This window comes from Elgaria multicarinata, chromosome 3 (assembly GCF_023053635.1).
Source record: "Elgaria multicarinata webbii isolate HBS135686 ecotype San Diego chromosome 3, rElgMul1.1.pri, whole genome shotgun sequence".
Classification (NCBI taxonomy): domain Eukaryota; kingdom Metazoa; phylum Chordata; class Lepidosauria; order Squamata; family Anguidae; genus Elgaria; species Elgaria multicarinata.
This window is the reverse complement of record NC_086173.1, coordinates 27,227,997-27,300,085: the sequence shown is the minus strand read 5'-3', so window position 1 is coordinate 27,300,085 and position 72,089 is coordinate 27,227,997. Positions and strand designations below refer to the sequence as shown.

At 45.0% G+C, this 72,089-nt stretch overlaps 1 protein-coding gene across 1 annotated transcript; it reads right to left on the bottom strand.

Annotated features, from left to right (window-relative positions):
• Positions 1–12,188: 12,188 nt before the first annotated feature.
• On the bottom strand, positions 12,189–71,515 carry FAIM2 (Fas apoptotic inhibitory molecule 2). The gene is made up of 12 exons (XM_063123131.1): positions 71,424–71,515; positions 66,507–66,696; positions 51,092–51,192; positions 49,796–49,860; positions 47,297–47,350; positions 39,412–39,462; positions 36,739–36,778; positions 32,858–32,895; positions 29,407–29,494; positions 27,891–27,986; positions 19,490–19,543; positions 12,189–13,483 (listed from the first exon to the last, which is right to left on the bottom strand). The coding sequence occupies exons 1-12, from the start codon at positions 71,436–71,438 to the stop codon at positions 13,334–13,336; spliced, it is 942 nt and encodes a 313-aa protein (XP_062979201.1). The 5' UTR covers positions 71,439–71,515; the 3' UTR covers positions 12,189–13,333.
• Between the last annotated feature and the right edge of the window lie 574 nt (positions 71,516–72,089).

Below are 72,089 nucleotides of genomic sequence, written 5' to 3'. Positions count from 1 at the left end.
AGACCCTGATGGTTAGCCTCCTCCAGGGCCAAAATAAACCAATCACTATACAGGTTGCCAAGTTTCTGAATCTGGCCATTCTCATCAGACCACATATGATTGCTTGAATTTTCCTCCTATGTCCTGTTCAAGATCTAATGTTAACACATGTCCCATCCTTGCTCTGATCTTACTCCCTTTTACCCTTGATTTTTATGTATTAAAAAGTATTACTAATGATATGTTTCATATGCTTAGGTTATCTTATTGACCTTTTGCTTGGAATAACTGTACCTTTCTTTTTCTGGTCTATTGACTGTAAATAAAGGATTGATTGATTGATTGATTGATTGAAAGAATAAAATAGTGGTAAGCTGATCTCAAGTTCTCATTGAAAGGGCTGCATCTTAAAAAGCCAGTTGAAATAATAATTAAGAGAAGTCTTAGTTGTCCAACAAAAAGCTAGCAGCAATGGCATAAGGCAAATCTCACTTGGGAGGGTGTTCAAAATTCTGGGTGCCACAACATAAAAGGCCCTGTTTCTTGTGACCACTCTCATATGTCTGAAGATGAGGAAAATTGGAGCAGGGCCACAAAAGCAGATCCCATTATTTAGGTTAGTCTGTGTGAGAGGAGACAATTCTTGAGGTGCTCTGGTCCCAGGTATGTGGAGCCAAGGGATGGGGGCCATGGAGGTGGCACAGTGATTCGGCCCACAGCCCTGGTTTAGGGCTTTGAAGATCAATCATAGTGACACTGCGATGACATCCCCTCTGGCCCTCCTTTATTCTTCTCTATAAATCAAAAGATCCCAGCAATGGAACGGGCATCAGAGTGCTACTCACTGTCTCTGTGACTTGCCACCCTTGTCTGGACTCACAGGAGCCCAGCCCAGCACTCTTAACTCGTACCTTCCCTTCCTACCACCATTGAATCTTGTATCCTAACTCAGGGACAAAACACTCCAGTGTGAAATGAAAAAATATGTTTATTAACAAGAAGTAAGGTTATGCAGTTAAAGAGCGTAATGGTTTCATCAGGTTCAGGCTTATTTGTTTCAGTACAGTTCCATATACAACCCTGCCTACTCTACCCTACAGATTACATTATCTCTCCTCCCTTTACTCTGTTCCCCCAAATAATAAAATGCCTTGTTCCTACACTAAATCTAGACCGTCTCTCTGACAAACCCCAAACTCCTCTCCTCTCGCTCGTCACACACTTCTCACTAACGGCTTCTCTGTTAACTCCTCCCACTCCCTGCTAACCACCAATCCTAACCTTTGAATCTCCAGCCAACAAGCATGTACTCTCACATCCTAGTCACTCACTCCCCCTCCCACTAGAATTAATTAACTACTGAACAACCTTGTTCCAGCAATACACACAACAAATACATCTTTAAACCGCAAACATTAGTAAAACAGTACAAATAGTTACATGACAAAACAGGCATTAAACAGCAAAACATCACAGACACATTTATGGTGATAATAGTGATCAGAGAAACAGACCTCATGTGCTTTTATCTGTACGCCGCCCTGAGATCTTAATGATATAGGGCGGGATATAAATGTTTTAAATAAATAAATAAATAATTTTGATGATGCACACAAATGGTGCCTCCCTGTTAGCAGTCACATGGGTAGGGTGTCCATATGAAAGGAGGACGGACTCCTGTATCTTCAACAGTTGTGTAGAAAGGGAATTTCAGCAGGTGTCATTTGTATGCTTGCAGTCCCTGGTGAAATTCCCTCTTCATCAAAACTGGTAAAACTGCAGGCGCCCTGCCCATTTGACCAGATACAAAAGAGGGCAGGGCTCCTGCAGCTTTACCTGTTGTGATGAAGAGGGAATTTCACTAGGTGCTGCATGCATGCAAATGACACCTGCTGAAATGCCCTTTTCTATACAACAGTTAAAGACACAGGAGCCCTGACTTCCTTTTCATATGGTCACCCTACCGTGGGGACAGACATATATCGAGGAGAAAACTAGCATCATATATATTTGTGGCGTTTCTGATCAAAGGGTTACTGGGGTCCAACAGGACTGTGTGAGAATAAAGGGAACAGGGATGGTGTGGGGAAAGTATTTCTTTGATACTAGAAATCAAACTGTCAGCTTGTTCACTTGCCAGCAGGTGGTGCCATCCTTTCACAAACCAAGTTGTCATCATATTAGAAACCAGTGTTGAAGTTATCAAGTTGCAGGTTATGTACTAATCATCCAAGAGTTTGTTGCCATGGCCAGGTGGATTGCTATAGGTCAAAGAGGTAATTCGTTAGTCATAATGTCTCATGATTTCATTAGCACACTTTTCAGATTACCATCTTCCCCCAGAAAGGCTCACTCATGGGTTATTTAAATCCTCCTTATATTCCTATCATCACTTCATTTCATACTTATGTGGGTACAACAACAGAATAGCCTGTTTCTCCAGGGTGCAGCCTTCCCCAACCTGGTGCCCTCTGGCTGTGTTTTACTACAATTTCCATCATCCCCAGCCAGCACAGCCACTGTCCTGCTGGCTGGGATGATGGGAGTTGTAGTCCAACACAGTTAGAGGATACCAGGTCGGGGAAGACTGCCACAGGTTGATTGAAGAAAGAAGGAGATGCAGGCAGAGCCGGTGGCAAAAAATTAGTGCCACTGTTGTGACTGCCATCTTGAATGCCATATTCAGGACTTAAGTGGGGAAACAGGAAAAGGGAAGGTGTGGGTCTCTTCCGTTTTAGTCCATAACTGGGCCTGTGGTTAGAGAGCTTTAACAATGAACTGTTATCGACAGTGATATTGACCGTGCCAACATCAAACTGCTTCAACATACATAGAAGATGGCTGCTTTGTTGGATGAAGGCACTGTGAATTAACTGTAGGGTGGTCATATGGAAAGGAGGACAGAGCTCCTGTAACTTTAACAGTTGTATAGAAAACGGAATTTCAGCAGGTGACATTTGCATGCATTTCACCTGGTGAAATTCCCTCTTCATCACAACATTTAAGGCTGCAGGAGCCCTGCCCTCTTTTGTATCTGGCCATGCTAGGCAGGGCTCCTGCAGCTTTAGCTTGCGTGTGACCAAGAAACATAATCCTAGGTGACCATATGAAAAGGAGGAGAGGGCTCCTGTATCTTTAACAGTTGCATAGAAAAGGGAATTTCAGCAACACAAAGCTGCAGGAGCTATACTAGAGTGACCAGATTTAAAAGAGGGCAGGGCACCTGCAGCTTTAACTGTTGTGATGAAGAGGGGATTTCACCAGGTTCTCCATATATACAAATGACACCTGCTGAGACATCCATTTTTTAAAGGCCTCTGTCCTGTGATGATATCCTTGTTGTAGTTCTTCCAGCAGTGGTGGCCCTGCATTTATAAAATTCATTCCTGCAAGGAAATCTGTATGGTTCCATCATTATTAGTTAAAAACAAACAAATATTTCCATTTTAATTTTTTTTTTCATTAATTGCTGTGCTTGGGGTTAATTTATACTGTTCACTGGATGGGGTTATGTGTTTTTAAAAGTGATGCTTTTATTTGATGGGGTTGATAAAAAGGTCCCATTCACACACACACACACACACACACACACACACACACACACACACACACACACACACTTCAGCTGATCTTATTCAGCAGGATTCCCCAGCCATCTGTGTAGCATTTTCAGGGGCTTGGAGGAGCTGGGGAATCAGCTTCTGCCAGCCTTGGTAGTATGCACGTAAATCTGGATCCCACCCATTATGTTTGAGCTTAGAACTTTCAGATCACTATTTTGCCCTGAAAGGTGATTTAGAAATATTTTTCTAAATGAAATCACGACAAATGCTCTTAAGTATTTTTTACTGAATACACCCAAAAGTGAGAGCCATTAAACGGTTCTAAATTCTTTTCTCTACTTCATACCGCTGAAAACTAAAACGGCACCCTTGCCTAGAAATTGCTTTTGGCTTCTTTTGCTTTTGAAATGGGGGCAGCGGAGGAGGAGAGGGATTGTGTAATTTTCTAGGAAACCCTTTAGATCTGAGAGGCATTTTATGGGCCATATAATTCTCCCTCTGCCCTACGGTGATGCTAATAGATGCCTCTCTTGATTTTTTTTTTAATCCCTTCAAGTAAGGAAATTTTACAACCTTTAACAGCTTATTTTTATGACTGGATAAGACTTACGGAATGGATTGATTTTTCCTTAATGTTTATCTTGAACATACCTTCTTTCTTAAATTCCACAGTTCTTGTCCTGTCTTCAGAGGAAACAGTGACCTATGGCTCTTCCTGTTCTATTTTAACTAGAGGCCAAAAATCAGGACTATCCCTAGTTCATAAAGCCTGCTGGAGCATGGGTGGTATCTTGGAAGACAGGCAAAAGTAAATGTTGGTTTACAACACAAATACAAAAATCAACATTGATGCACTTACTATGGATTAGAATTAGAAGTGGCCTGTGTATCACAAAACGAGATGCCATCAGCAGGAAGCAAGCATGGCATGTAAAAGCATCATATGCACAACCCAACGGCATGACCAATGCTGGTCTTTGCTGCACAAACATCCTGGACAAGTACTCAGAATGACTGGCCGTGCGATGTATCCTTTTTGGCACATCAAGCCTGAGCTCATTGATATCACTCAGTCACTCAAGATGCTGGGTGTTGAAATCCACTTGAATCATCTGGATTTCATTTTGTTGATGCTAAGGCAAACCAGATGAATCTAGAGGAAGCTGCTATAATTATCCCTTCTTATATAAATGATAATAAACAAACACCCATTTCACGTGCTGACTGACACAGGGCATGTGCTTTTTTTAAGGAACTTTCTTGTGCAAAATGTACCTGACGAATTTTAACCCCATTTAGATCGATCGAATGCATCAGTGAATCACTGCAACTCCAGGCAATGATCTCTGACATCCTGGTGCAAAGTCTTGATGAAAAGCTATGTAGAGGCCGTTCTGAGCAGTACATGGGGAAAGGTTGTGGACCATCCAAAGGAAGAGGAAAGGTAGTCTGCTACCACCCGAAAATGGTTGTTGAAAATTAGATCAGAAAAGATTGTGCTTGTTGTACAAAACCTTCTAATTACTGTCTTTTATAATTCTTTAAACTTGTCATCTGTGTTTGAATTTCTATGGAAGCTTTTCTTCTAAGGTAGGGTGACCATATGAAAAGGAGGACAGGGCTCCTATATCTTTAATAGTTGCACAGAAAAGGGAATTTCAGCAGACATCATTTGTATGCATGCAGCACCTGGTGAAATTCCCTCTTCATCACTACAGTTAAAGCTGCAGGAGCCCTGCCCTCTTTTGTATCTGGTCACACTAGGCAGGGCTCCTGCAGTTTTAACTGTAGTGATGAGGGATTTCGCCAGGTGTTGCATGCATACAAATGACACAGGCTGAAATTCCACTTTCAGTAAAGGTACAGGAACCCTGTCATCCTTTCCATATGGCCAACCTGGTTTAAGGTTGCCGCTCCTTTCCCAATTGTACCTGTATCTTTAGCAGCTGTACTGAAAAGGGGAATTTCAGCAGGTGTCATTTGTATGCATGCAGCACCAGCTTAAACAAGCTGCAGCTCATGATTCCAGAAGCCAGAAGTTTTTCAAGGGGCTCAGAATGACCTTCTGAACCCCATTTTACAATCTTTTCCTGGTCACGCAACTGAATTCCTAATGACTCTATTACTTCAGAACTCAGACAAGTCAGTCCCTGAGCAAGTGGCCAAGTTTTTGAACTTGGCCATTTTTATTAGAACTTCCATGACTACTTGTCTTTCTAATAGCTAAATGTTCACTCAGTCCTTTTGTATGTAACTTTTGCTGGAATGATCTATTCACTGCAATAAAATTTGTTGTTTTTGACTCTTTGGTGGAAAAGTAGGATAACCTGCAACTCTTCTTTTTTTAAAAAAACCACAAGGGGGCAGCATACTATTGTACACATTTTTCCATTACTTAATTCTGCATATGTACGCAGGATCTACATTATTGCTTTAAAATAATTTATAACAGTTGTGACAACTGTTGGGGCCCAGGACACACTCCATATACATTTTTCAACCTGTTTTCAAAGTGTCATATCCTGCTTGGTGTAGATCTGGCCTATACACACTCAAACATACCATTTCTTCATATAGAAAGAGCTGACAGTGAATGTTGAATATTCCCCATTCCCCAGCAAATTAGAAGATGGCCTTGTAGGACAGCATTTCAGACATTAAAAGCAAAAGAGGCATTGCTAAAGGGAATGGGTTGGGGAAGGACACACCAATTGCTGATGACACTCCTTTGAACTTTGGTTCCTTTTTTCCTTAAATGCTCATTACGGTGGTAGGACACAAGCTTTTCAGTTCACAACGGTGTCCTGTCGAGACTCCTCTCCAAGCAAAATCGTTCCAGTGCCATGATTGGGAATGTTCTCCGGGGTCTCAGGAGGCCTCAGACTAGGGTGACCATATGAAAAGGAGGACAGGGCTCCTGTATCTTTAACAGTTGTATTGAAAAGAGAATTTCAGCAGGTGTCATTTGTATATATAGGGAACCTGGGGAAATTTCCTCTTTATCGCAACAGTTAAAGCTGCAGGAGCCCTGCCCTCTTTTAAATCTGGTCACTCTAGTATAGCTCCTGCAGCTTTGACTGTGGTGATGGAGAGGGAATTTCACCAGGTTCTCCATATATACAAACGACACCTGCTGAAATTCCCTTTTCTATGCAACTGTTAAAGATACAGGAGCCCTGTCCTCCTTTCCATATGGTCACCCTACTTCAGACTCCTTAATGGTTTAAACCAGCAGTCGTGCAGGGGGGATGGTGAGCTAGGGAAAGCAAGAATGAGCACTGGACAAGGTGCAAGTTAACAGGACACTGGGGATGAGACACTTGCTGGTATGGGCTCCAGTGGTAGCTCAGTCCCAACTTCAAAGGGTCGCTGGGTATGTGAAAGAAACTCACTGGGGGGTGGGGGGCGTTACACACACTTCTGGTGTCATGTGTCAAGCAGGTCCTTGATCATTACATGTGCGGCACATCAACATGACATCTACCCAGGCCATGGACTCTTGATGCGCTAATGCTTCACAGATAGGAAGGGACCTGTGACCTGACTTAAACATGATGCTGGTTGCATACCACCCAATAATCCAGGAAAGTTGATTCTGTGCCATCAGTATTGCTTTTCAATCGGCTTTAACTTCTGCCTTCAAGAGTTTCAGCAGGGCCTTTCATGACTTCCCTTCAGAAGCTGGGGCTGAAATGGATGGTGGTTGGGCTTTGCGACCAAGGACAGCCCCCTGGACTGAGCTGTGTATGCTCATTTTCAATAGTACTGGGGTAGGAAAATTTTGATTATTGGAATAGTTCTTCCTCTTGGTTACTAGGCAGGGTTTGTTGCACGTGATAGAGACAAGTGGGGCTCACCCTAGCTCCTAGACCATGCCTGGCACCTGGACATAGGCTCTGTTCTTTACAATAAATACTGGGGTGGGGGGGGTCCTCTTATGAGGAAAGATAACAATGTTTGGGGCTTTTACATTTAGGAAAAAAGTGAAGAAGGGAAGACATGATAAAATTATGCATAGTGCAGAGAAATGTAAAACATCGCCCCATGGAATCAGGAGTTGGCAAGACACCAGTTATCCCCACCCTCTGTGCCAGTGTCATTCAGTGTGGAAGTTGATCTTCCAGGCTTTTGAAGCCAGCTCTTGCACTTTTATTTGCCTCTCCTGGAACAGGTAGACCTTGTTGCCCCAGGCATCGAAGTCCAACCTTTTGCCTAGGCTCAGCTCCTTTCCGGGAAAGCAGGGCAAGGAAGACTCAAGCATCCCGACTTGAAACGCAGACAAGCCATAAGCACAACACACACCTTCATAAACCCTCTCAATGCTGATGAAAGGACAAATAGAAGTGCTTGATATTGGAAGTACCTCCTGGGGCATAAACAAATCCAAGGGCCCTCCAGTGTGTTGGATGAACAGCATATGCAGATGTGCTTCTGAGAGATCGAGGAACTCCTTGTGGTTGATTGCTGGAACAAAGTGTTTTCATTCTCAAGTGAAACTTCAACATTCTCCAATTGCTCACACATCCCAAGTTTTCTTGGGTGCTATCAGATATCTAGTAAATCCCAGAGTAGATAAGGACCAGAAGAACCAGTTCGATGACCACTATCTCCAGCAGAAGTGCAGTGGCTAAGCGAAGAATCAGAGGGGCATTTGACTTTTGTTAATTCTGTAAACCTGTCCCTGAGGATACTCTCAAGCTCTGAGCATATCCTTTAGAGACTGTCCCCAGCACTCAAAGAGTGCCTCTGAAGCACCGGAGATGGTTCCCTATCCTTACAGGATGGGAAGTTGATGTGGCATCGCATGGAACATTGTTTCTTCCCATCTCTGTATTCCAAATACGGGGACTGTTGTTTTTCTTTTCAAGAAGCTTGCCCTTAGTTTTAGAACTCTTGAGATGATTGGATCATTTGGGCATATTCTCTTCCTTTCTATTGGCAGTAGTGCATCCTCTCTACTCCCCCTCCAAACCCCTCTTTTCACCCAAGATGGCATCCAAGGAGTCTCCAAAACTGGTGAACCTGTGAATGGAACGTTGGCGAGATAGGATTGTGTCCACAGCTCTACCTCCCCGTTGCACAGCCAGGTATTCCTATGTGCCACAGTGTCAGGGATCGTGGCCCAGGCAAGATGCCTGTGGAGAATGCTGTGGGTAAATTTGTCTGTCTCTGTGTGTTTGCAAATGTAAAAACGATATGTTTGTAAATTTAATAACCGTGTATTTATAAATGTGGAACTTCTCCTTGGTGGTCTGGTTTGCGTCCCAGAATGCTCCCTGCTCATGTAAAAGGGCGGAGGAATGAGCCACACATGGGAAAGGAGGCCTGACTGGCTCCACTTTTCATCAAAAGGAACTAGTTGTTGAAATTCCTCTCTGTGTAAATACACACGTGCGCGCACACACACACTTTCAGTGTCGTTGTAAGAGTTTTTGGTAAGAAAGCAGGACTACTTGGAAAGCTAAAAGAAACTGTTCCCTCCTGGTGCCATTTGCAAATGACACTGTTTGGTGTAAGCAAGGGGAGAAGCTACTCAAGACTGTCCAACCCATGCACCATTGGAGTTTGGAGTTGCATGCAAGTGTGTGGGAAACCTTCTCTTTCTTTGCTTCCCCTAAAGCACCCGATGTCTCATGTTTCTTTCCTGGCCCCTGTTATTCTTGGGTGCGGCTGCAGTGTGTGCATCAAGGTGCCAGCAGGGTTTAAAACCAGAGGATTTACTCTGTAAACCAGAGGTGGGGAACCCATGGTCCTTCAGATGCTATTGGATTCCCATCACCCCAGCCAGCATGGTCAGTGGTCAGAGAAGATAGGAGCTGGAATCCAGTGAGAGCTGGAAGGTCGCCATTTCCCCACCCGCCCGGTATAACGCAAATATCCGGGAGAGCAAAACCCATTCAATTGAAAAGCAAGACCAGCATGGCACGGCATGCCTTTCTGCATGCGCACGGCACCGCTAAGGGGCACAAGCTGGCAAACTGGACACCTGTGCAAAGGCCTGAGCCCCGAGGAAAGCAAGAGCTACAGGGCAATGGATGGTATGCAGTGCTTGGCACCGGCCTGCTGAAATCCCCTCCCTTTTCTTCACTGGTCAGGATTGCCACAGGCAACCGAATGACGCAGATGCCTCACCATTCCCAGGCAGATTTCAGATAAGCTGCCCCTATCAGGTGGAGGAATCATCTCTTAAATAAGACTTCGTGGCTGCTTGTCTCAGCCCGGGGCCCGCAGTTAGAAAACAACTGGTGGATTTCTAAATGGGGGAACACTGATAACACAGAGAGATGGAAAGATACTCGGGTACGCTCTCGAGTTCATCCAGGCTGCCGCTGGGGGACATGCAAAGGTGGGAGGAGGCACGTAAACCAGGTGAGCTGTCTGCCCTTCCAGGCTGAGGTCTCCCTCCGAGGAAACAAGAAAAACCTCTAGAGAATGCTACCCGTAACTAACCTTTTTGCCAAAGGGTCCATTTGAGAAGAGGCGGCTAGCAAGGCAAGACACACACACCCCCACAAGCTCCATCTACACAAGCCCCCTGCTGCTCACACAGCCACTGTTCACTCTGAACACCTTTATTTTCACCTCTGGTTTTTTTAAACTGACAGCAAGGCAGGTTTTAGAGGGCAGATTAGGCCTGTGGGCTGCCAGTTGCTAACCTTGGTGTAAGTATCTCTGTCCAGCAGTGTCCCCAGCTTCCAACCAGGGCTGAAGTGCACCATCTGGTGTGTCAGAAAAGAGTTCCTGGGAAGCAGATAGCATTGGGGTGCTTCCAATGTCAGCAAGGAGATGCTGAAGATGAAGTTTGTTTTCTAGCCCCACAATCATCCATTCAGCTGCCCAGGGTTGGGTGCGCTGAAGCTTTTTTACATGTCTGCATAGTGCAAGGATCAGGCCCACTGAAACCATGTAGGCAACCCCCTTAAGAGCCGCAGGGAATAAACCACCCTGAGACAGAATGTACTTGTTTAATAACGGAATCATCTGAGGACATGGGATGCTGTCAACACTGTTAAAGCTAAGCAGGTCTCAGCCCGGTCTATGCCTGAATGGGAGACTGCCTGTGAGCACCGTCTAAGGTGCTCTAAGGAGGGAAAGCAGGATATCGGCACCACAAACCAATAAAAAGGCAAATACACAAAGCGACATTGTCTCTATCTACAGATCCAATTTGGTGTAAAGGACATAGTGTTGGATGGCGACCTGGGTTCAGATACTTTCTCAGCTGTGTGGCTTCCTGCGTAGCTCTGGGCAAATCACTGTAGTCTAATGCAGCCTCCCACAACCTGGTTGTCTCCAGATGTGTTGGGCTATGACTCCCATTGGCCTCAGCTGGGGATGATGGGAATTGCACTCCAACATTTCTGGAGGACATCAGGTTGGGAAAAGCCCATCTAACCTATCCCACATGAACAGGACAGGTTAGTCTCCCTGAGTTCAGCGGAGGAAGGGTGGGATAGCAGTGCCTGATCTAGAAGTGTGTTGGCATAGACAGCCAAACGGAGCGCAAATATCAACACTGTGATTGTGCGCGGCATGCAGCAGGTCGCACGGGACAATTGTGTGTTGGCATCGTCTGATGCGCAAATATACTGTGGGTTGCACTTGGATAGAATTGGCCTCATTGCCTTTAAAAACAAACAACCACCCACAAATCCAGGCCAATCTGGGATCTTAGAACTTATTCACATTCCTCGTACATCACTCTTGTCAAGGGGCTTCATCCATGAGCCCCTTGACCTCCAACCTCAGTATTCTTCCCATACCCCCCCCAAAAAAATCTGGCAACAGAAGGGCGTCAAGATGACCTCAAATTCCAGTGTGCAACCTGGTTTTAGGAAGCTATTCTGCCCTGGGTGGCTAAGGAAATGAAATAGCGGGGTTAAAACTGGATAGAAGAGGGTCACTTCAAAGGGTGATGAGCCAAAGTGATGAAGGTTATAAAAGTGTCTCTTAGAGAGGATCCACCTATGGACAAGACATAGGGGAGGCCTCCATTTATGCACCCAGTATTTCTAAATGGCTGATGGGGTCAATGCAAAGGTGATTAGGATACCAATGAGTGCGATCAAGACCTATGGTATGTCTTATGGATGGAGGTGCCAAAAACCAGCAATTCTCAGGGGGGGTGGTTTTTTCCCCTCACTTTCTCTCTCTATAAAAATGGGCAAGCCCCCTTGATAATGTCTTTATAGGCCATTGGAAAGCCTGCAGCCACCCTCTTCAGCTCAGCCTTGGCTCTGAAAGGCAGCCCTGCTTAGGCAGCAATGCAAAAGCAAGAAGAACTCTGCTCTCTGTCTGCCTTGCCTCCTTTCGAGGCATGATGAACGCCTCGGAGGAAGCTTCACCTGTGCTATCATCGATGCCCCAAGAAAAGGATGATGGGGCAAATGAAAGAATGGATGCAGGGAAGATGAGTGACTGAGGACCAAAGCACACATTACTGTAAAGATGTAGCTAGCAGAGATGTATTTTTTGTGCTCTAGAGTAAGCACAGGGGCCCCACCCTGGATTAAGACCCTACTGTGTGGAAGTAGAGGATCTGTAATGCTTCCCGCCTCCTGTGGTCCTGATCCATATTGGAGACTTACACCTCCAATGGATCACTATTTGGCAATATAAATTGTACATGGTAAGCATGACCACCACCCCATTCTAGATTGGGACCACTAGGGCGGAGGGAGGTGGATTAAAGTTCCCTTATCCTCAAAGCTAGGTTTCTGATCCATGTCAGGGGCCTTGCACTTACTCTTAAGTAAAATAGAAAAGAAAATAGTGTCTTTAAAGTAACATGCACAGCGGTTCTAAGTGATGACAAAAGGAATGATCTCAGATCCAGGAACCCGGTGGTAGACAAGCAAATGTTTGCTCTGCATCAGTGGTTGGGGCAAAACCATTGCTCCAGCATCATGCTTCGTTGAGAAGGACTAGTGACCATTTTTTGTGTGTTCACCTTCCCCTCCTTCTCTTGCTGGGCTAGAATCAGAGCTGGAACAAAAATGTGCAAAAGAACTGACATCGGCCAGATGTCCTCAGTTTTAAACAAGCAAGCAAAACACAAAGCCAGGCAAAATGGTCTCATTGTTTGTGCTCAAACTGCCAAGTAAGCGTGAGGGCACATGCGACCGAACTAAGTTCTACCACTGAAGCTAAGTAGGTGGGACCATGGAAGCTGCTTGGATGGGAGACCACTTGGAACCCTACCTCAGCTGCTCTGAGAAAGAAAAGCGGGTATAAGTTAGAAAACAAACAGGCTGGCTTTGAATTGAGCTAGAAGGGTGCTGAGGTTTACAATTCACATTAACACCACACAAATCTCAAAATTTGTTCTGTGGATTTTCACAAATTGGTCACTTTGTGACAACCTGGGTAGGACAGTTCTGATTAATCCCCCACCCACTTCACATTTGTTTCAGCTCTAGTTCGAATGCAACAGCAGGATCCACAAAAAAGGGCATTTCCACCCCCTCCCAGTTGTTCTAGTGCTACTACTCTAGGTTCAATTCACAGACAGAAGGCCCTTGTGGAAGCGAGGGAAGGCCTAGCATGTTCGCCCCATTTTGCTTTTTGAGTCACAAAAGATTTAACAGCATATATATGTACAGGCTGCAGAAGGAGCTCAAGAAAGCCGTAGAGTGGGTCAGTGCCCACCTGATGGAATGGAACTTGCTAAAGGGCCAGAGAGGTGAGTGAATTCCCCCTCTCTCCTTTCTTTGTTGTTGCTGTTGTATTATTATAGATATGGATATAATCTGTTGTTTGATCAGGCAAGGGACCTAGAGGTGTTGCCAAGCTCAGTCTCGGCTGGACCCAAAAATCTGCAGGAGAAACGAGAATACGTAGATGATGTCCAGGTAGATGTTGAGGGCTCCAAAGATGTATTCTTCTGGGCTCATAGCATAGCGGCGATTCCCCATCAAGAGCTGCGTGTCAAAGGCCAGGAACTGAGGAGACAAAAGCCAACACAACAGAGGTTAACAGTGCCATGCTATGCATGTCTGCTCAGAAGTAAGCCCCACTGAGTTCAATGGGATATACTCCCAGGTAAGTGAGTATTGGACTGCAGCCTAATTGTGTGACCCTGTTGTCATCCCCCAATTTCTCCTGGGTGTCATGTTGAACCCTACTGCCCCTGTTTTGGGAGAAGATGTTTCAAGTAATCAATCAGAATCAGATTCAGAACTAGAAGAGGCGGCGCCAGACACCAGCCAGCCTGTACCAGTGGGGGAGGAAGCTCTCACAGGCGATTCCCCAGCTGGGAGTCATCCCTCTCCAGAATTTATCTCCTCAAGGCCAAATCCTTCACACTCAGTGGGAAGTGAGTTTTTTTTCTGGAGGAGAGCATCCTGACAAGCTAGCTGATGCTAGGGTCCACCGGAAACTAAAACGCACAGAGTGGAAGGAAGGTGTGAGAAAGTCGGTCCGACTAGGATTGCGCCAGAACCTGCCTCCGCACCAGGCTCTCTGAAGTTACGGGTGTTTGGGAAGTGGCTTCCTATTCTTCTTGAGCAGACAATTGTCTTGCTTAGTTTGCATAGTTTTGCCTAGGGGGAAGTTTCCAAGAGATTAGACTCTCTTCAGGTGGAAGAGATGTTTGCTGCTTAATAAAAGCTTTGTGGATTACTTAGCAGGCCTCCTCATTTGCCTCCCATCAAAAGCAGGAGTTTTCTTAGAAACACAACACTGACTTCCAAAGTGTTCAGTGTATGACCCTCATGGCAGGATTAGAGGACACACCTTCAGGTGTCATTTGTATGCATTGCAGCACCTGGTGAAATTCCCTCTTCATCACCAAATTAAAGCTGCAGGAGCCCTGCCCTGAATGACCAGATACAAAAGAGGGCAGGGCTCCTGCAGCTTTAACCGTAGCGATGGAGAGGGAATTTCACCAGGTGCTGCATGCATGCCAATGACACCTGCTGACATTCTCTTTTCTATACAACTGTTAAAGATACAGGAGCCCTGTCCTCCTTTCCATAGGGCCACCCTAAAGAGCTATTTAAAAACATTTAAAGCCAAATGCACTTTCTCATGGGAGCAGAGGCAGCATCAAGGTAGGCATGGTTGGCCCCTTGCTAAGGGCCCACACCCCTGCAGGGACCCACTGATAGGAGACCCTACCCTTCATACTGCAACCTGCTTGTTCACCTGCCTCTTAATCTGGTGATGGTGAGAGGAGCCGCAAATGCTTCTGCCCACTTGCTTACTAGCTCTCTGCCTGTCAAGCGGCAATGATGAAAAAAGGACAAGGAGCAGTAGCAGCTGGTGACAATGGCAATGAGAAGGTAGGCTCAGTGAAGGAGGGGGCCCATTGAGGATGACTTGCCCAAGAGTCCTCAAAAGCCAAGAACCAGCACTGCATGGGAGGGAGCTACACAATGATGGGGCTACCACTGAAAAGGCCCTGTCAATTGATCCCATCAACCTGAAGGACCTTACTGGCAGGTACGTGAGCAGGGTCTCTGCAGCTGATCTTAAGGTCCACGCAGGCTCACGTAGGTGCAGGAAGTCCCAAATGTAGCCTGTTCCTAATCCATATACAACTTTAAAGGTAGCAACCAACACTTTTAATTGGGCCCAGAAAAGCAAAGGCATTCCTCCGTACATGTAAAAAGCAGCAGTTAAAGGAACATATTTCAACTGAAGATAAATATCAAAGCAGCCTGAAAAGAGGCAATTTTTAAAATGTAGCTTTCTTTAAAACAATAAAACAGTCTTTGCTGATGAAAAGTCAACAAAGTTGGTTCCAGGTGGACCTCTCTAGGGAAGACGTTTCACAATTTGGGGGCCACCACAGAAAAAGCCTGCTCATGAATAGCCACCTGCCGAATCTATGTATGGGGGTCGGGTCTCAGGTGATGATCTCAGGACTCTGGCAGGGACTTACTTACTTACTTACTTACTTATTTATTTATTTATACCGCCCAGTAGCTGAAGCTCTCTGGGCGATTATATATTAAACAAGGCACATATTCCCTGCGTGCTTTGTTTAAAGGGGAAAAGGGGGCTTTTATTTGCCACTGCCAAATTCGGCAGCAGCAATTCCAGCCAGGATGTGAATGTGTGTGTAGCTCATGGTGAGTCCTAGGGTTTGCAAATTGGGCCCTGGACCCCTGGTAATTTCCCATTCCTGATCTATGGGCTAAATGCCAATGACTGCTAAGAACCCAGTGACTGCTAAGAACATGCCCGCCATCTCACGTAATCCTGTTGCATTGTTCCAGAAAGACCCAGAGCATCATCCAGGGGGAAATCGCATTTCCTTACCGTCGTTTCTCCACTCCTGCTTTTGTCCCTCATTACTTCCTCTTTCTGCCCAGCGGGGAAAGAGGAAGTAAATAAAGACCATTCAGGGATCAGTTTTTATCACGCCACTTTTCCTGCACACAGCAGGAAATTGCAGCACATTTTTTTTTTAAAAAAAAAGTCAGATTAAAAGGAGTCTATTTTGCGATGGAAAAACGAGCAGAAGGAGCAGGAGGCTGACAAGGCAGACGATGTCTAAATGCCGCACAACCATCCATAAGTGGGCAGTAGCGAGTGTGCAATAAAACATTCATCTGATGAACCTCACAATTACTGGAAGGGAGCAGAAAAGTCACTGCACTTGCTGGAGCTTCTCTTTGATTTTTTCATTTAATGCAATCTCCCCCCGCAACATGTTCTTCTAATGCAGCCTTCCCCAACCTGGTGCTCTCCAGCCCCAACACATCTGGATGATGCCAGACTGGGGACAGCTCTTCTAATGTAATCTTTAGTTTGTGGCTTTCTTTTCTTTTACATTTCGCTTCTTTGTTGCATCTGAAAGCCTACTTAAGATGCATGGCAAAGGCTGAGATTCATATTTGTGGTTTGGTCACCTGATAAATCATGGGTAATCAGTGGTGCAAAGCACAGTTATCAGGAAGCTGTAGGGGAACATCCCTGTTTTGTTTGGAAGTAGAAGTCACAAGCCAGTTTATTCCAGTGCTGTTAACATGGTTACAGGAAACAAAGGCATGATAACCTTGTTGGCTGAGGGCACTGGGCCATTAGATTAGGTTGGCCCATATATTAGTATATCTTCCCTATCACTGAGTAAATGCGTAAGTCTAGGATTCAAAGTCCCCAGAATTAACAAGCAGAGATGACTAAATAGAAATGGATGAAGCTGAGCTGAAACTGGGTAGCAGGGAGGGGATGATTTTTTGCAAAACTTTTATCAGCTAAGAAAAGCAACACAAACAGAGAACGGTTTTTCAGTTCCTGAAAAACCACTGTGTGTGTGTGTGTGTGTGTGTGTGTGTATGTGTGTGTGCGCATGCGCACACACATTTGTGGAAAACCAAACACAACTATGATGCATTCTCAAACTTGTGAACTCACAGGCTGTGGCTGAACTGAGTTACTCAACCTATTAGTGTGTGTGTGCGAGCTATCAGCTTCAGGCGTGTGTATACTAAATAAAAAGAGAGCCAGTGTGGTGTCACAGAGAGCAGTGTGGTGTAGTGGCTAACGTGTTGGACTGTGAGTCAGGAGATCTGGGTTCTAGTCCCCACTCAGACATGGAAACCCAGTGGGTGACTTTGGGCCAGTCACAGACTCTCAGCCCAACCTACCTCACAGGGTTGTTATTGCGAGGATAACATGGAGAGGATAAGGATTATGTACGCTGCCTTGGGCTCCTTGGAGGGAAAAAGGCAGGATATAAATGTAACAAATAAATAAATAAATAAATAAATAAAATAAACTGTTACTGATGACTTTGGCTCAAAAAACCCTCAGGGTTTACTGAGATGAAAATAATCATTTAGGCAAAAGCCTACATTTCTGGCTTTTGTGCACACCCAAAAATCTGACAGCTGGTGCAGAGAGCCAGGATAGAGTGTTGGACAGGGAGTCAGAAGACCCCACTCGGCCATGGAAACCCACTGGGTGACTTTGGGCCAGTGACAGACTCTCAGCCCAATCTACCTCACAGGGTTGTTGTGAGGATAAAGTGGAGAGGAGGAGGATTGTGTACGCTGCCTTGGATTCCTTGAAGGAAAAAAAGGTGGGATATAAATGTAATAACAATAAATAAAGAATAAGAAAGAAAGAAAGCTTTAAAAAAAACACCCGGACTGTTGGGTTACTTAGGGATGACTGAATCTGTCAATTTCAATCTCTTTCAATTTCTTATTTTTCCAATCCCAAATTCAGTTCATCCTGAACTTTGAGATTTTTTTTTTTAGAAATGTCCACATGAAAATTCGTAAGCATTTGGGTGCACATTTCTTCTCATACATGCAGTTTTGTATTCATTGTTGCCTAATATACACATTTTTTTGCCATCAGTTTTCCTAATAAATTGCATTCTTAATATTATTTTCCCCAATATATATATTTTTGATTGGAGACGTCTATTGAAAAATGCAGAGAAGTAAATACAACCTTTAACTAGCTGAATTTCCTCTCCCAAGGAACCCTGGAATCTGTAGCTCTGCAAAAACAGTAGCTAAAGAACTCTAAGAGAACATTCACAGCACCTTCAACAAAGTTATGGTGATCGTATGGAAAGGAGGACAGGGCTCCTGTATCTTTAACTATTATATAGAAAAGGGAACTTCAGCAAGTGTAATGTGTATGCATGCAGTAGCTGATGAAATGCCCTCTTCATCACAACAGTTAAAGCTGCAGGAGCCCTACCCTCTTTTGTAACTGGTCAAGAGGGCAGGGCTCCTGCAGCTTTAACTGTTGTGATGAAGAGGGAATTTCACCAGATGCTGCATGCATACAAATGACACCTACTGAAATTCCCTGTTCTATACAACAGTTAAATATACAGGAGTCCCGTCCTCCTTTCCATATGGTCACCCTACATGCCTATGTTTGGAGCGATGAATATAAGGCACAGCTAGGCTTTGCAACAATGTACAAGTCATCGGTTTCATTTCGCCTGAGTGTGTGCCGTGCCACAAAACCAGAAGCCTATGAACCGGGCTGGAGGGAGATTTGGAAGACAAGTTCCCTTGATTCAGAAAGTCTCACCCTAGTACAAAGCTGAGCCCAAGTGCTGGTTCTGAATTTGGACCCAGCTTGCACTAGTTTTGAGGCCTGCCATTGATATCACAAGCCTTTCCCCCTTCTTAGCCCTCACTGGTGATGAGCAGCCATGGCAAGGTCTCAAAGCAGGCCTCCTTCCTTCCCTGATTCCTAGAATACTGCAATGGGAACTTCTCAGGCACAAGCCTTGGGAAATATAGGCAGCTGAGTCCATATGAACTAAGGTGTCATGGAGAAATGCATTTCCCAGGGCCTCTTCCTCCTGGGGCACTTGTGTTGATGCATTCTAACCACCAGGAGGACTCACTTAGGGGCCTCCAGGGAGACCTTGTTGCTGCTGTAGCCTTACCATGTCCACTACAAGGTAAGTTTGGGGAATGGGGTAGCGTTCCATGGGGAGCTTATGGAGGGGAAGTGTTTAGACTCTGTCATAGTCCCAAATGACATCAATGGAGGCATGACCAGGTTTCCGGATTCTGAATTAAGAATGTATAGAAGAACCCTGCTAGATCGGAGGTCCATCTTTTCCAACATTCCGTTCATACGGTGACCAAGCTGAAGGGACATGATGACATCAGTACCCTCTCACCCATGTTCCCCTGCAACTGGTGCACATAGACATATTGCTTCCGATACTGGAGGTAGCATATAGTCCTCAGGATTAGCAATTCAGGTGGGGGCGGGAGGTATGTTGGGGTTTGCCCATGATCACTGAGATTGAATCCTGAACATTCAAGGACTTGAACACAAACCTTTCAGATTGGAATATATAACCATAAATATATAATGTACAAAGGGAGGCTCTTCTTGTCTATGGCCAGGAATGGCTACCTGGGAATGCTGGGTGTACTGCTGACATGTTAACCTCTGAATTCTCACTGCCAATATGGGGAAATGTGCTGTAAAGATTGGTAAAGCTTGCTTACCATAGTAAATACGATTGCACCCAGCACAGCATAAATAGCCTGGAGCCACGGCACCTATAGGGAAAGAGATCAAGAGATTGGTCAGCCAAAGATGGATGGAAATAATGCAACCCACTTGGGATGGTGAATGGCCAGCCATCTGTAGAAACTGAAGGTGCAGCTAGGTTCAACTCACCCAAAGTAAACAATGGCCCTTTCTACACTGGCCTTTTTTCCAGGGATCATTCCTTTGCCTCTAAATGACACACAGGCCATGGCTAGACCAGGCTTATATCCCGGGATCATCCCTGTACATCCAACTGACACACAGGGGATACCAGGAGCAGGCAGGGACGACCCCTCCATTTGCCTGGGATAATCCTTAGGTCTAGCTAAGGTCACAGGGGAACCTGGGAGGATGATCCCTCCATTTCCCCAGGACTTCTGGGACCACTGTTATCCCAGTTTTACCCACGGTAGGATGGATGTGCATCTGTGAAACAGCACCCAGAAAGATTCCAAGCTGCACTTTGACCATTCACACAGCATCCTTCAATTTCCTTGCTATTCCCTCGGCACCTAATAATTAAGTACTTGTTGATGCAATTAACATACCATTAGCCAGAATCCTGTGTTTGGTATTCTCATTGCTGTCAACAGCTTAATGGTAAGATGAGCTATATGAGACACCAGTGCAATGGAGGAACAATATACTGTCACCATTTTACTTTAGGAGTAATACAATTGCGGTATCTACAGAGGCCCTTTTTCCCTTCCAAGGCTCAGGACCCTTTCCAGAAGACAGAGAAAGGTAGAAGTGAGAAACTCCCCTCCATTCCATACCTCTTGGGGACTATATTCCAGTGGTGGGCGGGGCTGAAGGAAAAAAGAGGTGTGGCCAAAAAACAGCACACTTTAATGTAAAATTATTACTGCCAGTAACTAATCCTTAGGAGAGCCATTTCAACCTTTTAGAACGAGGAAAAATCCAGTAATCTACCAAACAATTGGCCTTCGGAGTAAGGGAAATGGGGTATGGCCATCTGGAAAGTCTGGAGGGCTGAATTGGGACCCTAAGAGGCCTGGATTTGGCCCATGAACCTGGGGTTCAACACTCCTGCTTTATTGATTGCCTGATTTGTCCTTCCCGTCACTCCATTCCTCCTGAATTCCAATTTAACTAGGAAAAATGTAAAAAAAATAACTCTGGAATTGGGGCATGGGGCATTTGCAGCGGTCTTCAGTTCCGTGATGTCTTCCCAGCTCCGCCCCACCCCATGACACCAGCGTGCATTAATAAAACACTGCATAAATCAAAACAAACCCACAATGCCCCAAGTTTACTCTGTACAGCACCATGTACATTGATGGTGCTATATAAATAAATAATAATAATAATAATAATTGCCATTATATAAAATTGCATCAAGATTCTTTTTGTGCGGTGTTTTACTGCTGCGTTCCTGAACATTGGCCAAACACCACCAGAAAGAATTTTGATGCAATGATGTGTACGATCAGATCAAGACTGTTGTTTGTTCATTTTGGTTTTTGGACTTTTCATTGATGTCCACATGTGCATTGGTAATGTGGATAGGTTACGGGGGGCGGGGGGAGACACAAATGAACAGAAAGCTGAGACAAACTGTGTTTGCACTGTGGTCTGTACAAAACATGAATTAAAGAACCAAGCAACAGATAAATTCCTCATGCACCATTTCCATTACAGAAACAAGACCAATACACTGGGAACTCCGAAATGTAGGAAGAAATGCCAAATTCAATAAGCAATAAATTGGACTCGATTGGAAGAAATGCAAATAGGGAGGCGTTTGGAAGCCCTGGGATGTTTGGGGCAGATCCATTTCTTGGCGCCCTGGGCCTCTGAACACAGGAAGCATCAGGATGAGAGAATCAACATGGTTTGAAGTTTTTGTGGTTCTCCAATTACCACATCAAATCTCCGTTCACCTCATACTCATTCCAGAATGTGAGCCTTTCCCCACTTTTTTTTTTCAAACAGGAAAGGTCGTATTGGGGCACATTTTTTTAACGCGCACACCCAAATGCATACTCCCTCCCCCTTGAATAAAGCATGAAAATGTCACGCACACCCCCCCCCCCAAAAAATCCACATTTTTCTAGCAAATGTGAGCTTTGGACGAGAAATGCATTCCTGTTGCATTTACATTCAGGTTTGTGAACACGTAACGAACAGAAAGAGAATTATCGTATGACCCTATCTCTGAGTCCAATGAAGAACAGTTGAAAGAGCTGGGCATGTTTAGCCTGGAAGATTCAGGGGAGATGTGATAGCTGTCTTCGAAGGAGTGCCATGCAGATGACGGAGCAGACATGAGCACTGCAGGTAAGCAGATTTTGGCTAAACATTAGGATACATTTCCTAATGGGAAGAGTGGAACAGACTGCCTCAGGAGATGATGGGCAGGCTCTCCTTCATTGGAGGGAATTAAGCAGAGGCTGGATGGCTTTCTGACAAGGAAGCTGTAGTTCCAGCCTGCATTGCAGATCCTGCCTTGAGCAGCGGGTTGGACTAGATGGCCTTTAGGATCCCTTCCAACTCGATCAAACATTCTACGATTCTATCTCTAGTGAGACGTTTGCCCTTCCTTTTGAGCAGCCTTATGGAAACCAAGAGGCTGACAATTTCTGCCTGCAGAACTCAGCTGGTGGCTTTCCTTTCTCTGTCAAACAAATGGGGCGAAAGGAAGAGTAAACCCTGGGTATCCAGTTAGTTCTTTTCCATCAGCGATTGGGGGGACGGGACTTAGGAGCCTGATTTCCTTGGTGTAATGAGACAAGGACGCCACCAAATTCACCTTGGACCTGGATACCTCAGAAATTTGGGCAGCATTCCTCTCCCTTCCTTGTCCCTGTTAATATTTAAGATAAATGTATGACAGGAATGTGTTGTACATTTATTACACAACCTGATAACATCTCCTTAGTGCATTATTGGTCCTGGTGTCGATGATGGGAGCACTAATTCACCTGGGCCAGATTTTGAACAGCTATCTACCTTTATACTTACAATGCCAATTAAGAAATAATAATTACAAAAGGCATTAAGGGACCTGTTTGTTGTTGGGAGTATGTGGAGTTACAGAGGACCAACATGGATCATGTGGTAAAACCTTCCTGGCACTGGCAACTACAAGTGAGAGATCATATGACTGAGGGGGGCGGGCCCTCCCACTTTAAAAGAATATTTCTGGCACCTAGAAAATTGACTGTCCAGGGGAAGGTTAGCTCTCTCTCCGACATGCTAGTCTTATGTGTCTCAGGTTCCCGCCTGTATTCAATGAGGCAAGCATTCAAACATGCAATCCCCCAATCAGAAACAATTTTACCACATGATCTGCTATTTGTGTAGATTAGGCCCGAGTTACGGATCTGATAAGTGACAAAAAGAGATTCCCCTTATAATACATGTCAGGGCTGGGAAATGTGTGACCCTCCAGATGTGGTTGGTCACCTATACCCCACCATTGGCTCTGCTGGCTAGGGCTGATAGAAGTTGTAGTCCAACCACATCTGTAGGTCCCCACACAATATAGGCCATAGGCTCAAAGAAGTGGATAAGATGGTTGCACTCTCTGCATTCCAGAGGTGCCCCATCCCTGGTTTATAATGGAGCCTAAAGACAGGGCATGTTGGGGACAGAGTGTCTATTTTATAGAAGTTCTCTATTTGAAGGGCTATCACAGGTAGGGATGTCAGAGGAATCCATTTTGGGAATGGTGCTCAATAAGGTTTTGCTTTTCCCCCGCCCCTGCCCACCAAATGGTGGCTTGTGGATCTCTGAGCTGCCTCAACTCACCATATGCTGAGTCAGACAAGCTTGCTGTTTCTGCTTTTTATTTGAGAAATCGCAATTTTGTTCAAAATTGCAGGCATAATGCGTCTTTTATTTTTATGCAAATTGCACTATTTATGGCCAGAATTTTGTGCAAATTGTGATTTTCATAAGTATTCCCAGCCACGAATTTGCACAAATCGCAACTCAGGGAAAGAACCCTCCCCCCCCCCCATGAGCTCTCACCGGGCAACTGAGGACTGTCTGGCGGCTTGCTCTGCACACACGCTGGGACTGGCAGGGGAGTTTGCCCATCCCAACGGTCTTCTATTTGAAAGTTCCTTCTATTTGGAGGGCTGTGGAGTCCAAGTCTGATTTAAAGATCAAGAGAAATATTCTCCGGTGCCTGGAAATATTTTTATTATGACCAATGTGTTTTAAAAAGGACTTTCTTTTCTTAGGGGTCACTTTTCTTTCTTCAAATCTGTCACAAAGATCAGTCTTTCCAATGCTTCTTCTTTCTTATAATACTTGAGAACTGGAGAAAAATAAGTGCCCCCCACTTCCGGAGAAAGGAAAGTTTTTTCTGAAGTGTTGGGCTTAGCAGAAGGTTTTTTCCAGGCACCAGAGAATATTTTCTCTTCTGTTTCAGGAAACAGAAGTGCTACCCCCTCTTGCTGTTTCCTTAAAGGTCAAGAACCATATAAAGGTCAAGCCAGGGTCTTCAAGTGCTCCATCAACCTAGAGAGCAGACGCACAGGCCACCTGGTCATAGACTTCCTTATGGTGGTGAGCTGTATTATATGTCTATTTGAACGAGAGTAATGATTTTTTACATTTGCATCTACACCTATACACGAATCCACACAAGTGCACGGCCGGCTTTACCATTAAGCGGAAGGAAGTGGGCACAGCAGGTGGCGGAGGAAGGGAAGAGCTCTCCCCCTGCAAAAGTCTTGCTGCTTCTTGCTGGCCATGCAGGCAACCGGCAGGCCCAAGAAGCAGCAGCCACTCAGTCTCCCGCGAACCTCGCGCCTCGCCTCCCGACCCTGCTGGCCAGCTGGCTTACATTCCTTAGCAGAGACAGGCACACCCGTGTTGCCAGCACGCTGCCTCTGTAAGGTCTTTCTGCTTTCAGGAGCTGCACTGGACGGACGCACAGGCGCCGTGAGACTCCTGAAGACCTTACAGTGGCAGCCTGCTGGCGGCGGGCAGATGTGCCTGTTCACGCTCGGAAAAGTAAGTTGCCTGGCAGTGGGCAGGGTCGGAAGGCGAGGCGCAGTGAGGTGACTGAGCAGCTGCTGCTTCTCGGGAGCATGCGGGAGGGGGCGGAGGAGACCGCAGGGAGGAGGGGATCACAAAAGGGGGAGAGGAGAGGAGGGAGCCGTGGGGGCACAGTGGGTCCCTGGCTCTTCAGGCCGGGTCTACACAAATGCTATGTAAATCGCTGTCTTCTTTTGTTCTCTTTTGGGGTGACGCATAAGTAGCCACCCTACATGGGGAGCAGAACTCATTAGTGGCCAACGGCATGCCGGTCTGGGACCGGAGACATCCATCACTTCAGTATGTGTTAGTCTTTGTGAACATCAGCCCTCAGCATCTGTTGTTTCCTCAAGTTGCCAGTGAACAAAGACAGAACCCTCTCTCCGTAGAGGGGAGAATAGATTTAACACTGAGAATACTGACGCCTCAGCAGTTCTCAAAAGGAGGTGGATCATGTCTATGCCCGAAGTACCCCCCTCTCATTCAACATGTACACATCTTTTAGATAATACTTTGCATTAGAAGTTAACTCTGGCCCTTACTACACCATGGATTTTCCCCAGGGTCATCCCTGGGTCTTCCCTGTGAGTCCAAATGATGCACAAGGGACCCTGGGAGCAGGTAGGCATGACCCTCCCATTTTCCTGGGATAACTGCTTCTGCAGTTATCCTGATTTTACCTGCGGTCCCGGGACGATCCCAAGGACCGCGGGCAGTGTGGGCACCATCCCGGATCGTTCCCTCCTCCCCGCCAGTAGCGGGGGTCAGCAGAGGGAAGGAGCCAGGCCGGAGGGAGTCCAGGGACATCAAGGGGGGAGAGGGGTTGGGACTTTTTCGATGTTTTTTTACTTACTTTTCGCTGGAGCGCAATTGCGCTCCGGCTTCTGACTCTTTTTTAAAAAAAATGGTGGGCGCAATAGGCACGACATCCCTCTGGGACGTCTCCCTTCTGTTTGGACACCCAGGGAAAATCGCAGAAGCAGGTAAGTCCATAATCCTCCCCCTCCCTCCCTCTACAACCTCAGGTGTAGAAAGGGCCTCTGTTGCAATGCTCCAGGCTTCAGTGAGCCTTCAAAGTTCAGTTTCTTCTGGCTTGAATAAAGGAAGGGTGTGAATCAAAGGGCCAAAAGTTATTTTGATAACCAGGTGCTCAAAATGGTTCCAGACACAGTGTGTGTGTCTGGGGGTGGGGGGAACGGAAAGCCTAGCCAACCTGGAAACCAAGCAAACAAGCCAAGTTCACAGTGATTAATGGGGGCCTCACAACACAGGCTAACTCACTCTGTTTTATCAACATCTGCCAGTATGTAGCACCTTTTGTCGATAACAGATTGCAGCATGCAATCTCCCTTATAGGGCATCAGTGACTGAGAGCTTCCAACCTCTTTGCCTTCTTTCCCATTTCTCCCACTCCCTACCACAATCAGTTTTCGCCTCATGAACAACTGAACAGTAAACACAGCCCAGGGCCAAACCTTTCAGTTTCAGGAAAGAGCAAGATGGGGGAAGCAGAAGCAACAGTACAGCAAAAGAAACTGAGATAAGGATTGGGAAGTTACAGGGTGAGCATGTTCAGAAAAGAACAGCGAGGACATGAATGAAAGACTCTAAGCCAGTCCAGGCTGGGGATATGCAGATTTTGTAAACATTTACTTCATCTGCATTTTGTGGATTGTCAGCTGCCTTCCATTCCATCGTCCACTCATTGACGGAACCAGGGTTTTTTGAATTCCTCAAATTTATGCAAATTTGTATTTGCACATATTCACACTTGCGCAAATGTTCAAATCCCCCCCCCCCAAATGACACCTTAAACCATGGCTTTAACCGCAGTGGTTAAGCCAGAAAGCCGGGCTGTGTTCAGAAGACACCTTAAACCATGGCTTTAACCATGGTGAATAAAACAAAAGCCTTATTCACCATGGTTAAAGCCATGGTTTAAGGTGTCTTCTGAATGCAGCCTGGCTCTCTGGCTTAACCATCATGGTTAAAGCCATGGTTTAAGGTGTCTTCTGAATGGGCCCAATGTGTATTTTCATGCTTTAGCCTGTGGGGAAAGTGTGCATAATACCCTATTTCTTCGATTGTAAGATGCATGTTTTTCCCATATAAACATCTCTAAAAATGGGGTGCGTCTTTGAATTGCGGGTGGTTTTTTTCTGTTGGTGGTACTGAAATTAGTGTGCGTCTTACAATCGAAGAAATATGGTATCATCCAAATAGGAATATGGGACAACATAATCTGGTTATATACCTGGTAGTAAGTAGACTTGTGGCCAAACTACATGTGGCATTAAATGCATCTTTAATCTCTTCTGGAGAGGATTTGGAGGGGGCCCAGGGAGGCGGGGGAGGAGAAAGAGCTCAGAAGTTCTGTTTCATAAGCAGTACTTTCTGCTTGTGGTATCATGATCCCATCCCTAATGATTCAGCACATCATAACACCTGCCATGTGGGATGGTTGTCACATGTAAAAGAACTAGCCCTCAGTTGCTATCCCTGGAAGCAGACTGTGATCCTTGCTGATGTAAGGAAAAGTTCCTTGTGACTGTTTTCCAGTTGCCTGATAACTATGACAACCACAATGCATTCCTCTTTGTTTTAGCCCTTCTAATGTAAGGGAGCATCTATTTATAGAACTATGTTCTTTGGATGTGGGAGTATATAAGCCTCTGAATTCCAAAAAAAGTCTTCTATATTCATCATCAAAAAAACAGCTTATTGGGCAGCCACCAATACTGCTCCCTTGGGGATCACTGTTGCATTTGCTCCTTCTCTGAGTCTGACTGAGAACCATCTTTTATGCCAAGAAGGACCCTTCTACCAGTGATTGGCTAGTGACCAGGGAGGAGCGTAGTGACCTTCCTCTCTAGTGTGTGTCCTGGCTCACTTTCTTGAATCATGTGGAGCTCTGGTCTCCAAACATCTTTTGTTCCTGCAGTAATCCTGCTCTCTCTTTTGTTCGGAGGTCTGGGTTGTGAAGGTTGAACCATGTTCATGGGGAAGTTGTGGAGAGCAGAAAGGTGAATAAGATGGCCTTTTGGCCTCCATTTTAATATTGCGACTGGGCAGCACAGATGAGACATCACTCAGGCCCTTTCTACACCTAAGAATAATCCCAGGCAAATGGAGGGGTTGTCCCTGCCTGCTCCCAGGATCCCCTGTGTGTCATTTGCATGCACAGGGATGATTCCGGGATGATCCTGGGATAAATGGCTGGTGTAGACATGCCAACAGTCTTCAGCTCTGGACTTCACAGTCCTACTGGGTTTGGAGAAATTGCACAGGGAAGGATGTGGGCCATGGTTCTAGTTCTGATGGCAGAGACAAGATGGGACTTACATATTTGAAAGGAAGCATGATGGCCAGGATGATCCCACTAAACAACAGCACCATCAGCATCACAAAGAGCACGCCCTGGCAAGAGGTGAAGTCATACTGTGGAAGAAAACAAGAGGACATCGTTGTTTTAGTGTACACTGAAAGGATGCATTTCAGCCTCCTACCTAGCTTCCAGGAAGCATATAAGGTCTGTACCTAATATATAAATACAGTATTATTAGGCATTTGCTACTTAATCTAGTATCCAGAGGTGTTTTCTTCCTTCTCCAGTTATACTCCACAACAAAAATGCTGGGGACTTACACTAATATATACTACACAAGCTGTTTATCACATTCAGGTTTAACTATAAACTCCTATAGTATAAATATCTGACTAGTGATGGGAGCAAATCCAGAAATGGGAATAAAAGTCTCTACTCCAATGCAGTCTGAACTCAGACTCTTCTGAATTTGGGCCTAGCTCATAATGACATTTGTCCCTGTGACATGTGTCTACAAAAAGCTTTTGACTCAAAATGGTTTGTGTGTGTTTGTGTGTGTATGTATGTTGGAAGTCAAACGTTTCCCCCAATTACCCAGAAATCTCCTCAAAACAATGCTATGTCATCAAGTCTTCTCAGGTGGCTTCTGGGTAATAAAAAAATGGCAGCAACCAACTGCCAAGCTTGTAAAGAGGGCTGCTGACAGTAAATTCATAAGACCTGAAACATTGCCAAAATGACCCTGTCAAGTCAGCTGATGGAAGAATTGTGTGGCAGGAGCAGCCCTGTCCTCCTGGCCTGGCATCATCTGAACCATTCCTAAATTTGGTCTTGTGTGTGTATGAGTATGAGGGGGGCTACTTCCAGGAAGGGGTTCCTCTCCCAGCCAGCCAGAACCTGTACAGAATCAGGCATAAAGTCAGTGAGTCTCTTTCTTTGCTCCAGGGTGGAAGATCTACTCAGGTAGCCTGCCCCTTCTGTGACTGTGAACAACTTTTTTTGTTTTTGAAACAATGTTTGTATGACACCGTTTATTTATTTATTTATTTATTTATTTATTTATTTATTTATTTATAACATTTATATCCCATCTTAGATCATTAAGTTCTCTGGGCGACGTACAGGTAAAAGCATACAGTATAAAACAGTAAATATATGCAGCTAAAAACAAATTAAACCATGAACCAAGTTAAAACAATATATAATTTTAAAGCAGTAAAACAATTAAAACAGTTAAAACAATGTGCCATCTTAATGAATTTAACCATTGTTAAAAAGCCATGTTTTCACTTGGCGCTGGAATAAAATCAGTGTTGGCGCCAGTTGGGCCTCCAAGGGGAGGGCATTCCACAGTCGGGGTGCCACAACAGAGAATGTCCTCTCCCTTGTCCCACAATGTAAAGTGGTTCCAGAACTCAAAATAAAGAAATAATCAACAAGACATCTGCACCTGCAAATGGGTTGGCAGAATTGGGCAGCGGTGTGTGTGTGGTGTGGGAGGAATCAGCCCTATATTAAGATGCTTATGCTCACCTTGGTCTGGAAACTGAATATGGTGACAGAGAGGCATACTAGGGCCGTGATTCCCAGGCAGAGAAGGACGGACTTGGTGTTGTAGTAGCTGCATGAGGAAGAATGGAAAGAAATAGTATTTCTGATTAGTGATCCAAGCAGTGAGCAAAAGAAAGAACCACAAACAAGGCTGTTTAGAGTTCAGTCGTTCCCTAATGACATGCTTTGGAATATTCTCATGGGCCACCAGAGAATTACAAGTATGCTGCAAGAGATACATGAATGAAATCACTGAAGGCTTCTCTGATGAGCCTCATGGAACATCTCAGATCATCCCTCTGCATGTCTCCTTCCCATTTAGCCTCCACTGAGAGATGGAAATTCTGCTCTGACTGTCAGCAGTCCTCCAGGGTCTTGGGCAAAGAAGGTCTTTTCCATCTCCTGCTACCTGATCTTCCTAATGAGAGATGCCAGGAATTGAAAGCACAGGTTGTGCCACAGAACTACGGCCCCTTCCTTGACAGAGTTCCAGCAAGGGGGTGCAATGTGTTTCTGTGCAGGAGTCCTTGAACTACAGAAGAGCTGGAAATTCTGCACTGTCTCAAGCCAAGCATGTTTGAGTCATCCTATCATTCCCTACAGAGACATAGAAGAACTACCCCATTTTTCTGACCCTTACAAATCCCAATTCTCCAGTAAACAAGCGGGGGATGCAATGCTGACCGACCTTTGGAGAGAAAACCGGGAGGGAGAAGGAATGGAATGGAGTGACTTGAAATCTGAACAGAAGCACTGCGTCATGCAACGGTTTGTTGCAAATCCCATTTATTTCTATATATTTATATTCTCTCCCCAAGCACTCCCTGTTCTAAAAATACAGTGCTAAAAATGGGGCAGAATGTACTGGCTGAGATCTAACTAAATGATTATTATGATGCTCGGGTTGCACACCCCAATCCTAAATGTGTTTTCACAGAAGGAAATGCAACTGATCTCAGTAGGACTTGCTTCCAGATGAAATACATTTAGGATTGCAGCCCAGATTTACGTTTGCTTTCCCTCCCTTTCTTTTCCAACAGTAGAAAAGCTTGCCACAAGGGGCAGATAGCTTCATCACACCAGCGTTATACTGTGCAATCACTGTGAATTGCATGCAAAGGACTCTGAAGTTTTCCAGCTTATAATCTGCTTTTACTGTGAAGGACTCCCATGCATCCTGCTTTAATTGTGCTTCTTAGCCAAAAGAAGCGTCGTATTTTACTACCCCTTTAAGAGCGAATCTTTTGTTGTTCTCCGAGCGGCCACTGGGGACGCAGGAGGAGGATTTTATATGTTTGAACTACAAATTAAACAAATGCTTACAACTGTGTAAGTTTTAAAGATAAAGACATCAAAATTGGCACAGTAATAGATATTAAGGAGGGCTTTCAGCATACCACCTTTGAATCGGATTGGGTCATCCATTGATTTTTAATTAATTTTCACATGTCTCCTCCTTAAACCCTTTTCCTGCTTTGCAAAGGATCTTAGGAGTGCCGCCACCCAGGGTGTGATTTAGCTAACAACAACAATGATGATGGCAGCTTTATGCTATGGGGATAATTCAAGGGAAACGGGTACGTGGGATGAAGCCTTTAGTGTGTATCGCTCTACTTAAGCCAGATCTACACCAAGCAGGATATAACACTTTGAAAACAGTTTGAAAACTGTATATGTAGTGTGTCCTGGGCCTAAACAGTTGTCACTACTGTTATAAACCATTATGAGGCAGTAGTGTAGATCCTGCCTCAGTTTCCTTGGATTCTGAGACCAAGTGATGGCTTTGTTTACTACTACTTGTGCCACATTATTTTTGCCTTAGCACCACCACTGGCAGGCCATCTGACAAATATAGAACAATGAAAATCCATGATGAGATTGTTATTGCGGAAACAAAGGAAGAGTTGTACAAGACCCAGACCACAAAAGAAGCTTCTTTCTAGCTAGCAGCGTTCCTCCTCCAGTTCCCTCCTAGGTCATTGGCTTCAGAATGGATTTGGAGACACAGCAGCTTTGAACTCTCAGCCTGCACTTAGGGCCAAGACACCACATCCTTCTGGAAAGTCAAGAACTGCAATAGCTTTTCTGCTAGGATTTATTCCCTGCTCACTACAGCTTCTTCCCTTGCAGAAATATCAGATTGCAGTCATAATGGTGTTCATCTGCCATCATAATTTGTTCTTATACACAGACATGTTATATGAGGTTCAGGATCCAACATTATGAAAATTTCACTTTTCTTTTTTTAAAAAAGAAACAGATGAGTTTCTAGTCCATATGGCTACAGAAACAAGATTGATGAGGTGTGCACAGTGCCTATTTCAAATATCGGAATCCAAACAGGTGTGTGCGCATGTGTGTCACTTTAGTTGACTAACAGTGCAAGTATATACATGTCTTCTAAGGAGTAAGCCCCATTGCATTCAATGGGTTTTACTCCCAGGTAAATAGCTATAGAAATAACTTTCAAAAAATTAATTGCAATTCATAAAATAATGACTGTTTAAAGTAACAAAAATTAACAGAACAAAAATGAAAGTAACACATTGCAATATTTAAAATTAATCTGAAATGTGATTAATCTTTTATCTCCCAATGCCGCATATCTACGATATGTGCCTTTAGTGTGGGTTAAAATATGGATTCAATAAATACAGAACTGACATTTTGAGCTTTATTTTGCAGTGCCTTATTTGCGTTTGTGTAGACTAGAAAAAGATTCTGTGTTGGAAGGAAATTGGTTATCTCAGTTGCTGTACAGGGATTCCATTTCCAACCTGTGATGTTCTATAGGCACATGATCTTTTAACGGTCTTCAGACAATTGTAATTCATTTGATCCTGATCCTAATCTATCCTGCTCCAAGAAAGAGATTTATATAAAATATTATGAGGAAAGAATAGGCATATGTCTGTAGAAAAGGATATTATATATTGGTACATGTAAATTCTACATAAACACACACAGACACACACAAACAAACATAAGAATCTTACGTCAATGCTACTTCATGCTAGATAAAATAAATAAACATGATCATTTGCCTAGTATTTGTTCAAGATATGATGCAAAGTATACTAGATTTTTCTGTATCTGTTAGTATTGTATTAAAATCCAACCCTATTGATAAAAGGTGGTTGTTGGCATTTTGTTGATTATTGGCTGCAGATTTGCCAAAGTATTTGCTTGTTTTAAATTGGGCCAAAGTTGGAGTATTAGGAAGCACAAGTTTCAGTGCATCTAGAAATTAAGACATATGTTTTTATTTATTTGTTTTGCCTAGGTTAAAAAGAAAAGAAATGAAAAGGGAATAGGCTTGGACTTTCAGATGAAAGGTCAGGGAAGAACTGCCAGAAAGAGCTACCAAGGAGTGAAAAATGCACACATAGTAAAAAGGTGGTAACCATTCAACTTCCTTCTGTGAGTGACCTACCTGGAAAGCATCCCAGTCAGATAGGCCATGGACAGGGTCTGTGGAGAGAAAGGCACTCAGTTACTTCTGAAGCTGGACCAGGAGTCAAGAAAAGAGGCACAACCAATCTTAGGGGTGCGTTCTTTGTGCTTATCCCAGGCAGGCCTGCACAACTAAGTTACAAGCAACCCGCCAGCCATCTATGGTGGTCCACCACATTCAATGAACTTCCTGTCTGTTCCTCCAGGCTTGGAAAAATGAGGGGAAGAGAATGAAGGAATGTGTCACACCATCATCAGAAGCCGGCGTGCTGCATTTGGACTTGTGGGCTACAAGCTATGCAGGCCTGGACTTATCTATGTAACAGATAGAAGATTAGGGGCTGGAACTGGCTTCCTTGTTGTGCCCATGGAACTGGTAGTCTTCTACATTCTCTCCTCATCCCTGCAGCATCCTGTGCACACTCCAAATCTGCTCCGAAGGGTTGGGGGAACAGTTCCATGGGTGCCACAAGGAAGATGGGTCCAAACCATTCAGTGTACAAAAGAACACTGCCTTAAGCACTTGCCTTAAGCAGTCAAGTCCCAGACTTGCTCACACAATCATTGCCCTGGGGATTAAGCTATTTTATTTCTGTGAACTGAGGAATACAGTGAATTGAGCCATACAGCCTTCAAGAATATGTCTCCAATGAATGTAGGCATTCTCCATTCTACAGCTATCCACCCTATTTCCAAGCTTCTTGGGGAAAACAGCAGATCCACTGTGACCAAACACTTTGAACTGAACACTTTGGTGATAAAGTCAGCTGCATCTGCCTAATGGATGCCACTAATTCTGTTGCTAATTTTACATAGGGAAGGACAGCTTCTCTCAGTTTCTTTTTGCAATCTTAAATTCAGCTCATATTGAATTTTAGAACTTCTCCAATCTTAAATTTGGTTCATTCTGAACTTTGAGAATATTTTGTTTTAAGTTGGCATGAAAATCCGAATGCATTTTTGCACATATTTTTCCTAATACATGCATTTATAAAGTTATTTCCCCTAATAAACACATTTTGGTGTGCATGTTTTGATTGAAGAACTTCACTGCAAAATAAGGAGTGTGAATTTTGAAGAAAAAATGAGTTTCCATTCACATAGTGGTCTGAAAGTGCAAAATTAGGTAACTTTGCAACTGAAATAATTTCTCCCCCATCTCTAGTTTATGGATGGGTCCAGAGAATTGTTCAGTCCCATTTTGTTAGGTGAATTTCAATTGCTATAACCTGCCAAAGGACAAAGTCAGTTAGGACAAAGGACCTAACTGGACAAAGAGCTTGGAATAGTGAAGCCTATTGCTTGTTTGCTCAACCTTGCCCATTTTGGCTTGTAACATAAAGCAGGCTTTTTACTTAAGCCCCCGCCCTTTTTTAAATTAAGCCCCCTGCCCACGTTTTCCCCGCCCTCCCTCCCCGTCCCCGTCTCCCTTGTCGCCCTCCGCCATCCCCTCCGTCTCCCTTGTCGCCCTCCGCCATCCCCCTCTCCTGCCGGTCCGGCCTTCCCCCCCATGTCCCCCCCGGGATCCCCCCCCGGCCCAGCGCTGTGCCCAGTCCATGGTTTTCCCCGGCTACTCGCGAGTAAGCAAGTAGCCGCAAAAAGCCACGGACTTCACTAGACATTCCGCAGCCCTGGCCTCAGGCCGGGGCTGCGGAAAAGGCACACCACAAGTGACTTCGCTTATGGCGCACTAAGGGAGGCTTCAGTGTGCCTTGACCCCAGATTCCCCTGTGCATCATCTGGACGCACAGCAGGGAAACCGGGCCTCAAAGCGTGCTAAGGCCTCGTCTAGCAAGGCCCATGGTCCTGTGTGTCGATAGACGAATAATTATAATTAGTGATTATAATTTGATTCTTTCACGATCTTGATTTATTATGTATTCTCTTCTTTTAGCTGCCTTTATTTTGTAATCTTTATTTTGAAATAAAATTAAAATTTCATGCTAAAGAAAGAAGCTGGTTTTGATCTCCAGAGTTTGCCCTGTTGCACTTTTCCTCTGCCAGGTGGGTCAGAGGACAGCCCCTTGGAACACATACCAGAGCCTTTACCCCAAGTCTAGGGGCCCTGTTCTTCCCACAGTGCTGCTGCAGTCACTGGTAGGAGCCCGAGGGGCAGGGTGGAAGCCAAAGCGAAGCCATCGCAAAAACCTCCATCAAGAGAGCAGTGTTTCCCTATTCTCTGCCTTGGGGCTGTTGTGACTGCTCTGACCCACTGCAACCGTGCTTTGCGGAGGCCTGCCATTCTTGGCTGGGGGCTGTTCAGATTGCTCTCGCCTCCCAAGTCCGAGAAGGAGCAGGGTGGCAAGCCTGCATGTTCCACTCCTGGTGGGAGGAGTAGGTCACCACAGGGACTCTGCCTAGTGCACATTGCAAAGATGTTGCAGATCAGACCCTGTCTCAGTAGAACACCCTTCCCCAACCTGATGCCTTCTTGATGTCTTGGCCTGCAACTCCCGGCATTCCCCAGCCAGCCATGTTAGCAGAGGGATGATGGGAGTTGTAGGCCAACACAGCTAGAGGACACCAGGGGGGCTGTCTACACACGGAGAAAGCCCCACAGGGTCTGCGGATGTGCGCCCCGTTGGTTAGACGACACAGACGCAGGTTCACAGCCACTGCAGGGCTTCCCCACAATGCTGTGTTTTGAATAGTCAGGGATTTATCCCAGCTTTTTTCAAAGGGAGTGACAGCAATAAGGCAGTTCTGCCAGTGATTGGTCACCTTCCACCAAGAAGAAGCAGGGGCGGCTGTGGGACCCAGATAGCCACCCTGAAACCCCACACTCCCTCCTCGGCTTCTAGATTACCCAACACCGCCCCGGGAGAGGGGAAGTGCTGCCAACCTGGCACCATGAAGACAGCCCCCTGGTCAGAGAAGGCTGCTTCAGGGCTATTCTTGCTTCTTGGACTATGAATACCTCGCCTTCCTCTGTGGTGTCATAGCTCCTGTTCCTTTTAAAGGTGTGTTGGAGAGGGAATTTCAGCTGGGGAAGGTGTTCTCGCCCCTACGCAACAAGCTGCAGTACCTAAATCCCCTCTACTGGGGAGCCCTGTCCTCCTTTGCATCTCTCCCCCCAAGTGGGGGCCAGATGCAATGGAATGGAATGGAGGTTTGAACACTCCCCACTTTCTAGATAGTGGTGAGTTAAAAACGTCTAACACCAAACTGAATACTTCTTGCACCAACAATATTATGATTGGATTTTCAATTTGTTTATGGGGGACAATAAGACTTTCATCTATTATTATTTCTTTTCAGTGTCTCTGACAAAGTGACTCGCGAAAACAGGATTTATAAACCGGTTGCCTGTTTAAAAGGTCCATAAACAATGAAGAGACTAATTTGTGACTTTACACTGTAAATTCCTACTGTAACTACATTATATTGTATTGTTCATTAGGTTTTGAAATATCGAAGAGACCTATCCGTGTCTCAATACTATTGATTATTCTTACAATTGTACAACATTGCAATTGTTTATAACTTTTATGTTATCTGCTAAAGATTGTTTTTGTTACAATAATGCTGCATTTTTGTTCTTATTATAAAACCTTTGGTTTGTTACAACTGTTCACCCCGGTTTTTACTTTAATATTTATACTATAGTAGTTGTGTGCCTTGTGCACTATTTTGTCTGCATCCTCCTTTGCATCTGGCCACCTCCTAAGTGGTGCACTGATAGATCCCAAACTTGGCAGAGCTGACAGTTGCCTCAGCACGTTCCCCGGGGCCAGCCCCGAACTTCTACTTTCCGTCCCTGGAACTGGACATTCATGGGCCCCTTGGATGTTCAGCTTGTTCCTCCTCTTAGATTCCCCATTGGCTAAGCCCAAGGCACGGTATCACAGGTGTGCTACTTACAAATATGCTCAGGAGGATCAGGTTCCATGGGAAGTACCTCCTGTGAATTAAGCAAAAGGGAGCCAAGTAAGCTTTGTTACCCAAAGAGTCTAATCATGCTGAGAGGGAGATTGCATAACACCAACTTGCATAATCAGGTAATTAAAGAGCAGAGCAGCAGTTAGAGCAGCCGGGGAAGGGGCACGTCAAATGCAGCCAGGTAACTACAGTTCACAAGAAGCTCCGGTATTGGGGCACATTCACTTTTGTCACTGACTCAACTTGAATTAGGGGTTCGACCACTGTAGGGCTTGTGAACCGCGGCTCAGGGAACAGGATTGACCAGGGGCATGTCTAGACAAAGTGATATCACGGGGATCGCCCCGGGATTATCCCTGTGAGTCCACACAATGCACAGGGGATCCCAGGGGCAGGGAGGGATGATCCTTCCCTTACCCTGGGATAGCCAGGATGGCTTTAATCCCGGCTTTTCCTGTGGTCTCAGGATCAACCCGAGACCGCGGACATGTCGGCAGCCACCCTGGTTTCTTTCCGGCTCCTCGCAAGTAACTGCAAGTAACTCTTCAAGTGCTCCGTGCCCATCGGGGGTGGGGAGTGGGGTCGGGGCTTTTTTTTTTTTTTTAACTTACAGCTCCTGTTTTTTTTTTAAAAAAAAATGGCTGGTGCAATGTCCTCTGTCCTCCCGGGATGTCACGTGCTGCATGAAGACTGAGGGGCATGATTTCGCGATTATCAGATCGCAAGATCATCCCCCTCCACCCCCCTGGTCTAGCCATGCCCCAGGTGAAGCATTTTCCTGGCATGGGGATGAAGGTCAGCACCTGACAATTGCTGTGGATAGAGGTGCTCCCAAAGGCACAGGTTGGACGCAGGCTGAAAAGCTGGCAAGCCTAACCTGAATGGAATCTTACTTAGGGATATCAAGAAATTGAAAGGCATCAGCCGCTTTCAAGCAAGGGATCCAGTGACAAAAAGGGGTCCTTGCTCTGTCGTTGTCTCCTCCCTCCCTCCCTCCCTCTCTGTTTGAAGCCAACATATGACTGCAAGAGCGCATTTTCCTCCCTGTGGCTTGCCAGATGCCACAGCAAAGCGCTGAAATAAGAGAAGGCATTCTCCCTGTCCCAACACAAGACAAGAATTTGGGCTCACGATGCTCACTAAGCAGCCCACAAAGACCGATTAGGCTAGCCTTCTCCATGGTAGTGCCTTCCAGATTTTTGGACTTCAACTCCCATCAGCCCGAATTAGCATAGCTAATGGTCAGGAATCTTGGGAGTTGTAGTCCAAAACATCGGGGTGGGGACACCGGGTTAGAGTAGATGAGATTAAGACATTATCTGAATGGAAAATGCCACTGACTGAGGCTGCCCATGTGTTCTCGTTCTCTCTCTCTCTCTTATATTTTGAGAATTCCTCCTGTTTGTTTCCTAGGACGGTGCAAAAACCTACCCATTTAGAATTTTCTAAAAGGCATGCAAATTAAGTGATGATGTCCTCGGTTTTTGAAGAGCTAATGGGGTAAGGATGTTTCTTCACTGGACATAGATGCTTGCTTAACTGTGCCCTGAAGATGGGTGGTTATTAACCACTGGACATACTCATCCGTTGGGGCAGGGTTTCAAGAGAAATAATGCAGCCCTTTTGGATATGGCCAGCGAAAGAGACAGATGGCCAAATTTTGTGGCTGGTAAGCTGAATTTTGTGGGTGTGTGGAGTGGGGGAGATCTAAAGGCTTTTATCTGCATTTGGAAAACTGATGCTGCTTTGAAGACTAGCACTCACGGACTGGGTTATTGCCGAATGTACCCTTGGTTTGCTGGTACATTTGTAAATAAACAGGTATTACCGAAACTTTGGCCTGCTTCAGACAACATGCTAAACCATACTGCTTAACCACAAAATGGTTAAGGGAATGCATTTGTGGTTAAGCAGCATGGTTTAGTGTGTTGTCTGAAACAGGCAATCATCATGCTCCCGTACTCTCTTCTCGAAAGGTTACAAGCCTTGAATACGCCTAGGTGGCCCCTGGACCATTTAGGGACATGGGGAATTCAAGAAACTTAATGCTTTTCATGTCATTGGATCACTTCAATAGAAAACAGTCACAGAATAAATAAATCGAGTGATAGCTAGGATGTGTGAGTTAGCAAAACTCAAGCTGGTCAGAGTTCTCCAAATTCCTCCTTCCATCTCGGTACGTATTCGATTGCAAAATATGTTTATTTCTTTTTGCATGAAAATGCATATGCATTTTCCCAATTGTCGGCATCAGTGGTGCACATCTTTGAAATGTACACATTCTTTGACCATTGATTAAAGCATCTTTGTGTGCATTTTTCAAAAGTGTGTATTTTTCATGCCTGTGTTTCAAATGTATGCATGCTGTCGAACACATTTTGTGGTGGTGGTGGGAAGAGTCTGTTCATCACATTGCAAGCTCAGAAATGTATAGACTTCAATGACAGATTCTTCAATCCAGGAAGTGTGAACTGGGTAAATCCTGATCAAAAATAAACTGAGATGAATTTCTCATACATCCTTACTGATAGCTAGTTGGCCAGCTTGTGCTGATGGGAGAATATCCATGCTTCCAAAGTAGCACAGACCTCTTCTCCAAAGAGCAAAGATAAGCAGATTCCTTATTTAGCGAATGCACTGAAAGTAGCTTTTTACCTCGGTCCAGAGCAGCAGGCGAGGATCAAGTAGGTAATAAAGAAAACCGCACTGTGAGAGGAAAACAGAGAGAGAGAGAGAGAAAGTGAAGCAAGGAAAAAAAGCTGCCCGTTGCTACTGTGACTAGGAGGACCACTTGACAAACACTCCTTCTTTCACAGAACATCGTGTGTGAACAATTCCTTAGAAAAAGCGCCATAAAATATTAAGTATGATTATGATCGATTTGTTAAAAAGCCAATGCTTGGCTTCCCATCCAGCTTTAACCTACAGTCACCAAGAAACAGAACCCAGGATGGAGCTAAGTAGACGAAGGAGAGAGGCTATTAAATAGGATTCTCAATGTCTGGAGTCACCAGAGTCAGGAAGCGGATTAGTCCCTAGGGTCATTCTTATACTTTTACCCATATAAGTAAATAAATGGTCGCCCATGAATCTTTTGGGATGGGAGAAGTAAGATCTTGGCTCTCGGCAACAAAGGAACATAAGCAGCTGCCTTATACTGATTCAGACCATTTCTCCATCTAGCCCAGTATTATCTTCTCTGGCCTTCTCCCAAGCTGGTGCCCTCCAGATATGTTAGACTACAACTCCCATAATTCTTAACTGGTATGGCACCATGGTAGATGGGAATTATGGGTAGCCCAACACATCTGGAGGGCCCAAGCTTGGGGAAGGTTAGTCTTCTCCTGTCCCCTGTTACTTCATCCTCCTAATACAAGATGCCAGGAGTTGGGCCTGGGATTTCCTGCATGCGAAGCACAGGCTGTACCATAGAGCTACAGTCCCTCCCCTGAGAGTGTTCCAGCAGGAGGGGGTTCACTGTGTTTCTCTATCCAGCGGTGCTTGAGTTATACAAGCTCCCGAACACTGCCTCTCATAATGACGGGCCTTTTCCTCACCACACCTAAAAAAGGATATCATAGAGCTGGACAAAGTGCAGAAAAGGGCAACTAAAATGATTAAGGGGCTGGAGCATCTCCCCTATGAGGGAAGATTACAACAGCTGGGATTGTTTAGCTTGGGGGGGGGGGAAGAAGGCTAAGGGGAGACCTGATAGAGGTGTACAAAATTATGCATGGTGTGGAGAATGTGGGTAGGGAGACATTTTTCTCCCTCTCCCATAATACTAGAACCCAGGGTCATCCCATGAAGCTGATTGGTGAGAGATTCAGGACAAATAAAGGAAGGACTTCTTCACACAGCACCTAGCTAAACTATGGAATTCACTATCCCAAGATGTAGTGATGACCACCAATTTGGATGGCTTTAAAAGGGGGTTGGATAAATTCTTGGAGGAGAAGGCTATCAGTGGCTACTAGTTCTGATAGCTAGGTGCTACCTCCAGTATCTGAGGCAGTAAGCCTATATGCACCAGTTGTTGGGAAACATAGGTGGGAGGGTGCTGTTGCACCATGTCCTGCTTTGTTGGCCCCTGGCCAACAGCTGGTTGGCCACTGTGTGAACAGAGTGCTAGACTAGATGGACCCATGGTCTGATCCAGCAGGGCTCTTCTTATGTTCTTAGGTATGCTGTGTTCTCTGCAATCAGAGTGATTATTGATTGATTGATGGCATTTTTATAACGCCCAATAGCCAAAGCTCCCTGGGCAGTTCACAAAAATTAAAACCATTCAGAATAAAACAAACAGTATAAAAACATGATATAAAATACAATATAAAAGCACAACCAGGATAAAATCAGCCTATGCGGCAGGATCTTGCTATTTACTGTTTTACTCTGTACAGCACCATGTACACTGATGGTGCTATATAAATAAATAATAATAATAATAACAGTGCAGAAATACGAATTTAAAATACGAATTTAAAACAGCAAAGTTCAAATTAAATGTATAGACTGTTAAAAGGCTGAGAGAATAAAAAGGTCTTCACTTGCCATCTGAAAGAATATAGTGAAGATGCCAGGCAAACCTGAGAGGCATATGGCTGGAAAGATAACCTTTGCTCAATCCATGCAAGGGGGGAGGGGGGGACTCATGATGGGCCACTTGCCGTGTCAGCACCCATAAGTAGTGCATGGAACCCTTGGAGGATAGTCATCCATCAGCCAATGTGCTGAACAACCTAATACCAACCGAAGTAGGACTTTCCTCACTTCCAGGTCAGGATGGAAGCAGATGTGTCATGAACGTCGACCTAGATCAAACCCCATGGGCAGTGGCCCCCTTGAATGTAAATCTATTAAAGAACCAGAACATCGAGAAGAAAAGAAAAAGGGCCCAGTAGAGATGTTGGCTTAATGGGAAAGCACCCAGGGCAAAGCCTGATAGCACAGACTTCCCAAACTTGATCCCATCCAGATGTGTTGGACTACAACACTCATTACCCCCAGCTGGCTGGTAATGATGATGGAAGATGCAGTCAGACACATCTGGTGGGTAACAGACTGGGGGGAGGCTGCACTAGGCTCACTTTCATCGCCACGTACAGCCCAAGAGTTTCCCGTTCCATGAGGAACCCCAGCCTCCATCTTGGAAAGCCAAAGCCTAGGACATGTTTTCCCTGGATGCAAATTCTAGCGCTCACTGGTATAACAAATGAAGGGGAAAGACGATCCACACGACCAACCATTTAAACACACTGGAGAATTATTCGTGACTCCGGGCATTTGATTCAACCAGGGACCTGGGAGGTCAGTCCCCTGAGAGGCTAAAGCAAGTATTTTTCCACTATGTAAAGGGTTGCAGAGTGTAACCCTAAACTGCTCACTGCATGGTCAACTTCTGCCTGGTGGGGAGACAGATTGCTAACAAGCCGACAGGGTCCAGTTACTTTTGCGACAGTGAAGATGCAACATGCGGTCAGGCTGGAACAGGGGAGTCCAAGCAACCATGGACAAATCATTTGGAGGGGGGGGAGATGCAAAAGAGGACAGGGATCTCGCAGCACCTAAAATAGCAGTGTAGAAAAGGGGATTTCAGCAGTTCAAGGTGCCCTGTCTAGAGCTGTGTGCAAGAGGCCTTTCGAAATTCCCCACTCCATTTGTGGGTAGAGAAATTGGGAGGCGATGACAATTTCTCTGAATTTCTCCAGGGGGAGGAGAAATTCTCCAACAATTTCTCACAGGTAGGCATCACCATTGGCAAGGGGTGTAAAACAGTTACTTCCTTTTTTTCCTAAAGGTGGTTTTTTTTGGGGGGGGGTGTTGCACATCCACTGCAGGTGGCAACAGCATCAACTGTATTGGCAGCCTGGCCCCCATTTTGCATCCTCCCCAATGCCCCCTATACCTAGCATCACTCCAGGACATTGAAGGGAGGGCATGCAGCTACCACAAAAAAATAATGGTCAAGAAAATGTGGAGATATTCTGGCTCAGCTCTAGCAGTTATTTGTCAGGGTTCAACACCTTCTCTGGGGGGTTTCCAAATGTGACATTTCTGAAGGGTGATTATGGGTACATCTTGTCTCTAATGCAGGTGCTGGCAACACTGCTCCTTCCCAGAAAGCCCTGAAGAAGGGGTGAGGTGGGGGGGGCAGTGTTGCATCCAGCTCCAGGAAAAGAGTGGTGTTAACACTGTTCCAAAAGCCTTCCTCCAATTTCCTAGAAGTTTTCTTCCCCCATGAAAGAGGCTTCCTTTTTTCTGCCTCATTCTCAGGGCATTTTACAATTTATTTTGAAAGTGTGTTGGTGGAGCTTTTGCCCTTAACTAATCACTGTGAGCTGACTGAGGCTACTGTGTGTGTTTTCCTTTCAATTACACTTCTCACCATTGCTCTACAGAATGCCAAGCTGCCTGCACTTCCTCATCTGAAAAGGCCCTATGAGAGGCATAAATTTGTGATATGTTCTTCTAGGCTTTAAGCTGAAGTTTGGGAAGCCAAGGAGACTGCAGGCTGCCAGAGAGATGATTGTACAGTTAAAGACAGGACACTCACACACACACTCCTCAGCCATCTCATAACTAAAGAACGCACAAGAACCCTGAACCAAACCCATGAGAATTTCTCCGAAATTTCTTCTCCTTTGAATTTCTTTTCGAAAACAATTTCTTTTCTTTCAAATTGAATGAGGCTTAATCTACACCAAGCAGGATATTGCACTATGAAAGCAGTATGAAATAATAATAATAATAATAATAATAATAATAATAATAATAATAATAATAATAATAAATTTATTTTTTTACCCGCCTCTCCATTTTGATCGCGGTGGGGAACAACAGTAAATGGTAAAATACATAAAACTGAATTAAAACATAATATACATTGCTATAAACATCCTAAAAACATCCTAAAAACATTTTAAAATGTTTAGAATATAAAAGGCAGGAGCCACACTACTGCTTTATAGTGGTATTGAAGTGCACTGACAACTGCTGGGGCCCATTGACACATATCATATACTGCTTTCATACCGCTATATCCTGCTTGGAGTGGCACCTGCCTTTTATATACCGCTTTCATAGTGCAGTATCCTGCTTGGTGCAGATTAGGCCTGAGAATGGTTGAAATATTCAAGGGAGAAATTTTGGGCACAGCAGTACCCTGTCCCCTTGTGCATCCATCCACCCAACTTGACATTGTTGTGTTTCATGCCACCCCACAATCCTGGTTCTAGATAACCTCCTGTTTCATTCTTCTTTTCTTCTTTTTTTGTAAGCTGCAAAAGTACCTGGAAAATACTGGAATATTACAGGGTCTTGAAAACTGGAGATGAACTGAATTAGTGCTCATTGTCACTAGCTTTTCTCATCTGTGTAGACAAGCTTCATGTGCCAAATTTCCCTCTACAACATAACTATTCAAGGCAAAGGAACCCCCGTCCTCTATTGCAGTGGTAAGCAATGTGGTGGCCTCCAGATCTTTTGGACTACAATTCCCATTATGCCTGACCATTGGCCATGCTGGCTGGGGCTTATGGGCACTATAGTCCAAAAAACCTGGAAGGCATTGCCTACCTGCATCCTATCTAGTGACCCTAGGCATGAATTCATTGCTGGCATCAGCTTCATCCTTTTGTATGTACTTCCACCATCAACACAGGCATCTAGGAGCTAGCTGACACGTGCATGTTTAGTCCTTGATTTTCCTCCGCTTGGTTTCATTTTGAGGACAGGCTGCTGACTGTGTGAACTGAGGGTTATCTCTAGAGTGTGGCAAAGTCAGGTATCAGGCATTTCCTAGGGCCCAAGACTGACGGTTTTGCCCCCAACAGTACCCGCCACCCCAACAGTATCGCTATTCTCATTTCGCACAGAGCATCCAAGGTTGGAAGCCTTGTTTTGCAGGCACCACTTCTTCCAGGTTTAAAGGACCAACAGTGGGTGCTTTGCCCAAGAGAATCCAGAATTTCTGGTTCAGCATGAAGGCAGCGATTCTACTGAAAACCACACATTTCAGGGGATGTCCTATGGTACAAGTAGAACCTGCACCAAAAACTGCAGCGTGGAATGCTCTTGTTTCATGCGCCTGCCAGCCAGCTATACACTCTTCCAGGATACACCATTCCATGTTCCCTTTCTTCCCCCCAGTTTTCTGCTCCCCTTCCCAGAGACCACCAAGCATGCCTGTCTGCTGAATTCGTCTCTCCAAAAAGCCAACAACAACCTTGCAGATATCACAGGACATGCTGCATCACCAAATACTTAAATACGGAAGGAAAGTTGGCATTCCCTACAGTCATTCAGCTCCAGCAGCTGGCTAACATGCAACACCAAGGCAGATTTCATGGTCTTAGCTGTGTGACCCAGATAATCTGGTCCCACTAGCATTGACACCTTTACTTGTTCTGGCCTTCCTGCTGCTCACACTTCTTTTCCCCAAAGGTAACTATTAAAGAGGACAGGGGTTAAGATGTCTGGCCATCTCCTCCTCCCCTTCCCTTCCTTGTTCCTTCGGCCTCCGTGCACTGAGAGAGCCTTGGGGCTTCCCCCTTGGCCCTTGCTCAAAGTATGTATAAGAGAAAAGATGAGGAGGCTTAATGAAATTAGCCAGCCATGCCTCCAGACCCCTCCCTGTTTTAGCCAAGCCATGCTCTTTCCCATAGCTTCCCAAGGTCTAAACTACACGCTACCTTAAATACATAGTGTGCGGTTGATCTTCACTCTTATTTACTTCCATGTAACTGTGATGGTCCAATCTGGATCAGGGCCACTGTGTATGGGTGGTTGAGTGGGCTTAACCTTACCACCCAGCTATTTCCCCCCCCCTTTACTTTCACCCGTACACACACATGCGCACACATACACACCCTGCTCATGGGGGCTATAAAGAGAAGAAAATGTCATTACTGCCAATTAGATTTCCCCCTGGATATATGTGTGTGTGTGAGCAAATTCAAAGAAAAAAGTGGTTGGGTGGGAAAGATGAAAAGCCCCCAGCATGCATGCTCTGGTCCCAATCTGGATTGGGGCCCCATGCATTTACACAGAAATAAAACAGCAAGGGTCAGCTGCACACTTTGTGTTTACATAGCAGGTAGTTTAGCCCTAAAAGCTGTAGCTAGGGAAAGCATCACAAAAGCTAATGAGGGGCCAGGCCCTGTTTGGCTCCTGTGGCGTCACCAGCCTCTGTGCCGTCTATTATTAAACCTCTCCTTCGCTGCCACCACCCTATTCTTTATCTTCTAAGAGACTGGGAGACTAATAAACCTTTTGTTTGTGAGTATGTGTATTGTCCACCTGAAGTAACGCACATGTCTGAGCAGAAGTGGTGGTTAAACAAAATAAGAATAAAGTTTATTCATATAGAAAGAAGTTTTTAAAAGACACTTTAAGGTTATTCTACTTTATCCGCATACATCTACCTCCCTTAACCTCCCAGGGAATACTAACCACCTCCAAATCCTATAACCCCAGTTTCCTAATATTGTCCTGAAACAAGGTTCTACTAAACCCCACTCACTCCACCCTCACTAACCCCCTAACCCTGACTAACTCCTAACTCTGACTGACTTCTCACTCTGACTAACTCTAGCTAACTGCCCAATTGCCCTCTCACTCCCCCTCCTCTCTCTCCATTCAACTCAACCAACCAATCAGACTGCACCATTCACACTGCTCACCATTCTAACTCCCTCCTCCCACTTATTTAGCATTTCCTGAAAATAAAAGAATTGGCCACAGCAAATCCAAACCTGAACCAAACACTTAAATACATACAAATAAACAATAACATAAATGATCATTTCGTCCCAGTTCCCTTCGTATACTTCAAGCATTGAACACGGGTAGAATGGGACAACAACCTGAGAACGCAAAACAATACTGAGCTGGAAAGCAGACTTCCTTTCTTAGTCAGACACACAGCCCCAGAGAGACTCAGGTGGTAGGGGGAACCCTTGAACAGAGGGTTGCGTGGGGTGTGGGTGTGCTAAATCATAGCCCTCCTGGGGCCTTCTAGAACAGTAGTAGAAGGTAGGAGTGTTACCCCATTCCCCCTCCCACCTCCTCTGTGTAATTTGAGCACACTCATTGGCTCTGCGTGCCTTCTAGGGGACTGCAATTCCCTCCACCCTCTCATTGGCATTCTTGCAGGGCCAACCAAGACACTAGTTGAAGTCCAGTGTCAGGTGGGTCCCAGGCCTCAGCTAGACCTACCAGTCTAGCGCGAAGGAGGAGTGAGGATCTCACAGTATTTTTATCATGACATCTCCCCCTCTGTTTACACGTGTCGCGTGATGACCTCAGAGGGAGAGGATGTTGCGGCCGCCATTTTGTTGTTGTTGTTAAAGAAGAAGAGCGCACGAACGATCATGCGCAAAAGGTCAGTGTTTTTTATTTTAAATTAATTTCCCTGCTTCCCCCCACCCCACCCGGAAAAATATGCTTTTGTGGTCGTGGGAAATCCTGTAACATCTGCAACGTCAAAAAAAATTATGACTGAGATAAAGATGACTTCTGAAATAAAGTCAGTACTTACTAGGAAGCCCAGTACCAGGCTGGATTTGCTTGGACATATCCTTTGATTGGTTCACTGCAGTAAAGAAAGAGAAAGTGGATGTGAGTAATTTGAAGAGGGCAGAATAGAGAAGGCCAAGCACTTGATCCATGATCTTGGTTTCTCGAGAAGCACACCCAGACATGTGTCCACACCCAAACACTGTATCTTTCCCTTTATTTATTTATTTATTTATTTATTTATTTAATTTATATACTGTCCCATAGCCACAGCTCTCTGGGCGGTTTACAAAAGTTAAAAACAGTCAACATTAAAAAGTATACAAAATTTTAAACCATCAAAAATATAAAACAACAGTATAAAATAACAGTATAAAACAACAACAGTTCTGGGGTCCATTAAGAAAAAAAAACTTAGCATATGTTGTTAAATGCTGTTAAATGCCTGGGAGAAGAGAAAAGTTTTGACCTGGCACCAAAAAGATAACAATGTTGGCGCCAGGTGAGCCTCATCAGGGAGATCATTCCATAATTGGGGGGGGGGGCACCAGTGAAAAGGCCCTCTCCCTTGTTGCCATCCTCCGAGATTCCCTTGGACTAGGAACTCAGAGGAGGACCTTAAATGTTGAGTGTAGTGTATGGGTAGGTTCATGTCGGGAGAGGTGTTCCGTTAGGTATTGTGGTCCCAAGCCGTGTAGGGATTTATAGGTTAAAACCAACACCTTGAATTGGACTAGCAAACGTATAGGCAGCCAATGCAAGCGGGCCAGAGTAGGTTTTATATGTTTGAACCTTCTGGTTCCAGTTATCAACCTGGCTGCTGCATTTTGCACAAGCTGCAGCTTCCGAACCTTTACTCCTACTCCTACTCTGCTTTCCATCCACTCTCTGTGTCCACAACTTCCTGTTCTATGTTGCTACTCATGGCTGCCCCTGCCCCTTTCTCCGCTGTGGCATCCCGGTTGTGGAACGAGCTCCCCAGAGAGGTCCACCTGGTGCCTACACTGTACTGCTTTCGTCGCCAGCTGAAGACCTTTTTATTCACTCAGTATTTTAACACTTAATTTTAACTTAAATTTAAATTTTACTGTTTTAACTCTGTATTTTAATCTTATATCAATTTTGCTGTGTGGTTTTATCCTGGTTGCGCTTTTTATACTGTATTTCATAATTGTGTTTTTAACCTGTTGGGTGTTTTATTGTGGTTTTAATTTTTGTGAACCTCCCAGAGAGCTTCGGCTATTGGGCGGTATAAAAATGTAATAAATACATAAATAAAGTCTGGCTGGAGGGATGAATTAAATCTAGGCCTGCTCAGAATAGTCTTCACATCTTATGTAACAGGCTAATCAGGCAGCTGCTGTGTTAGCATTGGGTGATTGGTCACACCCTAGCACCTATGCAAATGAATGGCCTCCCTGCTTTGTCCCTGTGTTGTGAGGGATCCTGACGCCTTGATCTTCTGAGCCACTGTCTGTGCAGCTCCTTCATACATCTAGATGCAGATATGGTGAATGAACAATCCATGTCCTTACAGAGAAAAACTTTGCAAACGCAAAGCACCGCTTTCGGTAGTATATCTTAGCCTCCCCATGTTTGGAGAAGAGGAAGCAAAGATACTCGATTTCCACACGCTCTTAAAAATAAGTGGAGCATCCATCACAATCAGCCTGATGCCATCGATTTCCTCATTTGATTCTACTCCGGGGAAATGGCGTTTGGCTGCCGAGGCACTTGATTAAATGGCCCTAAAGGTCTCGAGGGGTGCTAATTTATTATTGATGCTAAATGCAATTTGATCCAGCTAACCTGTTGCTTCCACTATCGCTGCTATTTCAGCTGCAGGCCCTGTTTGTCAGGTTGTGAATACTCTGTACAGCACCATGTACATTGATGGTGCTATATAAATAAATAATAATAATAATAATAATAAAAGTGCATGCAAATGTGATGCAGAATCCTAACGCCCTATTCAAAATCAGAGGTTGGATCCATATTTATGCTGGATCATAAATTCGATCCTGATGGGTGGAGATCCCCCAAAATTGGGTGGAGGGACCTCACATGGACTGTGCACTTCCTCTCACAGAAGGTCCCTTCCTATCACAAAAGGCAGGTCCTGGATCTGAGGCCAGGTTGGTAGAGACAAGACAAAGTGACAACATACAGATAGCGATAAAATAACCAAGCACTGATCTAGTGTGCACCTCTAAGAATGCTTTCAGAAACAGGTCAAAGGATGTAAAAAAAAGAAAAAGGAAATGCTATTTGGAGCTACATTAATAGAAGTATAGTTCCAAATCATGCAAGGTCTTGATTCCCTTCTATTCAGCACTGGTTAGGCTTCATGTTAAGTATTGTGCACAGTTCTGGGCACCGCCCTTCAAGAAGGATGCAGACAACCTGGAAAGGGTTCCGAGGAGGGCAAGGAGGATGACCAGGGGTCTGGAAACAAAGCCCTATGGGCAGGGACTGAGACAGAACCCAAAGCAAAAGACATCTTGCTAGGCTACAGACTTACCAGAAGGTGAAGAGACCCACAATGCTGACTGTAACAAGCAGCTGAAGCACAAGGATGCTGTAAACCTAAAATCAGGAAAACAATATATGTCAGTGTGACTGATGCTCAAACTCAGAGTTTAGGAAATGCTCCCCTCGTAGGACCTGAGCCACTGAGAATCAAGCCATGTTCATCCATTCTGTTTCCGGAAGGGGGCTCATATTTGTGAGGGATCATCACTCTCATTGGAGCTTCCCCCAACATACAAACACATGCATATAGGCCAGGCCCCCGTCGTCCATGCAATCAACTTCAGTGTAATGTTGAATGCATGCGTAGAGTTGTAGACATGAAGGGCTCCTCCATGCGATGGGTGATCCTGGGACCATCAGGGCAGAGGCCATGGTTGTGGTGGGTATAGGTGTGCAGGATGTGACTGGTGGGTGAAGGGAACATGTGAACAAGGGGAAAAGAATATGTATTATATTTTATTTAGTGTTGTTCCCCACCTCTATCCAGAGGGAGAGGCGGGTAATAAATATTATTATTGTTGTTGTTGTTGTTGTTGTTGTTGTGCAGGGAAAGGCCAAGAAACCTTGAATAACAATTGCCAACGTGGTGGCATGTGATCACTGTGATCACAGTGATCAACCAAAATCACTGTGGCATGTGACACCCCCCATCACTCTCAAGAAGGAGCAGGCAACCTGGCGCCCTCCAGATGTTTTGGACTACAGCTCCCATAAGCTCCTGTCAGCATAGCCAATGACCAAGGATTATGGGAGTTGTAATCCAAAACATCTGGAAGGCACCAGGCGGCCTACCTCTGCCCTGAAGTGTGATGGAAGGTTGGGAGGGAATGAGGGCATATTGTGGAGTAGGAGAGAGAGAGAGAGAGAGATGATTTTTATTTTTCAACACATCATATTGCTTTCTTATCAAGAAAACGCACACAGCAGCATAAGGGGAAAGCAAGGGATAGTACCAGTCTCCGTATCAAGTGTGCATTTGACGAGTGGAAAATAATGTGATTTCAGAGTGGGGCAGATGCAGCAAGGCTGAAAGTCTGCTCTAGGATATATTCGACAACAAATCCCCCAAATTAGTGTATTTTAAGAATAGTGATGATCTTTCCTCACTTTTTTATACTTCATATTAACCCCAGTAATGCTATCAACATTGCCTGGTTTCAGTAGCCAGGATACCCAAGGCACACGTACACCTTCTCCAACCAAAGCACACAGCGCTTTGGCACGCATGAGGAGAAGAGTCCCACCTATCGCACACCACAACAGGCTTCTCTGTTTCAGACATTACCTTCCTGATGAACACCCTGCGTACATTGCGGTCATCCCAGCTGAACGTTGTGAGCGTCTCAGTATCTCCTGAATATCCGCTGCCATAGTTAGGGCTGGTACCTGAAAAGGATGGGGAAACAAGGCACCTCAAGGTTTGTCCTGTGGCTCTCCCTGTAAGCGACATCTCAAAGAAAAAGAGTAAAGCTGTGTGCATTCCAGGTTTTAAAATCACCTCACGCAAAAGCAGAAATTGGTGTTCGTTGCCGAAATTTGCAGCCAGAGAATCCCAACTATTATTTTATGTGGAGATGGGCAAGATACCTGAAGTTCATATCAGTTTAACACAAATATTACCTGCAATTTTCACCCTCCTGCCTCAGATTGGAAGATCTCAGGTAATCCCTCCAAGTCAGTCTGGAAGCATGTGGTTGCTGACTGGCTTTGCTCCGGTGCTGTACCCAGTCAGCAAGTGTGTGCTTCCACAGTGTTGGCTGAGCCTCCTCCTGCCTCCTCCACTGCCTCCTGTAAATTTCCAGAAAGTTTTCTCCTTGCTCTGAAATTGCCCCCACAGTGATAGCCAGCTGTTGCTACTAGCAAGCTATTTCACTGGCCACTGCCGACCAAATAACATATGTTTTTTCCAGATTTTTTTTTGGGGGGGGGCAGTGGGCACATTTGGAATTTTGATAGTGTCCAAAAAAAATGGGTGCTCTCACAAAATGGCTGCAATATGTATGTGTGTGTGGAGAGAGAGGGAGGCCTTGCTCATTCATAACATGGCTGCCATGGTGGGCATGGCTGGTCGCAGACACTCATTTCCCAGAAGGCAAACTAGTGAGAATAAAAGAAATGTAACTTGCTCAAGAATGTAAGTGCAAGACAGAATCTAAGCTACAGAATGCAAAAGCACTCATTTAACCCAAACTAACGATGAAGCTGAAGGGCAACACTTCTCTTTGAAGTATGACAACTTCTGTGCTTTAAAAAAATATAGTTTAAAAAAATCAGAAATAAAATAAAAACCAGAAAAGATAAGGAGCATGTCGACCACTGAGGGGTCTCAATGGGCACACTGAGTATAAATGCACCATGTTGGAGTCCACTATGCTCTGAACCAGTGGAGGCTGGTGGCTCTGGTTTCAGTGGGACTGTAAATCCATTCCGGGTTTCAGTCCGAACCAGCCAGACGTCTAAAGGAGCTATCCAAGTGCTGAACCTATTTTGGGGTAAGGCCCCACTGAAAGAACTAAAAACAAACTAAACATTAAAAAGCGGGTTGGGCTGTAAAGAGCTGGATACATATCAAGGAATTAAGTATAGATGCCTTAATAGAGGAGGATTGACCAAAAAAACTATCTGGGCATTTGTACATTCACTCTGTGGAGTTTGCTTTGCATGAGAAAGGAATCAATTTTTACCCCAAAAAAAGTTTCATTATTTTAGTTTAGATAACAATTTTATCTTTGTAGATACCTTGTGCATGGTAAATACTTGCCATACATAGTTATACCAACCTGAAAGTGAAGGCTAAACATAATGGCTGAACTCTAGGTAAGCACCATATGTAGTGTGCAAAAAAGGAGACACAGATATGGCCTGCTTCACACATAAAGATAACCCATGGTGTGGTTTGTTGAAATTTTGCTTGGCCCTGTCTCCCAACCTATCTCTGCAAACTAACCATGGTATATTAACCACCTATAAACCATGACAGAAATCACTGTTTATTGTTGACTCACAAACTTGGTTTGTTTCAACCATGGCTTGTTGTGATCTCTGAACCCAGAATTGTGGCTAATCCCTGGCTTGTTTGTGCTACTGAAGCAAACATCGAGCAACAGCAGCCTGAAAACAAAACTGCACTGAGGTTTAGCAAAATGGGCAGGAGAGAAACAAGACAAAAATGGAGGGGTGGGGAACTGCAATTTGTTCGCTTGTCTGCCAAACAATTCATGGCTAACGCAACAAACCTTGGTTAACATGAACCATAGCTTAGTGTTGTGTACAAATGCAGCCAGTTCCTACCACTTGACAGCTCACAGGTAAAAGTGTGAGAACGTGTCAGCCAATTCTGCTGAAAAAACACTGAGTTTGAAGTGAAACGAAAATAAAAATATGTCTGTGGGGCTTGATCATGTGCAAGTCACCTCTTGGTGCCACCTGCAATCATTATGAAATGAATATGGAGATGTGAATGAACTCTTTGATGCAGCCGTACCCAACAGTAACAGTTGCAATAGTCAAATTTCCGAGGCTTCCACCTACATGCCCATTGAAGCATAATAACCTGAAGTAGAAGGAGGAACCATTCTCTCTTCTTAGTAGCACAGAACCTTCCTGGTGTGTTAACCCTAGGCCACAATACCACTGTTTCCTCCATTTTATGGGTGCTGCCAGATAGAGGGTTCCTGGTGCCACCAGTCAAAAGGCATTGGGTAGCTATTCTGCCTACACCACCACCCCACACACACACACACTGCTTAATGGGTTTTCTATGGCAAGAGCAAAGACAAAGGAGGCAGTGGAAGGATAACAAATGGAAGACAACAATATCTGGAGCCCCATAAAGTCCTGAGAATGAGGCAGCGCAATTGCATAACAAAAGTGTCATCTGGAAGCACCCTGGCTCAAAGATTCCAATAGGCCTTTCTGCTCCAGATCTATAGTTGCACACATTCCCATTCCCATGAATACAAACACAATGCTCTACCACATAAAGAGGAGCAGAGATGAAACAGGAGCTTTCCCCACTCCCTCTCTCATTAATACTAGACATTTTTTCTGTCTTCTAGTATTATGAATGAGAAGTTCTCATAATACTAGAACCCAAGGTCATCCCATTAAGCGGATTGGCGGGAGATTCGGGACAGATAAAAGGATGGACTTCTTCACACAGTGCACAGTTGAACTATGAAATTCGCTACCCAAGATGTAGCAATGGCCACCAATTTGGACGGCTTCAAAGAGGGTTTGGACAAATCCATGGAGGAGAAGGTGTTCAGTGGCAATGAGTCCTGATGGCTATATGCTACCTCCAGTACCAGAAGCAGCATGCCTATTTACACCAATTGCTGCTGAACATGGGCAGGAGGGTGCTGTGGTACTCCCAGGCATCTGCTTGGCCACTAGGTGCACAGCATGCAGAACTAGATGGACCCTTGGTCTGATTCAGCATGGCTCTTCTTACGTTCTTTGTTAGAACATGGCCATGATAAGCTGGGCACGAAAACTATAAGGGAAAGTGGGGAACAGAAAGAGTTCATCACAAGTGAATGGGGTAGGGGGAGAAAGAACAAACTTTTGATAGCTTTTGAGGCTGAAGAGCATGGAAAGTCCCCATCTCTTAGATAGGTGGTTTGGAAAAGATGTCACAGGTGACAGCATCAAGAGGTCAAAGATATAATGAAAAAGAAAAATGTCAAAGACGAACCCAGCATGACTTTGAAAACTGCATGTTCCAGTTCTGGTGAAACAGATCAACCAGTGAACAGCAACGGAGGATCAAATGGCCACAGGGCCTGGGGAGCCCAGGCAGACATTGTACTCTCGGGATCATGTGAATGTCCCATGAAGGAACAATCCCATGATTCCTTAGTTCTGAATAACAAGTAAAATTTAAAGAGTTGCACTCCTACTTCACGGCAGGGTTATGTCGCCAGGTTTGTGGCTTTAGTTCCAAAGAGAAAATTCAATGAACTTCACCACCCCATCACCACTGTTCACCTTCAGAACGTAATGCGATGTGATGTTATACAGAATTTTGTTTTTCAATTTCCATCTTACACAAGCCTTTTCAGCTCAGCATAAGAGCCTTGCTGAATCAGACCAATGGTCCATCTAGTCAGGATCCTGTTCCCCACGGTGACCAATGAGATGCCTCTGGGAAGACCACAAGTAGTACTTGAAGCCAATGGCCCTCCCCACATTACCCCCAGCAATTGGCATTCAGCAGGGTTGACTTGAAATGCTTAGCACAACTCTGCTGCCCTTCTTAGACGGGGTGAAGTTGGAGGAGGTGGCATTCCAGCAAACTGGGAAAAGGGGAACCCAAGAGAGGACAAAGGGAAGGATCCAAAGGTGTCCTTATGCTAGTGCTATTGACGTTGTGCTAGTGTAAACCAATGCATGCTCAATATCAATATCACTTCCTAACACAATGGGATATTTGGCCATGTGGCGACAAAAGAGCTGCACCTTTCCTTTAAAGGTGCATCGGGAGTGCACAGCTGGTTTTCAAGAAAAGTCACTCCCAGGAGATTTCCAGGGCCACAGTATGCCTTGAAATAAAATAAATCAAGGTGTGTGCTGTGCCATCAAATTTCCCGTTGTACTAGCAAACCCTATTGTTGTTCTGCAAGCATTGGTTCATGCTAATGCAATGTTAACAGCACATGGTTGGATCCTTCCAAAAGCCACTGGCAAACTTACCATCAATGGCAATGGCACTCCTTGGCGGGAGCCGTTCCCCCCACCACCACACACACACTGCTCTAGGGAATCCTGGGGAAGGGGGAATGGCAGCCACCAGCCATTGAGACGCTAGGAAGGGCCGTTGCCGCAGCTGCCAGAAACCTGTTTTCGCCTACGGGAGAAATGCCATTTTCGGCCTTTGTTGTTGTTTTCTGCGACAAAATTTGGGTAAATTCTGAGAAGTTTTTTAAAAAATGCTCTGCAAATTGGTGGAATCCGGGAAAAGCGGGTCCGCTGCAGAATCCACAAGTCTGATTCGGAGAGATCTGAGCGCATTTGGTTCTGTTGCAGATGTCTCTGAAATCTAGCCACAACTCAGTGGTAGAGCACCTGCTTTGCATGCAGAAGGTCCCAGGTTCAATCCTCGGCATGTCCAGGTAGGGCTGGAAAAAATCCTGTCTGAAACCCTGGACAGCCACTGCTGCCGGTCAGTGTCAACAATACTGGACTAGACGGACTGAGGGGCTGACTCAGGGCCTTGCTAGACCTACATGATAATCCGGAGGAGAGGAGGGGAGATCTCGCGTTAACGCGAGATCTCACCCTTATTCAGACGGGAGCCGCAACGAGCTCTGCAGGAGAGCTGTTGCGGCCGCCATTTTTTTTATTTTCAAAGAGGCAGCAGGAGCCAGGAAAGGTAAGTAGTTTTTTTTTAAGTCTCCTTCTCTCCCCCCCGACCCTGTTCTCCTTCTCCCGCCCACCCCCCGCCCACGATGTCCGATCCCCCGCCCGATGTCCCCCGTCCCCGTTCTCCTTCTCCCGCCCACCCCCCACCCACGATGTCCAATTCCCCGCCTGATGTCTCCCACCCGCAATTCCCCCCAATGTCCCCGGCCTCCGTTTCCCACCACCCGATGTCCCCAGCCTCCATTTCCTGCCCCCCATGTCCCCGGCCTCTGTTTCCCGCCCCCCCCCCCATGTCCCTGGCCTGTGATGGCCTCCACTGCCGAGTCCCCGGCCTGTAATGCCTGGCCGGGGATATGGCAGCGCCGGGCATCACAGGCCGGGGACTTGGCGGCAGAAGCCAACACAGGTTGGGGACATTGGGGTGGGTGGGAAACGGAGGTTGGGGACATGGGGGTTGGCAGGAAAAGGAGGCTGGGGATTCGGTGGCAGCAGGAGCGCTGCAGCCCATCCACCGCTTTTCCCGGCTACTCACGCGTAAGTGCAGTAAAAAGCGGCAGACCGGTCCACACGTGCATGGTCCCGGCCTCAGCCCAACCTGAGGCTGGGACCGCAGGAAGAACCGCGCTACAAGTGGTTCTGGTTAGCGCGGTTCCATGGCGGCTCGAGCCCTGGCTAAGGCCGGGATCCCCTGTGCATCATTTGGACGCACAGGGGCGAGCACGGGCCTCGCACTGCGCTAACCCCTGGTCTAGCAAGGCCCTCAGTATGAAGGAGCTTCCTATGATCCTAAGAAGTACATCCTTATGCCTATCCTGACCCCCCTCCCCAAATTATCTTCTAGTCTTCTCTTCTAGAAAAAATTATCTCTGTCCACTTCCTTTATCCCATGCATAAATGTATCAGCCTCTATCATCTGCCCCCTTTCTAATCTCCCCCCACCCCTAAACGAAAAATCCACAAAAGTTTTAGTCTTTCTTTGCAGGGGAGGTTCTCAGGCTTCTTGACCTCATGCTTTAGGGTGGGGGGGTGCTCTGCAGTTCTCCTTTTTAAGGTGGAACAACCAGTATGGTACACAGTATTCCAAAAGCAGATGCACCATAATTTATATAAAAGCATAATGATCTTTGCTGTTTTATTTTCAACCCCTTTCCTAATAACGCCTAGCACGCAATTTGCCCTTTTCACTGCTGCCACATATCGAGCGGATGTTCTCATTAACCTATCCCCTCTATGCCCCCAGAATCACTTTTGCCCATTCCCTTTGTTTTTAATACGTAATCATTGGTGATATTGCAGTGATAGCAGGTGGAACACTGAGAAGGGCCCCACAGGAACAGGCAGGCAACTATGTGAGCCAAAGAGCCAGAGATGCTTTGTTTTACCGCCACGTGCCTCCTCTCCTCCTCTGCCAATCCCAATAACCGACATTTTGCTAGTAGTAATATAAAATGGAATGTGGACGCCTGTATTCTTGCTAGACATGTCATGGAATATTTCAAGATTGCAATTAGGGCTGTGATTACATGTTTATCTTTCAGCCATGGGCCGGAGGCTTTCCCTATTTCAGAACATTAAGCGTTCTTGTGAGCACATGAGATGCATCACCCAGGGAATATTTCTCCCTTAGTCCTACTGCACAAGGCATCCCTTGGCCTCGTTTAATTGTCTTAGATTAACCTGTCTTGACATCACTTATTACGCCAATGCTATCTCCCCCAGAGACACACCTCTTGTCTCAGACATAACAGCCGGCATCTTTTAAAGAGTGGGGATCTTGCCTGAAGTAACAACCGAGTATTGAAAACATTGAGTCCAACATGTTCTTTGGTTTAAAATTAGGGTGGCCACTCACATTGCGGAAAAAAGAGGAAACTCATCACACACACACATATACACGACAAAACAGGGCATTACTTTGCATAACATTTCCATGCCTTTTCGTATGAACAGATGTAAATTTAGGAATAATTGCTATCATTTAAATGAAAAGATTATACTTCTTCTTATAGTGAAGAAGACAGTGACCAGGTTTGCTGTGTGCCTGCTCAGTCTGCTGTCCAGGTACCAAGTAGTGAAGGGCAACTTCAAGGCCCCTCCCTGCTCTCCTTTCTTAAGGTTCTTCCTCTTTAAACTAGGTTTGGACTGGGCAGCCCTTCAAATACAGGATCTCTTCAAATATTTCCAGGGTACTATACTGGTTAAAGTGTTGGACATGTCAGGAGATCTTAGTTCTAGTCCCACTCAGCCATGGAAGCTCCCTGAGTGACTTTGGGCCAGTCACAAACCTAACCTACACGTGGAGGCTTTCTGGGAGTGGAGATGGATGATTCCGGGTTTTTGAGTTTCTGGGATCTTCCCTCAAGGGCCACACACCAGTGAGTTTTCCCAGAAGTAAAGGAGAAACATTCCAGGGCGCCATGTTGTTTTTTTACAAAGTGGAGACATTTGTGCAACAGCATGGGCGCAATGCTGCGCAAAGGTTAGGGTGACCATATTTTAGAAACCAAAAAGGAGGACAACATGGCCGCCCCAAGGGGGCGTGCCCACCAACATGCCCAGCCCCCGAAGGGGCGTGCCCACCCAAACATGTCCTTGGTCAAATGTCTGATTTCACAGCACACAATTAAGACAAACCTGTTTTACATAACATCTTAATGTTAAAATCACTGAAATAAAGAAAAAGTGAGACATTCAACGTATAAGAACAGATGCCCATTATCACAATGCTAGACAAGGATCTTTCCCTCCTTTTATTCAAATATCTCCTGAATTGACACTGCCTCAGGGTGCAGAGAACAGAAATCCCAATCAGGGACCCAAAGAAAACTGCCCAAAGAAATGACAGAAACAAGTCCCATTGATTTCAATAAATACTCCCAGATAAATGAATATAGGACAGCAGCCTCTTCACATCTGTTCACCTGACTCTAGCAAGTGCAAGCCTCTCCTGTCAAGGATAACTATGCACTCACAGAACCTGGCCTTGTGGATCATGCAACCAGCAGGTGCTCTCCAGAAAGATGCTTTCAGAAAGTAGGAGATCCAGATGTTAGCCCTCACACACTCAAACAAGTCAAGCCAAGCTACACTATGTTGGGACAGAGCAATTCTGGGACAAGACAAAACTTTGCAACCAACCAGACATAACAGTCATAAACAAAAAAAGAAAAACACATACCTCATTGACATAGCAATAGTTAATGACAAAAAATGTTGCCGAAAAGAAAGAGGAAAATATACGCCACTGGCTATGGAAGTTAAAGAACTATGGCAACAGGGAAAAGTTACAATTATTCCACTAGTCATATCAGTCACCAGCATCACATCATCATTATTATTTTTACAGAAAACCTTCAGAAATTAGGTCTACCAAAATACATTGACACATCCAGAAAGCAGCCAAATTTAAAACATGTTCAATAGTCAGGAAATTTCTGAATCAGTAAAAGACAGCATGACTTGGCAAAGCCCATCAGGTTCACCTAGAAAAAACAGCACGAACAAGCAAAGAGATAACAGCAACAACAATAGCAACCCTCACATTGAAAGAGGTTGGGCACCCTGGAGCACGTAAATTATAGAACCTTGCAGCTTGCTGCTCATTGTTACATAGCCCAACTAAGATATATACTTAACCACTAAGTAGCAGCAGGTTGAAAGCAAAGATGATCAAGGATTAAGTGTCTTAAGGGAGCTGTAGATAAGGAGCTCAACAGCCCATTAATTTTAAACCACCTTTTCCACCTTGTGGGAAGACTCTGGGGATGCTTTACCAACGGCACTGTAGCTCTGGAAGAACAAAGGAATCATAGAATAGTAGAGTTGGAAGGGGCCTATAAGGCCATCAAGTCCAGCCCCTTGTAACTGGTTCCATTGTCCAGGAAGAACCATACAGAACCCCCTCCCATTATCACCCCTTCCTAGAAGAGTAGAAATCTAGCAACATAATAAACTTCTCCTTATTGTTTACCAGACAGATCCTATTCTGGCTCCCTGAACCATAGTAAAAGGCCAAGAGCCCTGGTTTAAAAATCCCCCACTCTTTTCTCTAACCACTGAACTCCAGAAGTTTAGGGCTTGATGAATCCCACCTCACTCCCCAGTTTGGGGGGCACTTGAAATTACTACCACCACCACTCCCACAAAAAGGATTCAAAAGTTGGATTTCGGTAATTTTCAGTCCAGACCTATCAAAGCAAAGGATGTGAACAACATTAATTAATGTGAACAACACTTAATTTTAACTTAAATTTAAATTTTACTGTTCTAACTCTGTATTTTAATCTTATATCAATTTCGCTGCATGGTTTTATCCTGGTTGTTCTTTTTATACTGTATTTTGTAATTGTGCTTTTAACATGTTGGTTGTTTTATTATGGTTTTAATTTTTGTGAACCACCCAGAGAGCTTCGGCTATTGGGCGGTATAAAAATGTAATAAATAAATAAATAAACAAACAAACAAACATTAATACTGACGCTGTTCAGACGACACGCTAAGCCACGGTTGTTAAGCACTTTCAGCTAAACATTATGACTTAAATTGTCATGTGAATCATGACTTAGCATGTTGGGTTAACCATTCCTAACCATGGTGGCTACATAACCACAGTGCAAACATGCTCACTAATCATTCGCTGCAAAATGGTTAGTGGCCTAACCATGGTTTAGTGCGTTGTCTCAACAGGCCCTTTCTATAATAGCAATAATATTCCCAGGAGGAATTCGTCTCTTATGCACTTCACCTTCCCAAACAATTTTGTTTGCATGTGATATATAGAGAGAGATAGAGATAGAGATAGAGAGATAGAGAGATGGGATGAACTCTGACAGGCTGTCCACTGGTGTTCACAGAAAGGGTATGGCTTAAAGGCCCCCCTTCCTGTGACTCGGATTGCACAGGGGAAGCAATTCATAAGAGGTCTGTGCTTTGGGGATCAGGGTCTACGCTAAGGACCAGATAGTAGGTCGCAAGACCTGCAGTTGTTTATTTATTTATTACATTTCTATGCCACCCAATAGGCAAAGCTGTCTGGGTGGTTCACAAAAATTAAAACCACAAAGTACAGCATGATTATTATTATTTAAAAAAAAAGGCTTAAAAGTGCAAGCAGAGTAAAAGTCTAGCAGCAATGCAGAGATTTCATAGAATCATAGAATAGTAGAGTTGGAAGGGGGCTATAAGGCCATCGAGTCCGACCCCCTGCTCAATGCAGGATTCCACCCTAAAGCATACCTGACAGATGGTTGTCCAGCTGCCTCTTGAATGCCTCTAGTGTGGGAGAGCCCACAACCTCCCTAGGTAACTGGTTCCATTGTCATACTGCTCTAACAGTCAGGAAGTTTTTCCTCATGTCCAGATGGAATCTGGCTTCCTGTAACTTGAGCCCATTATTCTATGTCCTGCACTCTGGGAGGATCGAGAAGGGATCCTGGCCCTCCTCTGCGTGACAAAGGCAGGTTTAAAGCAGCAGAGCTAAAAACTGGAATGCTAAAATGCTAAAAATGCATTATTAAAATAAAAAGGTCTTCACCAGGAGCCAGAAAAAAGCACAACGTAAGTGCCAGGTGAACTTCTCTAGGAAGGAAGCTAATTCTATAACTGGGACATCACAGCAGAAAAGACCCTTATCCTAGTAGCGACTTGCCTCACTTCCTTTAGCAGGGGCTCATGGAGAAGAACCCCTGAAAATAACTGTAGTGTCCAGGCAGGTACATATGGGAGGAGATGATCCTTCAAATGGCCTGGCCCTAAGACGTTTAGGTCTTTGAATGTTAATACCAACAGTTTTAATCATGCCCAGAAAGGAACTGGCAGTCAGTGCAGCTGAGAAAGTACTAGCATAATATGATCTCATTGACCAGTCTCTAGTCTCAGCTAGACCTACCAGTCTAGCACGACGGTGGGGTAAAGATCTCACAATATTTTTATCGTGAGATCTCCCCCTCTGTTTACATGGGGCACGTGACGACCTCAGAGGGAGAAGACGCCGCACCCGCCATTTTTTTTAAAGAGGAAGGAGCGCTCATGCGCAAAAGGTAAGTGGGCGCAGAGACCACAGAAAAAGCAGGCCTAAAGTGTAGGGCGATATCCTGGGGAAAGAGAGGGATCATCCCTCCCAGCTCCCGGAATCCCCTGTGCATCATGTGAACGCACAGGGACTATCCCGGGGATCACCCCGGGATAAAGCCCCATCTAGTTATGGCCTCTGTTAATAATCTTGCTGCCCTGTTTCGGACTAGTTGAAGTTTCTGGACCATTTTCAAAGGCATCCCCACAGATAACACTGCAGTAATCCAGACAAGAAGTTATCAGAGCATCCTTGATGGTTACCTGGTCCAGAATGTCCTCTTGGCTGACCCCAAAGGTGACAATGAAGTGTTAAAAAGAGGAGGTATCTTTGGGCCAGTTCACACACAGATGTTCATCACTCATTGCCTGTAGCAGCAAGTGTTGATTTGCAAAAATGACAAGTGGATGAATTTTGGCAGTTTCACTTCTTCTTGCATTTGATTTTTTTAAAAGGTTTTTTCCTGTCTCATATATGAAGAGGCGTACAACTTTCATGAAAAATGAATGGAACTGAGATTCTCATTCCATCTGCACTGTTCAAATTCAATAGGTATATTATTATTATTATTATTATTATTATTATTATTATTATTATTATTTCTATCCTGCCTTTTTCCCAGTACTGGGACTCAAGGCGGTTTTACACAATTAAAACATGTACATATAAATATAAATTTACAAATATTAAAATAGAATTAAACCAACAGTAAAATTAAAAACATGTTAAAAAATTTAAAAAACAGTAACAGTTCAAAAAGGTACAGCTATCCTCAGCCTGGAGAGAAGCATGTTGTACTTGCTGTAAGGTGGCAACCCTAATTCATCACTCCAAACATGGCTAAATATACAGGGAGTGAAACCCAGACTTTTCTGCGTTAAGCATCCAAAGCTTTAGCCTGGATTAGAGATGAATCTGTCAGTTTCAGTTCCTCCCATGTCTTTTTTTTTTTTAATCCCAAATTCTTTCTGTCCCATTTATGAAGGGATTTGTGAATTTTTGTAAATTCTTATAAAAACAAATACCAAATGAAATTGTCACCTTTAATCAGTTCAGGGAAATTCTTCAAATCAGCTGAGAATTTTATTTCAGCTGATTTTTCATACAAGTCGCACAGCAGTTGCCTGTTGAAGGACCTGGATGGTACAACGAACGTGTGGGGCCCTCAGCATCATAGGAAACAGCGTTCCTTTATTGCCATATTTATCCAGAGCCTTTAAACTGGTTTTGGGGGCACCACTGAAGGAACAAGACCTTCCTAGCACCCTTGAATGGCTCCACAGGGGCAAAAGGGAGGGCCCAATCCTGAGGTCAAAACGGCAGCCTGCTCAGATAATCAGAGCCACACATTGTGATCATTGGTACTGCAGAGAGATGCAGTCATTGTGGAGGGTGTGGTTTTTTGTTTGTTTGTTTGTTTGTTTTTTGGTGGGATAGGCAGTTGGAAGGCCTGGATCACTAGACAAGGAACATTGTTGATAGAGGAGAGTAAACATGTTGCATTTACCTGGCAACACCCAGATTTGTCAGTAGCTAGATTCTACCATTCTGCCGAAAGAATTCCATCTCAAAATCCTATGGAATCATCACTGATGATGAATCAGCTCATTCCCATGATAAGTGCAGAGAGTCAGGCACCTAAACCCGCCACTGTGACAACAAACAACGTTCGCTGGTGTCTTTTCAGTAGCCACTCCACCTTGACCTTATTTTAAATCTGCTTTCCAAATGCCCATTTCTACCCTAAGCGAAACATTAATTTGTCGGTAATTTGCATTTACTGTATTTCTCCAGGGATTTCATCTTTACGCTGCTTTTACGTAGGCCAAACATTTCCATTGTCATCAGAGGACACTAGCAGCTAGAAGAAAGAGTGGAGAGCAATGGGAGACCCATCATTCTGAATGCCCTTGGTCACGTCATTGTGATGGCACAGGATCAGAATCTTTGAATGGCACTTGGACTCTCCAATCCTCTATACTCGCCTACCCAACCTGGTATCCTTCAGCTGCTTTGGAGTACAATTCCCAGCATTCCTGAGCATTGGCCATGCAGGCTGGGGCAGATGGGAGTTGAAGTCCAGCAACATCTGGAGGGCATCAGGTTGGGGAAGGCTGCTCTACAGCCTTTGCTTCATCATACGGAATTTCTTGGGCAGGCTTTATCACAGGCCCAGTTCCCTAGTCATGTTTAGGAGATTGGGCACACCCAATAGGCTCACATACTCCTTTCTCCCCTCCCTCCTGAACTCTGAAACAAGATATTGACCTCCTTGCATTAGGAATAGCAAAGAAACCTGCAACAGATTCAAATGTGTATGGGTTTCTATGAATCCAACCTGCGCAGCAGACCAGCATTTTCCGAGTCACGTGGATTTCATCTTGTGGACTGGTTTTTCACTGGAGGGGATTTGCATGAATTTGCATTTGCACATTACCACATTAGCATAAGTGTGCATTAGTGCTAATGTGTAATCGCGCAAATGCGCTAATTTGCATTAAGTAATGCGCACTTGTGCAAGGGCGCATTAGCACTACTGAAAATTAGCACACATAGAATGAAATTCTAGTAAATAAATCAGATTCCATGAATGAGCATTCGATAGATCAAAAGGTGCCTGACAATCCATGAAGCACAGAATGAACAGACATAACAAAATCTGTACATCCCTACCCTACACTTTGGGGAAGTAATCAAGGTACAAAGTCATTCTGCACCGAGGTCAACACTAACCAAGGATTGTGCGTACATTGGTGCAGATGCAATGCCGCACCATGGTATGTTCCCAAAAGTTAAGGGAGTGGAGAATTCTGATGCAAGGTGGTTGGAAGGAGGGCTGAAGAAGCCTGCATGGTGCTCTCTCTTCCCTACACATGAATCTTATATCTGCTTCAAGACACTCTCTGTGTTAATTCAGTCCTTTCTTTGTGGACTCATTGACCCTGTTCTGATGACAGCTAAGCGATGGTGGCTAAGCATTTTGAGCTAAACGTTATGGCTTAGCATGTTGTGTGAACCATTCCTAACCATGGTGGCTACATAATCACAGTTTAAAATCACACTCCCTAACCATTTGCTGCAAAAGGCTTAGTGGCCTAACCATGGCTTAGCGTGTTGTCCAGACAGACCCTTCAAGTTAGCCTATTCTGTTACCTTTGTGGAAATGCTTTGAATTATACCCTTGGTACAAGGGAGATGATAAATGCACACATTTGGAAAATGTTTTACAGTATAAGTGTGCTAATACTGCACTTTTCCATGAAAAAGAAAACATGGGTAAGGGCTTGCCTGCCACAAACAGATTCATATAGCATCGTATCAGATATAAAAGCTCTTGCATTGACCTTCCTATATTAATCCATACACGAATGAACTAAGAATATCTTAGAAAATCAGATGACATATTCAGGGTTAGTTCAGAAGTGATGCCAAACCACAAAGCCAAACCCATAGTACATCTGACAAGCCATGGTTTACAAGCCACTGGCAAACCAGGATCTGAACTCATAGGGGCTGTCTTCACAGCACCAGGTTGGCTCCGCCTCCCTCCTCAAACCCACACTTTCCCGATCCCAGAGTGGCATCAGATAGTCCCGAAGCTGAAGAGGGAGTGAGGGGCTTCTGGGCGGCCATCCAGGTCCTGGAGCCACCCCCACCCTCTTCCTGGTGGAAGGCGACCAATCGCTGGTCACCCTCCACCAGGCTCTGCCCTCGGATTGGCTGCAGAGCGATGTTACACAGCAGAAGCGCTGTGTTAACGTCACTCCCTTTGAAAAAGTTGGGGTACCTGCATTGTCTAACCAATGGTATGCAGATCCACAGCCACCATGGGGCTTTCCCTGTGTGTAGACAGCCCCCTAGTTTAAAGCTTGTTTGGGGCTATATCAGAATCAACAAGCCGTGTTTTGATTTGCTGCTCCGCCCACAGAGGCCACTGCTTTGGATGGCGTCCAGCGATTTCCAGGGAGGCAGGGAACCTGGAGCACAAATAATACTTTCAAGTATAAATTACAGTTTGTGCAAACCATGGTTTGGTGTTACATCTGAACCAACCCTTACATTTCCACTCTGTATGCCTAACATGGGGGTATTCAGGTGTGGGTGCAATGTTGCATCCAACCCCAGAGAGGGGCAGGACACGCCGGAACCAGCATCTATGTGTGACGTGAATTTCAGGGCTTCCATGGTCCCAAAACACTGACTCAGATGGGATAATAAGTCACCAAATTTCAGTACGCTTAAAAAAAAAAAACACCTGAGAACTCACTGGGATCCACATATGCCCAGGTGGGGTGGAGCGGAACACTCAGAGGGGAAGGGAACGCCCCTGCTTTCATCCCTTCGGCTGACGTTGCCTCTTCATAGGTCGGAGGTGCTGATGGGACGGTTGCATTGTCCTTTTTTTCTGCATCTCCTTGTTGCCCCTCAGAGTTTGCAGGCTTGTTATTCACAGAAAGCTACCGAGGAAAAGAGAAAATGGAATATTAAAAAAAAAAAAAAACCTTTTTCTTCTTCCTTTTTTTTCCTTTTTCTTATTTTCTTTTATGGTTTTTATTTGGTAAAATTCACAATCAAAATTGAAATAATAATAATAATAATAATAATAATAATAATAATAATAATAATAATACAATTTCACTTGTGGGAAGATGGAAAGGGAACCCCAGAATTCTGCGGGGGCCTTGAGCAAGAAACCCAGGCCATAGGCCTCTTAGCTTGGAAGAGGAAGGGGCGTACAAACTGAGAATCCCCTCACCCTGCCTCTGATCCTCTTAGGCTTTCCGTGCCCATTGAGAATGGCGGCACTGCTTCTCAGCTTGGCTGCTTCATCGTCGTTTGAAACTTAATATGGCAAAGACTGAACTGCTTGTTTTTCCTCCTAAACCTTCTCCTCATCTCTCATTCTCTCTTACTGTCAATGATGTCACGCTTACTCCAGTCAAGGAAGCTCGTAGTCTTGGCTTTATATTTGATTCCTCGCTCTCCTTTATTCCTCATATTGAGGCAGTAGCTAAATCCTGTCGTTTTTTCCTGTATAATATTGCCAGGATTCGATCATTTTTGTCTGTCTCTTCTGCCAAGATGCTTGTTCATGCACTGGTTATTTCTCGGCTGGCCTACTGCAACCTTCTTCTCTCTGGCCTTCCTTCTTCTCACATCAGTCCGTTGGTTTCTGTCCACCACTCTGTCGCTAAGATCATCTTCTTGGCTCGCCGCTCTGACCATGTTACTCCACTTCTGAAATCTCTTCATTGGCTTCCAATTCATTTCAGAATCCAATATAAACTTCTCCTGTTGACCTTCAAAACTTTTCACGGTCTAGCTCCTTCCTATCTCTCCTCTCTCATCTCACACTATTGCCCCGCTCGTGCTCTTCGCTCCTCTGATGCCATGTTTCTCGCCTGCCCAAGGGTCTCTACTTCCCTTGCTCAGCTTCGTCCATTTTATTCTGCTGCCCCTTACTCCTGGAACGCTCTTCCAGAACATCTGAGATCCACAAGTTCAATCGCAGCTTTTAAAGCTCAGCTAAAAACTTTTCTTTTTCCTAAAGCTTTTAAAACCTGATGCTGTTTGGACTTTATACTGTTAGTTTTACCCTACCCTGTGCTTGTTTACCCTACCCTGTGCCTGTTTGCATTCTCTTCCCCTCCTTATTGTTTTATTATGATTTTATTAGAATGTAAGCCTATGCGGCAGGGTCTTGCTATTTACTGTTTTACTCTGTACAGCACCATGTACATAGATGGTGCTATATAAATAAATAAATAAATAATAGTAGTAATAATAATAATAATAATAATAACACTGTCAATAGCCTCCTGGCTAGCCAGGGGACGCTGGTCAATGCCCAACCTTGCCACCTTCTAGAGCTGACCCAGCTGAAACACAGCAGGAATGTCAGATGCCCTGCAGCTATTAACACAATTTCGTTTGGGGCTTAATACACAGGACTACTCCTTTACTTGAATAGACGGGGTGCTATAAAACTGAAGGGGGTTCCATAGCTCAGTGGTGGAGCACATACTTTGCACACAAGAAATCCCAGGTTAGTGTCCGTCGGATCTTCTGGCACATTGAAAAGCACCAAAACCATGTAGGGGGGGCTGATGTACAAGGGAATTTGCCACATCGGGTTCAACAACAACGCATCTCAGTCAGCTGCACCACCGCTTGCAGGCCAGAATGGAGCTTTTCAGGTAAGAATCGTTTACACCTCGGGTATAGAACCTCTTTCAGCCCAAGGGGCAAATTCCATTTTATTCATTTGGATCATTCAGTTTTGGATAAGCACCTGAGAGGGAAGGCATATTCCTGTCGTGGGCGGGTCCGAAATCAAAAGGGGTGGGACCAAAATCTGGCATATATTAGCATACAGCCCTTACTGCCAGTAACTAAGCCTTAGGGGAGGTATGTTGACCTTTAGGAATGGCGGGGAATTGCACAAAAGCCAAGAAATAATTGGTGGACGGGGGACAGGGGATGGAGTCAGGAGAAGGGGTGTGGCCTTCAGGAGAATTCTGGAGGGCTGGAATTGGCCCCTGGTATACAGACTAAAATCAAGCATCAATATTTAGCTCTCCCCTCCACCCTTATACTCAGGGTCCTAGAAATGGGCCTTTTCATAAGATCGGTCTTCAAGTATCCCGATCTACACCAAGCAGGATATAACACTTTAAAAACATTGTGAAAACGGTATATGTAATGTGTCCTGGGCCTGAACAGTTGTCATAACCATTATAAACCGTTATAAACAGTAGTGTAGTAGATCCTGCCCAGGAGACCCTGCCTGTTAGCCAACTGTATTTCAGGAGCAAACTCAGAAGCTTGAGTTCATGGTGCTTTCTGTCCTTTAAGGAAGCAAGCAAGGATCTCATAACCTGTTAGCAAACAGTCCCTTCCCCCCCCCCGCCATTTTTTATAAAGGGCACTGTTTATTTACATATGCCATTTTGTTTGGCGTTCATATTTAAATCGCACACATTTTTCTAGACTGATCCACTGCTTCCTAGTGTTGCTTTAAGCTTAAGGTAGCCACTTAAGAGACTGTACAGGTTCAAGTCCATAGACTCTGAGCAAAATCCAACCTTCTCTTGTCATAACATTACAAATTTTTTGTTCCTCCCTCCATTGAGCCCCCCCTCCCCGCTAACGAAACAGGAGCGCTGATACCAGAACACACCAGAGTTTAGCCTGTCCCAGTTATTGTCTTGGATCGGAAACACACTTTCTCCCCAATGTCCCACAGTTACAAAGATATTTTAAAACTAGCACTACCACAGAGAATGTGACCCAGGGGGGACATTTATATGATGACACTTTGCCTACTGATTTCCTCTCATTACAACAGTTAAAGCTGCAGGAGCTATACTAGATTTAAAAGAGGGCAGGGCACCTGCAGCTTTAACTGTGGTGATGAAGAGGGAATTTCCCCAGGTTCCCCACATATACAAATGACACCTGCTGAAATTCCCTTTTCAATACAACTGTTAAAGATACAGGAGCCCTGTCCTCCTTTTCATATGGCCACCCTATCAAACACTCAAAGGCCACAGAAAGACCACGCAAATGAAACACTGGTTTTTTTCAAGCCACTGAAAGCCTCCTTGCAGTCACTCCATGTAGCCGCTGCAAAAACCTTGTCGTAGATCATAAGACCTTGACAATGGCAGCTGTGCAACCTGAGCCCATCAGCAACGGCATTAAAAAAAAAACAATTGAGAAATGCAAGCAGTGATCCTGGAATTGCATCAATGCCACCATCTGGATTGAGATGACCTAATTCAAAGGAAGCAAAGCACCTAAAAAGTGACAGCGAGGAGGAGAGAGGGATGATGGCACTTTGCAAAATACATTTCTAACTGGAAGGCCTAGGTGTTGCTGCCTGCAAGAAATTTAGCATTTTGTTAGGGTGATCATATGAAAAGGAGGACAGGGCCCCTGTACCTTTAACAGTTGTATTGAAAAGGGAATTTCAGCAGGGGTTATTTGTATGCATGCAGCACCTAGTGAAATTCGCTTTTCATCGCAACAGTTAAAGCTGCAGGAGTGTTGCCCTCTTCTGTTTTTGGTCAAGAGGGCAGGGCTCCTGCAGCTTTAACTGTTGTGATGAAGAGGGAATTTCACCAGGTTCCCCATATATACAAATGACACCTGCTGAAATTCCCTTTTCAATACAACTGTTAAAGATACAGGAGCCCTGTCCTCCTTTTCATATTGTCACTCTAATTTTGTACCTGTCCTATGCGTAATCTAGTAGGCAGAGGTGTGCAATCTGATCTTATGGTATCATCATCCCCTCCTGGTCACGTTCTGTTTCGCAAGTAAGTATGCAGGAGCAATAATCCCTGGGTTACATAACTCCTCACACATGAGGCCCGGAATTATGGAACAGACAACATAAGCGTCTACGGCCATCGGAACTTACACCTCCATAGTTTCATAGGCTATGTAACTGTTATCTGCCCAGGATCCTCATTCATACAGAGCCCTGAAGTCCAGAGAATGCATTCAAAACCTTCAAGCATTCACCAGATGCTGTTGCTGTGTTCCCATGGCAACTGATGGAGGGCCAAAAAGGACATTATTTAACATCTATATCTAGCAGCTACCTTATGTTTTCATTTTTACTCAAGAGTAGGTGAAGCCCTCCCCCCAATCTTGATCTTAACAGCCCCCCACCCTTCATGTGAGAGTCCCAATCTGGATCAGGGCCCCTGCTCCTACTCTAGAGTAAAAATGGAGGCAGGGAGACATAGGGATTTAAAGTAATGTCTGTTTTGGTCCTTTTAGGGCCGTTTGGGGGAGAGGATGAAATTGCATCTCCTACAGTTCAATTTCCTGAATGAATCAAGATCATGCTTTCTAATTATCCAAGACCTTGGTAGTACTTTTAAGGGCTGGAAGGCACACAAATCCTATTGGGATGATATGGGGTAAAACAGGGTGATGGACTGCAACCTCTTCATTAGCCCCGTGACGACGTATAAAAATAATACATCTCTTCCCATCTCTTTTTGTGGCAGGAATCTGATGCACGGAGCCAGCAGGTGGACATTTTGCACTTTAAAATACACATATGGGACATGAATGCCACCATTCGATTTACTCCTATTTCTGGGCGTAATTCTGCCTCGCCTGCAAACTACCTGGACAGTGCGCCAGCCGGGTCCTGCTCCCAACCTACCTTGCCCTGCGTCATGTTTTCCTGCTGAATGACGCTCCTCTGCCTGCGAGGATGGCACTTCAGTGGAAGGCAGACGTCTCCCCCCTCCCCTCCGCACCTTGTCTCTTAGCAGCCGGTCGGCTCTCTGCGGTTATTGGCTCGCCCGAGGGTCGCTCCAGCCTCTCTGCAGCCTGCCTGTGATGATGCTCTTACATTCCAGCAACATCTAGATCTCTCATCTCACTGTTTGGTGGGGAGGGGGGGAGAGACTGTACCATTTCCAAGCTGCTGAACAGGGGGGATGCTGAGGAAAGCAGATGCATACAAGGAAGGGAGGTGGGAGGCAGAGGGAGGGGGCGTGTGAGCTTTGACGTCAGCTCTCTAAAAGCAGGGTGCTGCGGAGTCACACAGGGCAAGAGAAAAAGCCAGCAAACGCCAGAATGCAGCCGAATGATGAAGAGCAGAGTTTTGCAGAGAGAGCAAAGCAGGGGGAGGGCGGAAGGTGATGCAGAGGGGAAACTGGGAAGGATGCTCTTCTGTGAGATGCACCACTTTGCTGCGTTCCTAACGGCAGCCCAGGGAGCGATGACCAGCGCAGCCCAGGGAATTGTTAAGATGTTTCTGGCGCACCAACAGTGTTGCACTACAGCAAAAGGGGGGGGGGGGAAGCCTTCTCTTGCTTCTAGG

What these genes read in the sequence shown, in the direction of transcription:
- FAIM2 (XM_063123131.1), bottom strand. An exon ending in GCAGGGTGTTCATCAGGAAG is followed by an intron (nt 49,861 to 51,091) that starts GTAATGTCTGAA and finishes TCCTGATTTTAG; the next exon opens with GTTTACAGCATCCTTGTGCT. An exon ending in TATTCAGTTTCCAGACCAAG is followed by an intron (nt 27,987 to 29,406) that starts GTGAGCATAAGC and finishes TTTCTTCCACAG; the next exon opens with TATGACTTCACCTCTTGCCA.